Source organism: Astatotilapia calliptera, chromosome 22 (assembly GCF_964374335.1).
Source record: "Astatotilapia calliptera chromosome 22, fAstCal68.1, whole genome shotgun sequence".
Classification (NCBI taxonomy): domain Eukaryota; kingdom Metazoa; phylum Chordata; class Actinopteri; order Cichliformes; family Cichlidae; genus Astatotilapia; species Astatotilapia calliptera.
Window position 1 is genome coordinate 26,133,750 of NC_137442.1, and position 60,948 is coordinate 26,194,697.

The 60,948-nt window shown below is 42.4% G+C and overlaps 4 protein-coding genes and 2 long non-coding RNA genes across 10 annotated transcripts; 3 read left to right on the forward strand and 3 right to left on the reverse strand.

Annotated features, from left to right (window-relative positions):
• Nucleotides 1-1,115: 1,115 nt before the first annotated feature.
• gon4la (gon-4 like a) lies at nucleotides 1,116-14,474 on the reverse strand. Of its 2 annotated transcripts, XM_080296635.1 has the most exons (26): nucleotides 14,251-14,474; nucleotides 13,691-13,886; nucleotides 13,401-13,615; nucleotides 12,996-13,070; nucleotides 12,858-12,908; nucleotides 12,699-12,752; nucleotides 10,459-10,554; nucleotides 10,284-10,376; nucleotides 9,519-9,680; nucleotides 9,213-9,423; nucleotides 9,038-9,139; nucleotides 8,638-8,678; nucleotides 8,436-8,551; nucleotides 7,948-8,128; nucleotides 7,767-7,853; nucleotides 7,514-7,691; nucleotides 7,285-7,435; nucleotides 7,041-7,188; nucleotides 5,310-5,426; nucleotides 3,826-4,458; nucleotides 3,664-3,741; nucleotides 3,396-3,581; nucleotides 3,175-3,318; nucleotides 2,777-2,988; nucleotides 2,119-2,221; nucleotides 1,116-2,030 (listed from the first exon to the last, which is right to left on the reverse strand). In XM_080296635.1, the coding sequence occupies exons 2-26, from the start codon at nucleotides 13,866-13,868 to the stop codon at nucleotides 1,926-1,928; spliced, it is 3,717 nt and encodes a 1,238-aa protein (XP_080152761.1). In that variant the 5' UTR covers nucleotides 13,869-13,886; nucleotides 14,251-14,474; the 3' UTR covers nucleotides 1,116-1,925. The 2 variants fall into 2 exon arrangements, with proteins under 2 accessions (XP_080152761.1, XP_080152762.1); XM_080296636.1 differs by lacking the exons at nucleotides 10,459-10,554; nucleotides 12,699-12,752; nucleotides 12,858-12,908; ... (2 more) ...; nucleotides 13,691-13,886; nucleotides 14,251-14,474 and having other exon boundaries at nucleotides 10,261-10,368.
• Nucleotides 14,475-17,337: 2,863 nt separating this feature from the next.
• Nucleotides 17,338-30,834, reverse strand: dnai2b (dynein, axonemal, intermediate chain 2b). 3 transcript variants are annotated; one of them, XM_026155713.2, is made up of 13 exons: nucleotides 30,568-30,834; nucleotides 30,069-30,324; nucleotides 28,391-28,552; nucleotides 25,346-25,467; nucleotides 22,617-22,759; nucleotides 22,425-22,538; nucleotides 22,202-22,341; nucleotides 22,008-22,130; nucleotides 19,971-20,194; nucleotides 19,550-19,685; nucleotides 19,324-19,470; nucleotides 19,032-19,244; nucleotides 17,338-18,944 (listed from the first exon to the last, which is right to left on the reverse strand). In XM_026155713.2, exons 2-13 carry the CDS (start codon nucleotides 30,249-30,251, stop codon nucleotides 18,882-18,884), a joined length of 1,770 nt encoding a protein of 589 aa, XP_026011498.1. In that variant the 5' UTR covers nucleotides 30,252-30,324; nucleotides 30,568-30,834; the 3' UTR covers nucleotides 17,338-18,881. The 3 variants fall into 3 exon arrangements, with proteins under 3 accessions (XP_026011498.1, XP_080152764.1, XP_026011497.1); XM_080296638.1 differs by having other exon boundaries at nucleotides 19,023-19,244; nucleotides 30,642-30,833; XM_026155712.2 differs by having other exon boundaries at nucleotides 19,023-19,244; nucleotides 30,568-30,833.
• A 124-nt stretch (nucleotides 30,835-30,958) lies between these two features.
• LOC145423803 (uncharacterized) lies at nucleotides 30,959-33,874 on the forward strand. The gene is made up of 3 exons (XR_013904844.1): nucleotides 30,959-31,436; nucleotides 32,610-32,704; nucleotides 32,821-33,874. It is a non-coding gene; the product is annotated as an uncharacterized LOC145423803 (long non-coding RNA).
• On the reverse strand, nucleotides 33,615-35,891 carry LOC113014295 (uncharacterized). The gene is made up of 2 exons (XR_013904845.1): nucleotides 34,185-35,891; nucleotides 33,615-33,986 (listed from the first exon to the last, which is right to left on the reverse strand). It is a non-coding gene; the product is annotated as an uncharacterized LOC113014295 (long non-coding RNA).
• A 778-nt stretch (nucleotides 35,892-36,669) lies between these two features.
• LOC113014288 (uncharacterized) lies at nucleotides 36,670-46,820 on the forward strand. Its single transcript, XM_026155710.2, has 3 exons — nucleotides 36,670-37,146; nucleotides 39,914-39,982; nucleotides 42,110-46,820. The coding sequence occupies exons 1-3, from the start codon at nucleotides 36,861-36,863 to the stop codon at nucleotides 43,576-43,578; spliced, it is 1,824 nt and encodes a 607-aa protein (XP_026011495.2). The 5' UTR covers nucleotides 36,670-36,860; the 3' UTR covers nucleotides 43,579-46,820.
• Nucleotides 46,821-49,701: 2,881 nt separating this feature from the next.
• Nucleotides 49,702-59,894, forward strand: LOC113014287 (uncharacterized). 2 transcript variants are annotated; one of them, XM_026155708.2, is made up of 4 exons: nucleotides 49,702-50,281; nucleotides 53,289-58,230; nucleotides 58,375-58,657; nucleotides 58,785-59,894. In XM_026155708.2, exons 1-2 carry the CDS (start codon nucleotides 49,987-49,989, stop codon nucleotides 55,394-55,396), a joined length of 2,403 nt encoding a protein of 800 aa, XP_026011493.2. In that variant the 5' UTR covers nucleotides 49,702-49,986; the 3' UTR covers nucleotides 55,397-58,230; nucleotides 58,375-58,657; nucleotides 58,785-59,894. The 2 variants fall into 2 exon arrangements, with proteins under 2 accessions (XP_026011493.2, XP_026011494.2); XM_026155709.2 differs by having other exon boundaries at nucleotides 50,049-50,281; nucleotides 53,339-58,230.
• The last annotated feature ends 1,054 nt before the right edge of the window (nucleotides 59,895-60,948 follow it).

Genomic DNA, 60,948 nt, shown 5'->3' on the forward strand with positions numbered 1-60,948 from the left:
ACCCCATGTCAACCCTGCTAAACCCCTTATAATATTAAGTACCTTTTTACTTTTACCCATAATGTGCTCTGTGATTTTTCCAAGTTAATTTCTTATCAAAAACTAGACCCAAAAACCAAAACCAATCAAACCTTTCTAGCCCCTTCCCATACTAGTAAAACTGTTTATTTTCTCCTATTTTTTTTTTTTATTTGTGAAAAACATGACTTTAGTTTTCTCAACTGAAAATTTAAAAATCCCATTCTACACCTCACTTTTCCACTTTACTTATCCCCTCCTGGAATTTCTTAATGAGATGGTCTACATTTCCCGCCCTTACCTATAATGCTCTATCATGAGCAAAAAGTAATTTACAGACATATCTTTAAAAATACCATTGATCATAACTGAAAATAACGTTGGGCTTACTACACTTCCTTGAGGAGTTCCATTTTCTATTTTTCTTGGCTCTGAAACGTGATCCTATTTTAACTTGAATAGTTCTGTCACATAAAAAAATCCCTTAACCAACTAAACATATTTTCTCCTATTCCTAACTGATGTAATTTAATCAGTAAACCCTTTCTCCAAGGCATATCATATGCTTTTTCTACATCCACAAACATAGCAACTACAATTTCTTTATTATTCTGAGCTTTCTTAATATCATCTTCCAGACATAAAAGAGGATCCATTGCTACGAAAACTACTCTGATAAGGCGCTGTTATATTTCTTGATTAAAAATTGCGCCGACCACTCATTCACCATCCTTTGCATCAATTTACACATATTGAAAGTCAAAGCAATGGTTCTATATTTCCCAGGATTACTATGGCCTTTTCCAGGTTTCTTTATTGGCATAATTATTGCCTTTTTGCATCTATATGGCAAGAGCCCTACTTGTCATATCTTATTAAATAACATTAACAATTTATTTAACGCTACATTACTTAAATGTTTCAATATAATATAACATACCTCATCGTTCCCTGGAGCACTATCCTGGTGCTACCCAGAGCTCTTTTCATTTCTCCAATAGAGGGGGCAATTCATTATATCAGTACTCTCTTTCCTCCCTAAAGCTTAAAGATTTCTTTCTTTAGCCTTCACAAACAAACACTTTGTTTACAAACACTTTTAAGGAGTAAAAAAATTTTAATGAGTTATTTTCATTCAATGTGAATAAACATTTGTACAAAACCTTCACACAATGTCTCCTTCACCAACATGAGAGCATGGAATCATGGGAGTGATGAGGTGTCCTCAACGCAGAGCATAATGGGAAACCAGAAGACAGGCCCCTCACCAAGGTCACATCACCCAGTTTAAGCCAACAGGAGCTGGTTTCTACTTTCCTTCTTTGTATTATGTGACCACAGAGGCCCCTCCCTCTCTAGAGGAGATAAATTAATGATAAATATTTTTTAAATAAAGCTCTGCTCTGATTGGTCAACAAATCGGAGTTGAAGTATAAACAGCAAGTGTCTCTGAACTCTTTCACAGTAAGCTACAGTCCTGTAAATGAACTCTTTGATCAGCCTCAAATCTGCTCCAGAGAAAAAAGGTCTGAAGAATCCATCATCACCCAGATTGTAGAAGGGGGGTGTTATCCTGAGGCTGTAGAACTTTTAACTGGTTCTAGATTTTAAATCCACAGCTAAGTCTCTAAACCTAAAGTCCAGAACCAAAGGCCGGCCAAGGAGGTTCACATGTATCCTGAATCATTCATCATCTCTGATCTAGAATGGAACTCTTTGATCCTCTCGTCTCAACACATTCTAGACACGTTCTCTAAACAGTCTGGCAGAGGTGAGCAGAGCGCCTCCTGCAAGACTCCATTCTTTCATCTAAATAAACTCCTCTGGATTCTCAAAGTCGGACAGCGGTGGATTCGCATCATTTTGGACTCTGTAGTCTATTTGCAGGTCTCTAACTGGTCAAGGACTCAGTCTGGAGCATCTTGCCTGCTCATTGGCTGTGCCTCAAAGGAACAGGAAGTGGACTTTGCAGAGTGGAAAAGCTTCATCAGGTCGAGGAACCGAAGGCGTACCTGTAGAAAACATCGGATTTAATACTTAGAAGAAAAACACAGAGCTCAGAGCTCTACACTTGCATGCTGAGGCGTTGCCTCATCTCACCTGTTGGGCAGTCTTGTTTCCCAGGTGGGTAGACACCTGTCTAAACGTTTTCCAGGTGGCTCCCCTCTCCTGACAGGCAGTCAGGATAGCTCGGTCCACCTCGCTGGAACAGGAACAATCAGAGTTAGTTTTTCCTCTTTTCTTATGCTACTTTTAGAATCATCTTAAAACATCTGGCTCTGAAAGCTTCGATGCTTAAATTCATTTTATTTTCATAATGTTTCAAGATCAGCGTTTATGTTTGTAGAACATTTCAAATGAAACATTTCTACAACATTTACAGTTTTATACAATACAAATGTCTTTGCTACTAGAAGATGTATGCTACAGAAGTTTTATTTTTTGGGTTTACAGATGTTCCGTCTCATTTTTATTCCTTAAGGATTTTTTATGGAGCATTTAATGAATATTGTTTTTAGAACACGTTTCCAGAGCACGTGAACATTTGCAGGGTGTGTAATGTTTTATGCAACACAGATTTTGAATGTGTGATTGTGGCTGGTGCAACACTTATTGATGACTTTCTGATATTTTCTACAACATCTGAATAATGCCTGCCAACACTTTTTCAGGACACTGGAGTTTTTTGTCTCTAGTAGTTTCAGAACCTTGAAATGATGTTTCATCGTTATAATGTTTCTTTAGTGTTTTCTCTGACCGTGTCCACATGACGACTTTCTCCCCAGTGGCTGTCAAAGTGATGTTTTTGGCACAAACCGCTTGCCGCTGCCCCTCATCCTGTTCCTCTCTGTCGGTGCCTTGGTTCCCGTCAGGGGAACTCTGGGCAGCAGAGTTTGTGGTGTGGAACTCTTGGTAGAACTGGCGGAGTTCCTGCTGCAGGTCAGGATGATGGCAGAGCAAAGAAGAGAGCTGACAAAACAAAGAGAGGATCAGACTTCGGTCTCTCTCTGTTCCATTTTTTATCAATAACTTGATAAACCCATCATTCCGGAGGAAAATAATCAGTGTTTAATTATTTTATCAGTAGAAGACAGATTTAATTGACAGATTTCCTCAGGTCAGATCAGCTGAGGGGTCAAATGTCATCTACCTTACCTTGTTTATGTCCTCAGGTAAAGGGGCAGAGCTTCCTTGCAGTACTGACACCACCTGTTGGTAGAGTGAGGAGCTTTCTCCCAGGCTCCATCTCAGTTTCCATAGAAACACTCGACTGCGTTCAAATAGCTGCTGCTCCAGAAGCTGCGGAGATGAAGAGAGCTGATGAGTTGCACCTAAGTCACAGCACACCTCTGCGAGGTCACAGTGATGTCACCCACCAGGCCACAGCGGCGAGCTTGTCTGCGGTTCAGGAAGGCGGCAAAGTCTCTGAGCAGCTGAGGCCACGGCCGCAGAACGCTGCTTATTCTGTCATACAGGACATCAACTGCAGCAGTTGAGAACTCGTCCAACACACACATCAGTTCCTCCCACAAGCCCGGATACATCTGCACCGCCTCATAAACCTGACCAGGTAACAGGAAATACAAACAACTGCGGTTACACAATCTTGCTAAATACAATTCAATTCCAGAATTAAAGCCTCACCCTGTAGAGATAATCATGAGCGAACAGCACGTCTTCTGACTCTCTCTGATCATCTTCATCACTTTCTTCTGACAGTGGCTGAAACCAAACAGGAAGTCAGATATCTGCAGATATTAATTGGTTGATTGACTGAGAGCTGACTTTGGCCACTAAAGGTTTCACCTGCTGAGTTTTTCTGTCTCCATCTTCATCAGGATCACCACTGTCTTCTTCTGCTCCTCTAGGTGGTGTCAAGATTCCGTCCTGTTTACTCTCTGACCCCACCTCCTGCACATCGTCACTGACAGCAACACTTCCTGCAGCACTGGGTGAAGATTCAGACAGAACCAGGATGATGTCGCCCTCTTCCTCCTCCTCTTCATCAGTTCTGATGACATCATCCCCTGTCACCTGATGGGAGGTGGGGTCATCGCAGGAAGGAGGTGTAAAGGATTTGTGTTCCCTCCCCCTCCTCAGGGCTGCAAGTTTCTGACTGTATCGTCTAATTTGATCTCTGGTTGCCATGGACACAGTGGCAGTGCAAATGTCAGTGGGGGAATCGGTCCTGGTCAGGAGCAGGCGGTGAAGGAGGACTCGAGGAGGAGTGGGAGCGGAGGGGGCAGAGTCAGGGGGATGAGGGGGGTTGTGGTTTTGATTCAGCAATACAAAGCCGATCCGTCTGAAGTCCAGGTTCTGAGGGAGGCGGGGTGGGTATCGGGTCCCAGGGGGGACGCTGTAGGAGCTGGAGGGGGTTGGGATGTTTGAGGCGGAGCTATTATAGTGCCTAATGATTGGGTAGATGACGGGGAGAGAGCGCTGAAGACAGAAAAGAGATGGTTTTATATATGCACATACACACATACATACTCAGACTTCAAACTACACACATGAAAGCAGTGTTCTCTTCTGATTCACTGTAAAATCAGCCTAAGCACATTCTTAATCGCTGAGGCATCCCAACAAACACAATTGCAGTTTCAACAAAGTGTGTCAAGATTCCACATTAGAAAAGGAAAAGTTGCTGCAATAAGTCACAGAAACGCTCCAATTACAAAACAGATTTTTTGGTAGTTCCAAGAAAATATTCTATTTTTGCAGGAGGATCTAGTGTGAAATAAAGTGTGGAACTTCTCTGTTTGGTTTGCTAAAAGTTCAAAGGTCACAGTTGGTTTTGTTTCCATCACAAACGGTCTGTGTCAGCAGCATCAGCTAATCCTCATCACATCCTTTCTTCAGAATCTAAAATACCGTTCGTTTTTATGACCTCTAAGTGAACCTCATACCTATCAGAACTAGTGCTTCTCAGATTACACAGAGGGAGACACTGCAACAGCGGGAAAACCTGCAGCTGATGGGGAACTGGTTCCTGAGCTGCACGATAACACCGAGGAGACAGTGGGAGGACCACAAGGCTGATTACTGACCAGTTAACTACGTTTGCTATTTCCCTCTTCTCTTATAATCCATTCCATGGAGCAGCAGTCTAAGCAGAGACTCCCAGACCTCCCCTGGGCACCTGCTTCATCTCTCCAGTGTCACCTGGGTCTCCTCGGTCAACTGTTTGACACCATGTCATCAGTGCTTATTCTGGAACTAGTTTTCCATGAAGAGAAGACGGGCAGGAAAAATGCAGAGAGGAACAAAGGAAACACAAGCAGCCTTCCTACCAGCAGCCACAGAGGCATGACGCTCTCCTCTCTCTCCACAGGAGGTCGCCAGTCTGCTAAATTCACGGGACGACATGCCACTGGCATTGGGAGAACCCGCCGCTGGTACCTGAAGGTCTGCAGAAGACAGACAGATGGACTGTGTGTTTTTATGTACAGAGGTGTGATAAAGCAGATCATTTTTCGAAAAAATAATGGACAGCTCAAGTGGAGCGGTCGAAGAATAAACTTTTTAAATAAGTACTCATTTATGCAGCGACACAAATGTTCTAATACTGAAGAACATGAAAACATTACTTTTAGCTACATGTCGGCAAAGTTATGTGACATTAGTGATGTTAGTACTAGTGAGGTTCCACTTGCTTTTAAAGCCTTTACTCTAAAAGGCATATTGTTCAAAAATTGACTTTAATTTTACAGAAATTGTGATATTCAAACCTAGCAGGATTCAGTACTAGCAGGATTCACAGCACTGTTAATGTTAGTTTGGTTATTTTGCTGGCTCCGTTTGGTGGTGTCTGTGTTTTTTTTAAATGAGCTGCTATGTTAAATTTGTGTTTTAATCCTGTAGCTTTGCACACATTTGATTTCCATGTTTGAGAACTGCAAGTGTTCAGATCATCTGCGATCATCTCTGAGGGACAGCTGATTGAGACCGAGGCTTTCCACCCTTGATGATACAGGACAAATTCAGCAGTGTGTGAGGAAGGGCCAGCACCAGCTGAGAGATGAAGAGAACAGACAGACTGTTCTCTCTATGAGAGGGACTACTTAAAAAAAAAAAAAGCTTAAAATAACTAATTATCTGTCCTAAATCACTCTTATTAGATAAAGTCATCATTAAATCTATCAAAGTGTTTTCAGTGTGGAAGAAAATACTCAGGGCGCTCAAGTAAAAACTATGAAAGGCAGTAAAAAGTTCTATATTCAGAAACTTAAAGTACGCAAATATCAGCAGCAGAATGCACCTGAAAATAAAAGTCTGTGTTTCTTTCAGTAATATGAAACATGGAGTGTTTTGGATTAGTAGTACTGCTGTTTGTTGAATTATATTGCTGTAGATGTTTATATGCTTTATGTATTTTGGGATAAGTTGATGTATAGTGCTATAATTTATAAGGATGTTATGTTTTTTTTAATCATTTTTGCCAGGTCAGTCTGTTTAAGGCTCTGATATCTATTCAATATGACTTAAAACAGTTATGGGATGATTTTCTCAAAATCAAAATAAATTTTTCACAAAATTGACAAATCGATAAATCAATCTACTCTTCATTTTATCTAACAAACACATAGTTATCACAACTCGTAAATTGTCTTTTTACCCATATAAATAAGCTTTCAGACAAATTTGGTATTGCCAATATATTAAAAGAACAATATTTGTCTCTCTTATTTGAAACAGAGTTAAAGTTCACTGCTGTACATTTTTAATTAAATGCAATACATTTAATATTGGCCATGTTATATTTACATGACCAAACTGAAATGACACTAGTCTCATTAACAACATTAGCTAACTAGTTAATGTTAAAATTACTGTTGGGTACAGAAATTAAGCCCAACAATATTGTATTTACAGTCCTGTGGTCTTAGCCTCAGATACTTCACAAACCAAAAAAATCTAATTAAAAAACATACATAATTTTCGCTTTCAAAAGGCCAGGTGCTTGGAAGGATGCAACCCATGAATTGGGACGCACCATGTATGTGTATGTATGTCTGCGTTACCTTGACAACGTTGTCAGGAAAACCTGGCCGGCAGCACTGCAGGATCCTTCGTCGAACCTGAACCAGAGATTTCCTCAGCAGGAACTGGGACACCAGTTTGGGTGGGTCACATGACCCTTCCATATTCCTGAGGCCGAGCACCAACAGACTGAAACACACACACACACGCACACACACACACACACTAAGGGCATGGTGAAGGTTTTTCTCAGGCCTCTTTGTGTTACAGTGAGTGTGTGCTCACCAGTCCTCAGCCGGAGTGAAGGCTGCTGTCCTCCGGGGGCAGTACAGCGCGGGATCTAGGCTAGCACAAGGCAGCAGCTCCGGGTACATGAAGACGGGCCGTGTGGCAAAGAGCCAGGCAAGCTCAGCCGGCATGACGGGGAAGCAGCGCACTGTTAGCATGTAAAAACAAGTTTCAATCAAAGTTTCAAGTCAATCAATCAGGAAGCCCCGCCCCCACCTGTACTCACTCCGTCCCCGGGCATCACGGGGGCGAAGCTGTGGCCGGTAGCTGATGGGAGCCTGACGCAGCTCATCCAGCAGCTGCAGCGCCATCTGCAGGTTGGATGCTCTGAAGACACTACAGAAACCAGGAAGAGCCAACAAACCAATCAGCTCGGCCCGCTGCGCCAGCAGGTCTACTTCACACTGAAAGACAGGAAGTGAGCTTCAATGGGTGCATTAACAACAGGAAGTACATCACAACACATCCAGGTGAGTTACCAGGAACTGCCGGCAGGTCTCCGCTTCGCTGTGCAGTCTGGGCACAAGTGAGGTCAGCAGGTAAACCTGAGTAAGTAGCTGGACATGCTGAAAGAAAGACGACAGGTGAGTTCAGTTGCTGTTATCATGGTAAAAGCATGGTAAGAGCTCTCAGCCGCCATGCTGAAAGAGTAGAGTTTACCTGTTGGAGCTGCTGCTGCAGGCATTTCCTCTGCTCAGCGTTCAACTTGTACACGATCAGCTCTGTGTGCGTGTCATGTGGCACTCCAGTCAGCTGTTTCCTTCTTATCAATGCCAGCTGCTGCTTCACCGTGCGCAGCTCTGCGATTGGTCCATCCTCAGCCTCATCATCAGGACACTCTCTGATGTGAAAACACACAGACAGTGATGTATCTGTGTGTGTGAGCATGTATTCATGTCTTTGTGGGGACCAAAAAATTGGAAGTTTACTATACTTGTGGGGACCAACAGCCCTCATGCGGACCAAAATCCCAGTACCCACAAGTTTGAAGGCCTTTTAGGGAATGTCACGGTTACAACTGTGTTATGGTTTGGTTAGGTTTAGGCATTCATTTTTGATGGTCAGGGTTCGTTGCTAGTGAAAGCATGTCAATTAGATGTCCCCACAATATATGAATACCCGACTGTGTGCGTGTGTTAGTTACGCACCTGTCCTGCTGCTCCTCAGGTGTGTGGATCTGAAATGTTTGTGCTTCCTCCTGTGGCTCTTCCTCTTCCTCATGGCCTTCATCATCCACTTCCTGTCCAGCCAGGTCCTCTTTCAGCTGAGACACACAGAAAGGTGAGGAGACAGGTGAGGAGACACTGAGGAGACAGGTGAAGAGACAGGTAACCTGAAGGTGTTTTATACCGTCTCAAAGAGCTCCTCCATCAGCTCGTTCACCTCCTTTTCTGAGGACATAAACACAAATTATCATCTTCAGCAGGTATTAATCACATTTATTGCTCGCTTATGATACATTTAATATTGGCCATGTTATGGATGCACCCTTGATGCATCCATCAGAGTGTGTGTGTGTGTGTGTGAGGGTAGACCGGAGGAGAGGAGAGGAAAAAAAAATACAATAAAAAAAATTTAAAATCCATGGACCTTTGATTGTTGGCCGCCCACTGATTACTGATTTCTCAGATATTACGGCTGATCACCTGAGGCACCCTCCCGAACGTGTGCACTGAGTTTAAACAGATGACTGAGCAGCTCCTTTGTAAATGCAGGGAAAATCTGAACACATGTGTGTTTGTGTACTTACTGGTGATGCGGACAGCCTTGTCATCACGGTAATCCTCTACATCGGGCTCGTCAATGTCAGCCAGGAAGTTGTACTCTGGATCATCCTCGTCATCACACTCCTCTGTCAGAAAAAGATTCTTGATCAGTTTGAGTCCAGTCAGAACTCTAATCCCTGCTCTGTTATGAACCCTCACCTTCATTGTCCATGTCTGAGCTCATCAGCCCTCTCAGCCAATCGGTCCACTCCCTGTCCTCGTGGGTGGAGCTAGAGTCGTACATATCAGGTGTGATGTCAGGAGCTTGGAGTTCTGCCTCCAGCCGGCCCAGCGGGACATCCCTGAGAGGACGTTTGGACCGAGTCCGAGACGCCATGAGACCGGCCTCATCCTCCGACTCAGACAGAGGCTGACGACACAGATGATCCATAATGATCTGTCGCTTTGATCTATATCGTTATCGTATATTGATGCATCACATGACCAGATTGTCTCCATGGTTACCTGATAGGGCTCCATACAAACAGCCAGCTCCTCCTCCACAGCATGAAGCTTCTCCAGGAAGGTCCTGTCAGTCACAGGTTTAGGAAGTGGAGCTTTGGGGGGAGGGGGCGGCCCCATGGAAACAGACCTTGCCCTCACAAGTCTGGACCGACTCCGCGACTTCTGATAGGATGGAAGACAGGAAGCAGGCTTTAAAGTTTAGGTAGGCCAGGGCTCTCCAGCTCCAGTCCTCGAGAGCTACTGTGCTGCAGCTTTTAGATGCATCCCTACTCCAACACAGTTGAATCAAATGGTTGAGCTACTTCTTCAGCATGCCATCAAGTTTGGCAAAGCCCTTAATTTGATTCAGGTGTGTTGGACCAAGAATGCATCTAACATTTGCAGGACAGAAGCTCTCAAGGACTGGAGTTTGAGACCCCTGAGGTAGACAGTGTCCCATTCACAGGTTCAGAAAAAAGTAAACTCAGAGCTTTTAGGGAAATCAGCAAATAAAAACAATGTTTTATACTCAGGTTTCATAAACCGGTGTGTTTAAAACTGCGGAATATTCCTGTTTTCACTCAAATCTCCATGTTTTACCATTAGATCAACAGAAATAATTTGATCAGTAGTTTTGCCATTTGGTCATCAATAAAGTTTTTGAATTTGTTCATTTCTAACAATCTGACGTTTGAGGGACCAGACAACACTGATTGTTTCACACATTTTCACTTCTAAAGCTCTGACTGATCAGCAGACTGACAGCGATGATCACACTCTGAGGACCTGCCATGGGCTGGAGCTGTCCTCCTCAGCTCGGGGCAGCCGAGTCCCTCGAGGAGACGAAGCTGTGCTCTCCATGTCACTCTCCTGGAACGTCTACACAGACACACAACCAATGAAAAATCAGTAGCCAGTCATCATCAACATCACAGCACGCTGCAGACGCTTGGAGCCTCACGTCTTCAGCCGTCTCGTCCTCGTCCTCCTCCTCGGGATGGTACTCGTCATCAGAGGAGTCTTCCTCAGCCAGAGGGATGTCGACAAACTGCGGAGCCTGAAGACAGACACATGTAGCTGAAACTTCATTGACACTGTAATTCCACACAGAAAACAAAGGAGGTCACACACATCCTACAGCGTTAGTCTCAGCGTTCAGCAGAGAAATAAGAATCACATTTTATGACTACTACAAAAACACTAGAGTTGGAGAAAAAAGGACTTTAAAAATGCCTCTTTTTACTTTTAATTATTTTTAAATTGCTAACCTGCTTTAAAACTGTTCATACTCTGACTAAAAGTCAGGTCAGATATACACTACCAGTTAAAAGTTTGGACACACCTTGTCATTTAATGGTTTTGCTTATTTGAACTACTTTCTACATTATAACTGCAGACTGAAGATATCAAATATATAAAGCAGGATATATAGAAATGTAGCAAAACAAAATAAATAACTCTAAATATGCCTTATAGTTTAGATTCCAGAAAGTTAGACACAAACTTTGTTGACAGCGCTGCAAACCCTTGGCATTCTCTCAATGAGCTTCACGAGTAGTCACCTGAAATAGTTTTCACCACAGGTGAGCCTTTTCAGGGTTCATTTGTGACATTTATTGTCTTCTTACAACCGATGGTCCCCAACTGTGTTATTGTGCACAAGTCAGGTTGGTACTCAGCGGACATAACTATTTGACAACTATTAGAATTCATATAAGGGCAAGAACCGATCAGCTAAGTAAAGAGAAACGACAGTCCATCATTACTTTAAGAGTTGAAGGTCAGTCACTCTGGAAAATTGCTAACATTTTGAATGTGTCCCCAAGTGCAGTGGCAAAAACCACGAAACCCTACGATGAAACTGGCACACACAACGACCGCTGCTGAGGATAAATTCATCCAAGTCACCAGCCTTAGAAATCGCAAGTTAACAGCACCTCAGATTAGAGTCCAGGATAAATGCCACATAGAGTTCCAGTAGCAGACACATCTGTACATCAACTGGTCAGAGGAGACTACGTGAATCAGGCCTTTATGGTCAAATAGCTGCTAAGAAACTACTACTAAGAAAAAGCAACAAGCAGAAGAGATTTGTTTGGGCCAAGAAATACAAGGAATGGACATCAGACCAGTGGAAATCTGTGCTTTGGTCTGATGAGTCTAAATTTGAGATCTTTGGTTCCACCCGCCGTGTCTTTCTCATCCGACACAGAAAAGGTGAACGAATGGTCTCTACATGCATTGTTCCAATCGTAAAACATGGAGGAAGAGGAGTGATGTGTGTGAGGTGGGGGTGCTTTGCTGGTGACACTGTTGGAGATTTATTCAAAATTGAAGGCACACATGGCTACCACGGCATCCTGCAGCGACATGCCACCCGATCCAGTTTATGTTTAGTTGGACTACCATTTATTTTTCAACAGGACAATGACACCAAACACACCTCCAGGCTGTGTTGGGGCTATTTGACCAAGATGGAGAGTGATGGACTGTTGCGCCATGGCCTGACCTCCGCAGTCACCCGACTTAAGCCCAATCGAGATAGTTTGGGACAAGATAGATCACAGAGTGAAGGCAAAACGGCCAATAAGTGCTCAATATCTCTGGGAACTCCTTCAAGACTGTTGGAAAACCATTTCAGATGACTACCTCATGAGGCTCATCAAGAGAAAATGAAGAAAGGTATAAAAGCAGTTTGTATATTTTTACAAATCGTCAAGAACACAGTTAAAAATATATATTTTTAAAAATACTAACATTAAAAATTAAAACAATTACATAATCTACTTAAAAAAAAGAAAAAATTACAAACTCATTTTTTAAATTTTATGTTAGTTTCAAATGTTTTTAATATCTAGAGATGTAACTAAAATAAAATAAGAATTTTAAATCTGAATTGTTTAACATTTAAGAACTGAATTAATGTGTAATTGAATTAATTTGATGGCTATTTCTCCAAATTAAATAAATGAAAAATGCCAATGAAAATTTTAAAATGATTAAAAAACACTTTACGGTGTTAAAAATTGAATTCAAGTCAAATGCTGACAAAATGCCATTAAAAGCTTTTACGTCATTTTAAAACATTTCGAAAAAATGCAGGGATTCAAATGTTTTTCAGATGATTTTAAAAAGTTACACTTAACTGAAGACTTTATAAAGATTGCAGTCAGGATTTCAGGTTTGACCTTTGACCTTTACCTTGACGATGTCACTGGTTTTCTTGATGGGCGAGATGGTCCAGGTTGGAATCACCTGACAGAAAACAAAAAGTTCAGAGTGCTCTGTGTGTGTGTGTGTGTGTGTGTGTGTGTGTGTGTGTGTGTGTGTGTGTGTGTGTGTTGCTGTAAGTGGACTCACTACGCCTTTCTCCACCACCTCCTTCAGCTTAGATCGAGTCATTTTGGGCTCCTGCAGAAAAGAAAGAAAGTCTGTAAGCAGGGTCAGGACTCACGTGATGGCAGTGAATGATTGATTTTGATTGGATGATAGACTCACAAATGGAGGGACAGCCTCAGTCTCATTAATGGCAGCTTTCATCATGGCCACCACATGCTCATTGGTGATCACTTCCTGTGGGTCAAAGGCCAACGTTTAAACGGTAAGTTTCCCATATTCTTGTTGAAAGCCTTTGAGTTTGTTACACTTCATATCTTTAAAAGAGCTCAGAGTAACCTCAGAGAACTGAATGTACTAAAGACTGTCAAAGACTGACAGTATTCTTTAATAAGCCGTTACCATCTAACAGGCATCCTACTCCAAGTCATTAAAGGGTAAGTCACATGACACTTCATGGACAAATACTTCAAATTAAACTGCTTCAAAGACAGTAGGCTTAAAAACCTGAATTCAATCAAAAATCGTGATCACACCCTCTCCAGGCATGTGGGTGGAGGCACTCACGTGGATGATGTTTTTCACGTTCACTGTGGTCAGGTTGTGCTGTTTGGACTTTGTCTCCAGTGACTGATCCAGCTGTCTGTCAATCTCCACCTCCACTCCTGCCTCCTCCTCACTCTCTGAGGCCCCATCCCTTGGCTCCTCCTCCTCAGCCAGTTTCCTCTTCCTCCTTCTGGCGGCCTTCTTCTTGGCAGCCTTCATCTCCTCCTGGCTGTCCTCTGATGGAGAGATCGGTCCATCAGAGACACGGGTCCTCACAAAGCCACCAGCGTATGTGCATGTGTGTGCATTACCCATGGTGATGACGAGTCTGGAGTCAGTGGTGTCTTCCTCCGCCAGCTGGTAACGCTGCTCCTCCTCCTTCTCCTGTAGCAAAGCATCATGGGAGGCGAACTGCAGCAGTGTAGTAGCAGTGACGGCAGGAGCTGGGCCGGACAGGCTGAGTTTAAGACACTTTCGGCCCGAGTTCATCGTGCAGAAACATGACCTCTGAAACAGTGACATCAGACTCAAACAACTTATACAGATGAGAATAAAAAGTATTGAAGGGACACCCAAGCTGTAACTCCCGCCCCTCAGCAGGCTTCCAAGAGTTGACCAATCACAGCAAACAAGATCAGAAGATTAATAACAGTTCTTTTTGAACTGAGCCTCAGAAGGAGACCCTGGTGCAGGCAAGCAGGGTGGACCTCCTTTAGCAAATCTAAAAGGTTAGCTGCTTCTGTTCGCAGCTCCTGTCGGTGTGAACATGCTGTTAAAGACCGAGAGACATGAGACCTGAACCAGCAGAGGAATGGGCAGACAAGGAACCAGTAGCCACCGTGGTAAACTACCTGAATTCACCTGCGTTTACCTGTTTTAGCCGCTTCGGCTCTTCGTCCCGCCTCCCGCCGGCTAGCTGCTAACGTTAGCCCCAGAGGTCCGTGGGCCGCGAGGGTGATCCAGCTCAAGAGTGCACGGGGCAGCAGGCCTTCTTGTCCGTTCTCGGTACCCACACGATAACGGGCATGGTCTGGTGCAGCACAGACTAACTTACCGCCACAACGTCAGACGAGTGTGCCTCCAAAAACTACATTTCCGGCGCCCTCACTGTGACGTATGGAGCGGCGTAATTTTCCTTCTTCTTCTTCAGTTTCATGGCGGTTGGCAAACAAATTCTAGGTGCATTAGCGCCACGTACTAGATTGTAATTTTTATCAAAACCTACAGTACCACCGTTATTTTCTTATTAAAATTCCTGTCTCTTTCAAAAATGTAAAAATATCAGCAAAAAACTATGCTCCCCGAGTCTCTTTGAAATAATTCCCTTCTCCTTAAATTATTCTTGTTCTTATGAATGTAACAAGTGTCACCTGGCAGTTTGCTGCTCTCTGCCAGGTGATTAGCAGAGGAGCTTTGAAAAGGTAGTGGGTGTGAGGGGTGAGGTTAGCGCTCTTCTGTGGGAAATTCCAGAGGTGATTAACTCACTCGGGTGCGAGTGGGTATATAGTTCGGTAAGAAACTTTTACCATTTTGTTTGGATCAATTATTATTGTAGGTGCCCATTTTTAATGCGTGTTGTTGGACTTTTTTTAGTTTCGAGTTTTAATGGAGGAATTGATCAAGGTCTAGATCGACTGCGCGCAGGGAAACCGATCAATATTGTAGGTATGTTGAGTGTTTGTTTTAAGTTTTGTGATTTTTGAATGGTTTAATAAAACTCATATTTTATTGGGTAACATTTTAATCGATAATGTTGTTTGTGTTTTTCAGCTGTTGTTGTGCTGTCTCTGCTGTCCTTTTTTTTTTTTTTTTTTTATTCTCTTGATTGATTTGTAATTTTGTTTTGGTTAGTACGTCCAGCCGTAAAGGCGGTTAATGACTGAGAGTGAGTTGTGTAAGGGCGGAATAACCTTTCTTGTTTTAGTTTTTTTTGTTTGTGCCACTTCCCTTTATGTCCCAGATTGCAGGTCATGCATAGCGCTGATTCCCAGCTGTGCTGAGACCCGAATTATGTGCAGTGCGTGCCCACGGGTAGATTAACTGCAGTGTCTGTAAACGGGGTGTGACGGTAGCAGCAGGGGCGGATCTAGAGAAATTTTCTTAGGGTGGCATGAGGGTGGCAAAGAAATCAAATGGGGTGGCAAAATCAAAGCCTTTTTTTTTTTTTTTTTCAAACACATGTGCAGGTGGTTACATATGGTTAAAATAATTCAAATGCAGTAAGTATACACATTTTTCATATAAATACAGTCTATAACTTGATTATTGTCTGTAGCCCACATAATTACACACTTTAGTTACATAAAACATGTGAGTTTCTGTATAGCCTATATAATAAATAAATATGTAGCCCAATAAGTATAAAATCCAGAAAGCTACACAACATGGGGCGGTTCATTTACAAACACAAGTCTAACTTACATTTCACACAGTTTTTTGTTAGAAAACAATCACATTGTTACAGCTTAAATTACACAAAATGTCAGAAATCTGCACTGTCATGAACAAAAATTTAAACCTAATTTTTCACGATTTGTTGGATGAACCCACTGAGGTCTGAAATACAACCGGCCATTTTTGACTCCTTTTGAGTTTACGTTTGTATTTCACCCTCAAATTGTTTCATTTTATTTTTTCCCCTTGCCTTGTTTGGTATCTTTCTTTTCAGCTCAACTGAATTTAGTTGTTTTTTTCACTGACATACTGCATTAGTATTACTGATCTGAAATCACATAAAGAACTTAAAATCCTAATAGTATTTCTTTACTGTTAAAAAAACCAAAAAAAAACCCCCAAAAAAACCACAGCCACCTTGAGTAAATTTTTATAACTTGAAATGCAAATATAAAATGCACATTTTGGAAACATAAACAACAATTTATCTAAAAATGCAGCCAATAGACCTGCCGTTTTTTCTTTTTTTTAATTTTGTACAACCATTTAAAAATGTTACTAAAACTCAAATGAGAGAACAATCAGGTGTTGCAATAAGATGCCCCACAAATGTTGTGTGCCAGTAAAAACAGGAGAACAGCACAGGGATAAACCTGCAGGCCTGACAACAGGAGGTGTATCACTCCGCTGGTTTTCTACTTAGTGACAGTGTTTACGTTGCAAATGTGCCTCTGTGACATTCATTAGTGCCCTCACTGACACACAAAACAAAACAACGACTACACAACAGAACAACTACACAAGACAACACAACACACTAAGTATACACTCCACACTAAACGTCACAAATCTCCCACATCTAAAAACTCGCTCGCTCGCTCTCTCAGTCTCGCTGCCGTTACCGTCACTCCCAAAACTCTCCCCTCTTCCTAAACAACCAAATCCCACGTGTTGACTTTTTTTTTTAAATTGGTCGACATGGTACATTTTTTTGTTTCCGTATTCCACTCTCCATGTTCCAGATCCTCCATTTGGAGAGTTGTCCATTTCTGTGAGTTCATCATAGGTCTGACAGATTAAAGACCTCACAGGAAAAGGTTGTTAACTCCACTTCATGGAAATGCATAGGTGTGTCGATTTTATCTTATATAACCGTGCTTATTAGAATTTTAGTTTAAAAATAAAGAAATAAAAAATAAACAGGAAACATGCTAGCTGACTAGTCTAAAATTAAGAAACACTCAGATAAATTAAATCTGAGAACTGTTTAATCTCAAAAACGCTAAACCAAAGCATTTATTTATCACATTCTTCAATAATGAATCATGATGCTGTGCAGTACCTCACATGATCCATTGTCAACATTACAGGTTATATTCCAAATAGTCAACAACAAAGAAATATACTGAAAATAAACCAATATAATACGAAAACATGTTACTACACAAGATGTGGGCATATTATTAAATAAGCCAAATTAATAACCGAAAAACGAATAAACTGTGGCTGAAAGGTGTGGTGCTAGGGCGACCGTGGTTCAGGGAGTTGGGATGCTCATTACAGATGCCTCTCCTGGATTACGGTGACATAATTAAATGAATGCCTCTGCTCAGTCTCTTCATCTGTTGGAGTCTGTCTATCAAGGGGCATTAAGATTTATAACTGGCTCTAATCACCACTGTACTTTATATTCTCTGGCTGGTCCTCACTGGCCTTACGAATGATGGTTCATTGGTATCACTTTATCTATAAATCCATTTCTGGCTTACTGCCCTATTATTTATCAGAGCACATGTCACCTCGTTCCCAAGTTATCACAGTCACAAGACTGTCAGAAAACTTGACCTTGAGGTCGTGGTCATTGAGATTTGAACTTGTCCAAGAGGACACCAGACCATGCCATTTGATACCATACACCTACGGTATCAATTTGAAGCTCCTACGCCACTTGGTTCTGTGTCAGATTGGCGATCTACCCAGGGTTAACCCTTCCTTGCCCTGTGATAGCTGGTCCAGGAAAAGCAGAAGACAACTGATGGATGGATGGGTGGAGGGATGGAAACCACTTCAGTCTCAGGTTATCATATTCACAAACATGGTGACCTTGCCGGCCAGCCGGCTGCCCTGCAGGATGATGAAAATACCCCATCCTGTCTCACTGGTACAACATGAGCATGTAATTCAGTCACTGTCAATGTTGGCCAGGAAAAGCATTATGTTGAGATGGGTGGGGGCTGAGCCTCCCTCCATTTCTCTATGGAGGTCGCTCATCATTGAAGTTATGACTCTGATCAGGCTGGGACACTATATTGATGGGAGCTCCCGAATTTTTGTGGACAAATGGAAGAAACCACTGGAAGCACTGGGAGTAACCTGTAAACTGAATCCTAGTGGACAACAATTATGGACATAATGTTGTAATATTCTAGTGCTGTGTAGTGTTATTATTTTGGATGTGAACCAGTCTTGTATTTGTTGGGGGGGGAGTTAAATAAAAGTTGAAAAAAAAAAAAGAAACGAAGTGCAGTCAGATATAAAAAGACTGAATGTGATAATGATCTGCAGGAAGTTGCGTATAGGATCAGAACTTGTAAACATAACAAGTTGATTCTCCACCTGCCAAAGCTGAGACATATCCAAGTCTCAGGGTGTCCACAGCACTGGGTATGAGATGGTTTTCATGACTACATGTGGACTGTTCTCACTCTGATAAGCTTCAACAGCACCACTAAGTTAATTATTTAAAATCTGAGACTTCATTTCATGGAAATTTAGACAACCCATTAACACAGAAGACAGACAAAATATTATCAATACTGGTATAAAACAGTCCAACACACACAAAGTGCTCATTAAACAGATCACCATTTACTGAACTAAATGTAAAACAGTGACAGAATCTGCTTGAAAACAGCTGCTAACTTTAAAAAAGAAACGTGTTTTCCTTCATTCTTTGTCTTTTTGACCTTCTTCCACCTTCCATGGCATTTATTACACGGTTTAGCGGTGGAAATATTCGAATTCTGGTTCTCTTTCGACTTTTGACCGGGAGCTGCAAGCTTATGCTGCCATCTTCCTTACGTCCCCCTAGTGGTCTCCCGTTTTCCTTCATTCTGATGTTCCTTTTTGTTCTTCATCTTTCACATCTTTCTCTTCACATATATCTTTTTCCTGGAAAATAAATGACCAAAAAGCAGTCAGAACAGAGTTAAAGGAACCAAATGAAAAACTCTTCTTCTTACTCCTAACCTTCATCACCTCGTCCTTCTTCTCCCTCCTCTTCACCTCTGCCTCCACCAGGCTGTAGAAATCACTTTCAGCTTTGACAATCAGTTGCTTGGGGTCCTCCTCTCCCTCCTCACGGCCCGCCTCCTCTTCTCTGCTCTGCTCCGAGCGACTCCTCTCCTTTAGACGCACCTCCCTCTGCCGTGCCTCCAGGATCTTCTCGCGTTTAGACTCCCGCTCAAACATCTGCAGAAGTGTTGAGAAACACAGCTGCTCATCATGCAGTCAGAAGACCTCAGCTCAGTTTGTCATTGTGTCTCCTTACAGCAGCCAGCAGACTCTTTTCATTCTTCTGCAGGTTCGACAGCCCAGAGCAGATCTCCAGCAGCGTAGCCTCACCCAGCTGAGAGCCACAGGCCACCAAGCGCCCGTTGTCCTGAACACTGAGGCTGTACAGAGAGTTGTCACACACCTGGAGCCCAAAACACACATTAACATCAGAAACAGCAAGAAACGGCAACATCAGCCAGCTGTAGGACACGTCGGAGCACCTTCAGACTCAGCGTGGGGTCGCTCTGTTTGAACAGGATGTCCCACACATCCAGCACGCCATCCATCTTCACTGTGAAGAAGACAGAGGGTCTGACTGGACTCCAGCAGGCATCTGTCAGGTACGACATCTGATACCTGTGTATCAAAGAGACAAAGAGAAAGATATAGCTGAGTCTGAGCAGGATGACCATCTGGAAGGAAGACCTGGAGGTCATAAGAAAAGATCAAAGAGCAACAATGCATCAATGTTGCATTAATGCTTTGTTGCATATTATTTTGTGAAACTTTATGGCATCATTGTGACAGCCAAGTGACGAAACATTTCTCCCACTGAAAACTCTACGTCCAGATGAACAGAATCAACTTTTGGGGAAGTTTGTTTTGAATTATTATCAGAGGTTTGCAATCACTGATTCCTACTTGGTACACATGATGGATGACTCTTTGATGTCCTCAGACCAAATGCGAGCAGTCCAGTCCCCGACAGTGAGGAAGTTTTTGGGGAAGAAAGGGTTTCTCTGCAGGGCGTAGATGGGTCCGTGGTGGCTGTCGTATGTACAGACAATCTTCTCAGCTGGGGTCTTCGCCTTCCTGTTACAGGAGATGACCAGGCCCTGCTCCGTCCCCACCATGAACTTAGTTGGCTGCAGAGACATCAATGACAGAGACTGAAACACCTAAAGCTGGTGAAGTCATGATCCTGGGAGGCTCACTTTAGGACAAAACATTGTGAGACAACAATGAGCCTCATGCTATACACTGTCTTAAAGAAGCAGCTCTCGCAACTCCACAGACAACTCTTTATTGCTCTGGGCAACTATTTGGGCATTATTGAAATGAACTTTTATTTAAATGGTCACCAGGACATAAATCCTGCATGTTTGAAGTCACCAGGCAAATATGGTTTTAAAAATTCTGAAAAGTTTGCCTACTATTCTTCTTCCAGCTGCACCCTTTAGGGGTCTCCACGGCAGGTCACCTGCCTCCATCTCCTCCTATCCCAGCGTCCTTGTCTGTCACACCAACCCTGTGCATGTTCTCAATCACTACATCCATGAACCTCCTCTGAGGTCTTTCTATTTTCCTCCTGCCTGGCAGCTCCATCTTCTTCATCCTTTGTCCAGATTTTTCACTCTCCCTCCTCTGCACATGTTCAAACCAGCCTATCTGACGCTGAGCTGTCCATCACAGTTCCTCTTTCAGGAGCTTATCATCTACTTTCTCAAAGTAATTATTTAAAGAGGTTTTAGTATCGGGAGTTATACTTCCACCACCATGTTTCCTGCAGCAGAAATGCCACGTAGATTTCCTGGAGTGTCTCTGTGCCATAATGTATCCAACACTATACAGCAGGTTGGTTAAAATCAAATGTTGTGAATTAGCTCCATAGAAATAAAGCTGAATTGAACTGAGCTAATAAAAGTATGACAGCACAGTGCTACAAAACATTTTCCTACAGTAGCAGATTCTACTAAAGATTTCTTAACTGAGCAATTAAAAAGAATGATTTGGAATATCTCTGAGTCTGAGTTGAAGAAAAATTAAACCACGTTGGCCCACAATCTTCAAGGAAAGCGCCTTAAGGCAACAGTTGTTGTGATTCGGCTCTATATAATTGAAACTGAATTGCAAGTTTATCTATATTGGCAGTTCATGACTGAACAAAGAAAATCCTGAAAGAAACCCATCTACTGCAGACCTGTAGATTTGGTCTGTAGTAGATTAGGTACCAATCCTCACATGTATAGTTTCCAAACAAACACAGACAGCAGATGAACATAACACACCACACTGAAGCTCCACACAGCATCATGTAGGCTATCAAAGTTGTGGTTTGTTCTACAGAGTGATGCTGCTGAACCCAAGCTGTTTCTACTGCCTGTTCTTCTGTACTCTGGGATTTTGTCCAGAATAAGAAAGTGAAACTGACTATACAAAAGGAGTGAGTGTTCAGGTAAACTTGATCCACCTCACTGCTGTAAACTGTCTGCTGTACAGCCATTCTGGCTTCAGCTGTTTTTACTCATGACTTTAGTCTGCTTCGAAGTTCAACTTTGAATTGGTAACTATCTACAGAGTGAACACATCCCACTGTCCAACCCTGAATGGATGCAACTATCTATGTATCAGAACATTTTCTATAATCAGCGAACAGATCTTCCTCTTTGTTTAAATGATAATAGGATTCCTCACATCATTTTAAATGTTATCATGGTGCAGGAAGTGGAGTGATCTGGACTGGATGTAACTAGGATCACCCTACACATAGCTCCATCACTGAAACCAAACTACCAGAATGAAGATATCCAGTGTGAAAGGCAGCAGGCAGCAGTGGGGATACTCACAAGTCCACTGTTGGAGCTTACCAAACAGAACCAAATGCATTCAGTAAGAATGATGAAGTTTAGCCACATTAGTAGAGAACTGTTAAATACTTAAAACGGAAACAGCTCTCACCATGGTGGGCTCAAACTCCAGAGATGTAGCCCCTAAAGCTTGGTCCAGGTTCCCCTCCCGGCTTGGGTCCAGGACTAGACACTCTGTGGGCTCAGCTAGCTTGCGGACATCCCACCACAAAACCTGACAGACAGACAGATAAAGGGTTATTTTAAAGGGTTTCAAAGGGTTTGCCAAACCATCTATCAGTCTACCTGTCCATCGGTGGAGGCAGAGAAGGCATCGGTTCCAGTCTTGGACTGCAGCCATATGATCTTGTACACTGGGTCTCTGTGGCTGTGCTCCAAAGAAGAAAACTCCACTGGCTGATTCCCTTTCCGGGTATCCCAGAACGCTAAACAAAACACACGTGTAGGTAAATAAACCTGGTAACAGAGAGAAGCTCACCTCTCTGACTATGTGTAGACCTGAACCCACCAATCTGTCCGTTATAGCTTCCCCCCACCAGAGTGTGGGAGTCTTTGGGGTTGTAGTCCAGACAGACAAGTGGAGACGTTGGCTTCAGCATCATCTCTGGTCTGTTCGGGTTTTCTGGAACAGAAAACATTGTGCAGTGAACATATTGATCCTGATGTGGTGTTAAGTCAATCTGTGGCCTCTCTGACCCACCAATGTCCCAGATGTAGGAGTCTAGGCTTATGTCTTTGGATGATTTCTGGAACTCAAGGCATGAGTAGGCGACCGCCAGCTTCCTGCCCCCATCAGGTTGCCAGGACAGGCTGGTGACAGTACGTTTGATCTCATTAGGATCTCTGAGGACACAGAAAGTACAACAATTACCAACCGGACTGCTGATTGGCCAAGGATCAGACAAGATGTATGTGGGTTATAGGCCTAGCATGACATGCTGTGATTTTGACCCAGTGCATGTTTTTGATCTCTCTCCTGCTTTGTGTGCAGTTGTCTGTCCTCTGCATTTAGGCTGAGACAGCAGAGCTCATCATCATCATCGTTTATTTATATAGCACTTTAAAAACACCCAAGGCTGAACAATAGAAACATAATAGATACCATAAGAATAATAAATACGATAAAATAATAAACATAGCGAAAACAATAAAATATAAGTAAATACAAGTCAGTCAACCACTGAGTCAAAAGCCAGTGAATAAAAATGCATTTTCAATCTGGATTTAAAAACCAGCACTGATGTCGATTGTCTAATGTGAAGAGGAAGATTATTCCAAAGCTTAGCAGCCACGACAGAGAACGCTCGGTCTCCTCACAGTTTCAGCCGTGATTTGGGGACTGAGAGCAACAGCTGCTCAGTGGGGACATAGGGCTTCAGCAAATCAGACATATATGCAGGTGCCAGACCATTTAAAGATTTAAAAACCAATAAAAGAACTTTAAAATGAATCCTAAATTCAATTGGAAGCCAGTGCAGGGAGGCCAGAACCAGAGTAATGTGCTCAAATTTCCTTTTACCAGATAAAAACCGTGCCGCAGCATTCTGTACTAGTTGCAGATGTGTCAGAGTGCCCAGTCCAGCCCCTATTAAAAGGGAGTTGCAATAATCCAAGTGTGAGGTTATAAAAGCGTGGATAACAGTCTCCAAGTCACGCCTTGAAAGAAAAGGTTTAACCTTCGACAGACGCCTGAGTTGATAGAATGACGATTTTACCACCCCATTCACGTGACCATCAAAGGTAAGTGAAGAGTCGATTTTTAACCCAAGATTGGTAATTGAGCTTTTCAGGTGAGGGGTCAGAGCAGCAAGGTCAACATCAGGGATATCAGAGGAACGATTCGGGCCAAACAGAATTGCTTTCGTTTTACGTTCATTAAAATTTAAAAAGTTTTGAGCCATCCATAACTTAACATCACGAAGGCAATCAAGCAGGAGTCTAATTGGGGAGCTATCAGAATGACTGAAAGGAAAATAAAGCTGGCAATCATCAGCATATAGATGAAATGAAACTTTGTGTTTACGAAAGCTCCAGTGTTAGCGTCCCTTTGCAGTGTGGTGGCTGTATATGTTTTGATGATTTACTCATGCTCTGTGGAGAGGAGTGTATTTCCTTTCACATTTTTGACATTTGTTTAGCAATTATCTTCTAGGTTTTGTCTTTTTTCTCTTTTAGTTAAGATTCATTTAGTTTTCAGCTACTTCCCCAGATACCCCGGACACTGCAAGATGGCACATCAGGAGGGATATTATGTACCTTATGTCAACCCAGTGATTTATAACTGAGGACATAATAAGAGAAGTAGCAAAGTTAATGACAGTCATAATTTTTATGAAAATCATAATTATGACATCTGATCACTCAGGAATAATCAATTATGATATGCCCAAAAATCTGATCATGAAAATATGGCGATGGAAAAGGCTGATGAATAGGATGTTTGAGATAGAAATTAAAGTTACGGAATAATATTTCATAATGGTGGGCTGTTGTCATTTTAAACAAAAAGGTTTAGCTTTTGACAAAACAGGGCCACCTATTTAGACAACAGTTTATTGGGGGGCTGTGTGTGTGTGTGTGTGTGTGTGTGTGTGTGTGTGTGTGTGTGTTATATCACGATAAAAAGGGCATTTTTGGAACAATAGAGAGCTCTGAGGAAGGGGGGAGCTGGAGGCTGCATGCACCGCTGAAAGCATTGTTTTATTTGTGTTTGGAAAATCAGAATCAAAGTCAGACTTACACACGCTCCACCACAACACGAGGTGATTGTATCGGATCAAGGACCCCCCAAGAGAGTCAGGTGTGTCTTCACACATCAGCCAGTGTGGGCAAAGATTAAATTCTCTCTGACTCACGGTGCCAACCCCGAGCTGGGGCTCTTCCCTGCTCCACCAATAAAGCCATTTAAAATAGAGGTGGCCCAACCCTTTACCAATGACTTTGATTATGATTTTCCTTTTTTGAATTAAACAAACACAAATAAATCAGAATCAGTGAGACTTTATTTATCCCCAAGGGGCAATTAACATACAACAGAGCAGCATGACGTTGAAAATAAGGACACACACACACACACACACACACACACACACACACACACACACACACACACACACACACACACACACACACACACACACACACACACACACACACACACACACACACACACACACACACCTGAACAGGTGGCCCACCATTATGAATTATTATTCCATCATTTTAATTTCTATTTCAAACATCCTATACACCAGCCTATTCCACCATATTTTCACGAGTTTTGGGCATGTGATTATTGATTGTTACTGAGTTATGAAATATTATAATTTTATGATTTTCATAAAAAAATATGACTGTCATTCATTTTTATTACTTCTCTTATTGGAATCAGTCACTAGAGTGAAAATGTAACCCTTGTGTCAGCCATACCTGAAGATATTGACGGTCTTGGCTGATGGTGGCTCCTGAATTTCCTCCACCACCTCCTCATCCTCGAAACACTCCTGATAGATGTCCACAGCATTGTTCTGTCTGATGCAGTGCTCCATGACCTGGACAACATCATACCATTAGAATGAGATCATAGAATGAGCCAGAAACACTCACTGATCGGTTTATTGGTTTGTCACTATCATCATACACAGACATTCAACTAATCAAATCCCAAATGTCACAGTCTGTTATGTACTCTTCTGCTGTGCAAGGCAAAATCCAGGGGTGAGGCTGTGGGTTCAAGGGACAGTTCTGGGGAAGACTGGCCAGCATGGCTGGTAGTCATTTTCTAATCATGCCCCACCTACTTCAGTAGCAAGCTGGGGCCAGGAGACGAGAGCTGCGAACCTCCTTGTACTGCAACAATTTGTGAAGGGGCTCCCGGCAGGAACAGCGGAGTGGGTCCACTGATATCGGTACGTGGGCCTCAAACTTTCTATAACACTGGCCAAAGACCAGTGGAAATTAAACAAAGGGGCAAAATATATACACTAAAGGCTGCGAAAGGCTTCTGCGTAAGGCACACCTTGATTTTGGGAACAGATTGGTGCATGATGTCTGTGCTGCGCTCAGTGGTGACATGAGGTCATCCAACACTGACCATTGGAAGGAGGAAACAACTGGGCCTTTACTGATTTTGCCGGTTCCTGTAATTTGCTCCATAGAAGAATTTTCACCAGAGAAGTCCCATGACGATACTCTACGCTCAGATTTTGACCAAGTGATAAAAATTAATGGTGCGTCCTGACAAAGCACTAACATTTTGTGATTATCAGGGATAGATTATACCAACTGAATTGTAAGGCTTGCACAGAGCAAGCACACTCCCAGTTGATGGTGCCAAAAAGCTGGTGGGAAATTATTTTCCCACTACTGTATAGTTCTGTGTAAATAATCATTCTGTATATACAATAATTTTTAATCCTACAACTGTTTATAACCTGCATAGTTCACATTTCTGTATAGCTGTATATCTCAGATTTCTGTAGAGTTTTTTTTATTTCATATTCTGTATAGTTTTTTTCATATTTATATCCTGTTCATATCCTGTACATAGCTTGTACTCACTACAGCCTGTACATACTTATAGTTATAGAATATTCATAACATACTTCATACCATGTACATTATAACATACCATAATAGATGCTGCTTCGTTTACGGGTGTCAGGCATATTTATGTGTTTTTGCGATGCACTCGCACAGTCCTCCTCACCGCTGTCTACTGTCTCACTCACTTACTGAGAGGACAGACGCACGCTCCACTTGACTGTCGCGTCTCTCACCCTCTCTGCAAAGCACTCTCTAAGCACAGCTCTTAGAGCTGATGCTTTTGCGCATGACACATTATCGAACGTTACGTTGTGTGTCATGGATACTGTTGACTCCAAGTCTCCCGACCACTATGTCGATCTAAGACAGCAAGACCGAGACAGCGAGACCAAGACAAGACCAAGACCACGTAAAAGTGGTCTCTAGACATCCAACTCTACTCATTACAAACCAATGACTGGTTACATGGGATATGAAAAAAAAACTTCCTGCCCGGAATATCTGCTGGTAAACCAGCCAGCCATTCTGAGAGCATCTTTGCACCTTACTATTAATGAAGGTTTCATTTGAGCACATTGGCATGGACCCCGTCAAACCATTTCAGTAGAGTTCATGTGGGTATTGCTTTGTACTAGTTCTGGTGGATTATGCAATGCAATATCCCAAAGCACTGACCATTTCTGCCAGAGTGTGGCGCAAGCGCTGTTTCAGACTCATCTCCTGAGACAGCATCCCGAAAGACATACAAGGGCACTTTGTCCATGTCTCGCACAATAAAAAAAAAAAAAATCCTGTACGAATTAGTTTACGAAAAAGACTTATTTGAAAGCTTAATCACAAGGATGAAAGCAATTGGGATCCCAGGTTAGACCATCTGTTGTTCAGATTGTACAGACTGCCCCAGGGCTCCACAGGATTTTCTCCCTTTGAGTTGCTGTTTGACAGGAAGTCTCAGGAAGTGTTGGACCCAATTAAGGAAAACTGGGAAGAAGGTCCATGCCCAGGAAAAAATTAAATTCAATATGTTCTAGACCCAGGGACGGTTCTAGGGGTAGGGCCACAGAGGCACTGGCCCAAGCTGAAATGTGATTGGCCCCCTGAAGTGCCCCTTTCCTGTCACTAATCTGTCCTTTGGACAAAAACGACAATCACATTACAGGTGGATATAAATCCAAGTCCAAACACCAGTGGCGCTCATAAGCCAAATAGGAATTTCCAGCAATGTTTAGAAGGAGAAGAAAATTTGAACAATCCGGTGGGAAAAGTTTTTCAACCGACAACTGATTTGAGTGTATGTTGAGGAGTTTGTTGGTAAGCGCAGATCAGTCCGTGCATGATTTCTTTGCTCTGCCTAACAAAAAGTCTGTGCCTATGCGAATATATCGCCTATCATCAGTTACTGGACTGATGATAGTTGGAAAATTTTTACATATCGCCCAACCTGTGTAACTGAACAGGAAAAAGTTAAAGGCGGGACAACAAGTCTCATTGATTAAAAATTAAATTACATTATTAGGCACTATTACATTATTAGAATATAAAAATTGTTAAACAAAAATGAATAAACAACAATAAAGTGTTTTAAACACAACAATAACTTAATTTTATACAATTATTTAATTTGAGTTTTGCTTTAGAGTTTAAAGGTTTTTCATCGAAATGCATTTACCACTTGAGTAATAATTCCATCAAAAGGTTTCTACTTTTATCTGTTTGTTACAGTGGGCTACACAACATCCATAAACAACATGCATCCATTCAATATCGATCCAGCCAACCAACATGCATTAACCTAAACATCCATAAAGCCAGCAACTGGCCCGCTAACATTCATTTACCCAACCAACATGCATCAACCCAAACATCCATCCAACCAACGTGCATAATAGTAAGACTGCGGTAGACTGCTGTGATTCATTTGAAACTTACGCTGCCCAGCTGCAGAACACTGTTGATGAAGCTCTCGTCCTTTTCCACCTTCTTTCTTACACGGATCGTTTGTTCCATCTCAGCAGGATTGATGTCTTTGGGCCATCCCCCCTCCATGTGGTTTATTCCACAGCTTGTGGTCTCAAAGCGCTCTGTGTTCACCTGAAAACAACAAGTAACACCTGAGCTTCACACAGACAGGTAATTCACATGGTGTACTGTTGCCCAGTAGGTAAAGCAGGTCACTAATCAGAAGATTGGTTGTTCAATCCCAGGCTACTCCAGGCTGCATCTCTTGGGCAAGATACTTAACCCTGAATTGCTTTCTGATGTGTTCATTGCATGTGAACATCTTTAGATGTTAGATTAAAAAAAATAAAATAAAAGGTGCTTTTATGAATCTGTGAATGAGACATATTGCATATATAAGAACCAGTCCATTTACTGTGTATATAATTTCAACCCATCTGGCAATCCAGTTCAAGATGTGTGTATGTGATCAGTTACTGCAGACTCACACTCGTAACACTCATTTTAGTTATTCTCAAGAGTGGTTGGAGCACTCCAGCTGTTCCATAATAGCCCAATACTAACAAGATAACTCTAGACTATTCACATTTCTCTGTGTAAAGAAGGATAATCTGACAGTGTCCACAATTAATAAATAATTTCTAAAACTCATCAATAGCCTGAGATGTTTTCAGAAAAATAGAACATCTCCATTTTTACAACCTACAAAGAAACACTGCAGTAGAAAATGAGAGAAAACCATCAGCATTGTGCTCACAGTCTATGATGGGGCAGGAAATTAATTCTCCCAAGGGGCCACATAACAAACTGGGACTGGGAAGTTCTGGCAGATCACGGTAACATATTGTGGTCTTGTACCTCTATTCAAACTTTTTGGAATGAAGTAATAAGTGACTTCTTTAAAGTTTTGTTTCCTGCTGCTGCTCGTGCGCTGGTAAAAAAAAAACCCCCAAAACAACCCAAAGGCCCACCTCAGTGCATGCTTGTTGCTTATAGAAAACAACCCTACAGTTCGTCCTGGCTGTCTTACAAAGACAAACAACAAAAACAAAACAAAAAATTAAGCAACATTTTAACAAATAGCTCCAACCCCCCCTCAAATGCACTTGATAAAAGTGAAGAAAAACATATCTTCACTAATATTATAGTGATTTTTCTATGTCACTCCTCCAGTCCTACTCCTGTCAAAGTACCCTTGGGCAAGATTCTGAACCCTGAGTCGATGCATCGCTCGAGAGTGAGTGTGTAAGTGAATTGATCATGCCCTTTATTTAATGTGCATGAATAGCTATAAAGTAGTGCTTAGGCTTAGATGAACATGCTGCATGAATGCGTGACTGCGAGGCAGACACTTGTAGCAGGAAGCGCTCTGAATGTTCAAACTGAGTAGAAGGAATGCCAGTCCACTTAACATGGATAATAAAGTACTGGAGGAGTTCAAAGCTCTCACCTGCTGTACAGCACCAGTAGTCAAAAGCACAGCTCCCTCTGAAATCAACTTTTTATTATTAAACTATATGTATTAAACTTTAAGTGTTACGGCTTCGCTTGGAAATCAAACGCACACTTGAGACAGTAGGTAAAAATGAGCTAAAGCTGGTTTGCACGCGTGTGGCTGCAGGTCATGTGTCGCTGGGATGAGGCTCACCTGGTGCTCTGACGTCTCCCAACATGCCTGCACCGCCTGGTCCCGGGGGCTCTTCTGGATGAAGCTGAGGGTCAGGCTCGGGTCCGGGGGGAGATCCAGCAGCAGCTCAGCAGGCCGATCAGAAAACAGACACTGACGGCCGAACTCGCTGCGGAGCTTCGAGTAAACATGAACGATCTCCATACTGCCGCTAAAACACCGAGAACTCACCGAAGAGCCAGCTCCAATCGTCCGTTACAGTAACCTCAACTTGGGTCTGTAAACCGGAAACAAACTCGGTTCAGTTTGTTGTTTCCTAGCAACGCTGTGAAAAAGACAGCATCCTAGCAACAAGGACAGGGGTGGGAAATATACAGTATACAGAAGTGCAAATAATTCGTTACTGTACTTAAGTAGAATTTTAAAAATATCTGTAATTTAATTGAGTATTGAGGGTTTTTTTCTGAATACTTTTACTCCACATATTTTTAAGCAAATATCTGTACTTTCTGCTCCTTACGTTTTCAATAAAGCCTCTTTTGTTCTAACGCAGGGGTGTCCAACTCCAGGCCAGTGTCCTGTAGGTCAACACACCTGAATCAAATGATTAGTTCATTACAGGCCTCTGGAGAACTTCAAGACATGTTGAGGAGGCAATGTAGCCAGTAATTCAGCTGTGTTGGATCCAGGACACGTCTAAAACCTGCACGAAACCGGCCCTTGAGGCCTGGAGTTGGACGCACGATCTGATATCGTCGTGTTGGTGTTGTTCCCAGATCAAAATAGTAAATGTTGTTCCAAATGTTGATCAACATTGCAAGTGACCAATCAGAATGTTGCAACGTCATACTTTTGCGACTTCGGGAAAAACTACCGTAAAACAAAAAACGCTAAGCAGAATTGATATTGTCCTTGCAACATTGGAATTTCATAAATGCACGAATGGCTTGGCGTGCCAAAGAATAACGTCACAACAATGTGGTTGATCCTGGAACAACAGGATCAACCACATTGTTGTGACGATATCAGATCATCCGAGTTGCACACCCCTGGTCTAATGCATTTCGGAGGAGTTATTAATTCATGTCACTGTGAGCCTCCAAGCATCAAACGGATTTGAGCCTAAAAAGCAACGCATGAAAGCCAATCCTCTTTGTTTATTCATCACCGGGGGTGCTGCATAAAGAGAGGCGACTTCTGCCAAAGTCAGGGTTAGTCGTGGTTAGATGGCTTTGTAAAGTACAGGCAGACAGAGTAAAGCTAGTCAGTGATGGTATGTATGTATTTGCATATATTATAGAGGCCACTAGTGCTGACCAAGCTGCCATCTTTCTCTCTTCCCGTCTTTCAATGGCTGCTTCAATTTCAGCTTGAACCTCCAAACCGCAAGTAAGTAATCATTTTTTGTCATCTTTTCTTGCTGTCCCACTGGGCTGGACATTAGTTCAGTTTTTTTAGCTACATCTGGTGAAGTTGTGGTAAAATGCTGGTATTAGCCTATTCGTCGTAGCAAGCTAGCCTGACGCTAATATTTGCTAAATTTAGGGACACCCGTGTCTCTTCAGGAGTTGGAGGCCGGTGTTCTAGGAGCGGATCTCAGGATCTCAACAGGCAGTGTTGGGCAGTAACATAATACATGCACCGGCGTTACGTATTTAAAATACAAAATATGAGTAAATGTATCCGTTACAATTACTGTTCAATAGGTGATATTGAGAATACAGTTAGTTTGTTGAAATAAATGGATTACATGGCGGTATTTACCTGTTTCATATGTTAGGCTATGGTCTCTCTACTTTTTGGTAATTCCACGCTGGTGGAAACCCAAACAAAACACGCAATAAGAGCCTCTAAAAATTATTATACAAAAATTATTTAATATGAAGGTAATAGCAGAGTGTTACAGGCATCGCCCTAAACAATGTAGCCTCATGGGCAGTGTAGTCCGTGCTGCAGGGAGAATGGACTGCCATACCCGTTATGTGTCTGTGAGCGAGGGAGGGAGAGAAAGGAAAAGTACAGCTGTCACGGAGCAGAAACGGGAGCTGGAAGCATGTAAATATAATAATAACCACTAAAGCCAAAAAGAGTGCCTGACGAGCCCAGCTGCAAGTAAGCTGTTAAGACTCGACTGTACACTGTGTTCGTGTTTTCCTCCGAAACAATAAGCAGCCTTTCAACGCCTCTCTCTGTCTCTCGCTAGCAAACTTGACCCAGACAACAAAGTAAAGCTAGTTTTCAGCTATGAGCCCGACACGAACCGGACGTATTAGCCAGAGGTCCCTTTACTACGGTTCGGAGCCGCTGACCTGTTTTATATACGCGCTGAATAGTTTTCTACACGAGATCGCTGCAGCCTTACCTAATGTCCACCTACTGTTACTCATTTATATTAAGATTTTAACATCTAGTTGGTGTTGGTATGGCGAGTAGCCTTCAGTAATAGTAATAAATCACACAGCAATAGTACATTCATGTAGTTGTAAAGTATTCAGAATACATTACTTCTATAATCTTTGGTGGAATACATTTTAAAATTAACCTTCCCAACACTGTCAACAGGTTAGCACCTCATACCACAGTGCAGCAAAGCAGTCTCATGAGCGCTGGGAAGGAGGAGCCCAGAGCCCAAAACAGACAGTACAGGAGATGACAAGGTTAGTAATTGTATGGTGAAAATTATACTTTATCTTGATTGGCAAAAGAAAAGTAAATACAAAATCTGCTTCTCACATATAGGGCATTTCCAAAACTTCAATTTCTTTCATTACAGCTGTCCTGTGCCAGAAGTTCTGTTGACCCACAGTGAGAGGAATCATTTCAGAAACACCAGGAAGACTGAAACTCATCGCCGGGATCAAGCAGGGCTCGTGATCTTCACCAGCAGCTCCCTCACAAGAAGGATAAACCCAGCATTTCATGAACACTGATGGAGACCTTTGCTTTGTGTAATGTTAGAAGTACTCAGATAATCCTCAGAGGGTCTGGACTTTTAATAGAATAGAATTCAACTTTGTTGTCATTGCACATGCACAGGTACAGGGCAACGAAATGCAGTTTGCATCCATCCAGAAGTGCTTTAGCCATGATATAGATATATTACAATATATATTAGCAATAATATAGATATGTAAGTATATTACAGAAATGGGTCTATTATGGTATGTTATAATGTACACGGTATGAAGTATGTTGTGAATATTCTATAACTATAAGTATGTACAGGCTGTAGTGAGTACAAACTATGTACAGGATATGAACAGGATATAAATATGAAAAACTACAGAAATGTGAACTATGCAGGTTATAAACAGTTGTAGGATTAAAAATCATCATATGTACAGAATGATTATTTACACAGAACTATACAGTAGTGCAGTTAATAGCTATAGCTATAAGCTATAGTAATAGCTTTAAGTCCTGTAGAAAGTTAAATATATGTTGTGCTCACTGGTTACTCTGGTATGAATGACTCTGAATTACTTTATGATAAATAACACACTATTGTCAAAAAACAGTGAAAGAATTCCAGATCACAAGTTTTTAGTTCAAATACAAGTAACAACCTTTGACTTTTAATCAGGTTTTATTTAATTGTGTCAGAGAAAACATCACGTGCTCTTCATGTAGCTGAGTACATTCAGTGTTTAAAACAGAAGTTGTGCAGGTCTGAGATCAGCAGTTTTCTGAAACACCAAACTGAGGTCCTGTTAATGCTGATGTATAGTGACACAGTTACAGGGGTGATTAATCCTTTTGACTTTTTGTCTTTAAATTTATCAATAAAACAGCTGCAGCTTTCACTGACAGCACATGTGGTACTTTAACCTTTGTACTGTTTTCTTCAGTTAATTTTGGAGTTACTACAAAGATTGAAGATATAGGATGATCTGTCTGCTGTCACTGGGTGGTGCTGAGGTCTGAATCTGAGGACGGCTCCTGTAATCACAAACAGAACAGAATCATCACAAACTGAAATATAAAGTTTATCTCTCAAATCTGAAATAGAGCTGATCCTTCTCCGGCCTCACACACTCGGGATCTGAAGTTGTTCAGTCCTACAGTTCTGCCGACAGCTGTTTATTTTTTTATTTGTTTTAAAGGCCTTACTAACACTTTTTCTAATATCATGTTTACCTTTGAGTTGTTGATGCTTTATAAATGGACATCTGCAAAGATGAGATGATGGAGCAGGTTTCAGTCGAGGTTCAGTCTGCTGCTGCATCCTGGTCACAACATACAGAGGTGTTATCAGCTTAGTATTGAACAAGAAATATTAACGTTTCAAATTATTTGTCCTAAAGGATGCAAGCTGTACAGAGTACTGAACATGTGACTTTGTGAACATAATTCATTAAAAATAATTTGGACAGTTTTTTAACCTGAATATTTGTAACAAACTCAGTAAAAAAAAAAAAAAAAAAAGCTAAAAAAAATAATCAGGGGAAAAATGTAAAATTTTAAGTTAAGCTGACAAGCGGAAGTAGTTGGTTTCAGTACATAAGTATCGGGCTTTGCTATTTAATCCGTAGCTATTGACTAATGAGGGGAATTTAAAAGTTGGCTTTAATGTCCTTCCACATGTGGAAAGCGACAGAAAACATGCTGCTGTTTGCACATATTTAATAATCAGCTCTGCACAGGAGCAGAAGCAGAGTCCAGCCCGTTGCTCTTACAGTATAATACTCATAATAAAAGTACAGTAACCGTGGTTAGTCACTGAGCAGCCCGGTGCGTTTCTCTTGATTTCTTTAGTCAGGGTAAATCCATTCACCTGCACGGGGTAGCTAAACGAACTTTACAAAACATGTTTCCCCGACAGCCGAGTGCTCATCTTAGCTAGCTAGGTCCTTAGGTAGCTAGCTAAGGACCTAAATTACGGATTAGCTTACAAACACATTTAACTTACCAAAAATAATGCGGTGGGGCCTCAGATCCTCCTGTCCGGTAGTCCAATTTACTGAAGAACACCTCAGGCTGTCACTTTGAAATAGTCGGTAATGTAAACGCTGGACCTCTCGGCATCTGCCATTCCCGAACAGACACGTGCGAGTTTGTCCGTGACCGCAGCCGCGTCGTCAGTGTTTTCTCCAGTCATTGGTCAGCATTATAATATATGCAAATACATGCGGGTCGGAATCCCCGCCCCCCAGCGCGCCCCCGTACACCAAAACAGTGCCAGCAGAGTGAAACTGAAAAATGGTTTGAAACCGAAAAGTGGATTGAAACCGAAAAATGGATTGAAACCGAAAAAAAAAAAAAAATTGTAAGCGAAAACAAAAAAATTACAGTTTCAATTAATTGTTTTTCACTATCAATTTTTTTTTCGGTTTCAATACAAGATTTTTCAGTACATTTATTTCAGTTACAATATTTTTTTTCGGTTTCAATCCATTTTTCGGTTTCGTTTCAAGGTGGCATCGTTCTGATTCCATAGTATCTATCCACAGAGCACCAAACTCCTAAAGCTGGTGGACCCACAGAAGGGCAGCTGATGTACTGGTTTCAGACCTGAGCTGCCTTCAGTCATTATTATTCATTAACTTAAAAACCATGATCCATTAGCTAAAGTTTATAAATGAAGTTTCTCTTTGAAAAACAAACAAAAATATACTAGAAACAAAGAGTTGAGGGTGATGTGACATTCTGTGGAGGGTCTTATGTTCAGCCCAGTGTGTGTGTGTGTTTTTTGTTTGTTTTTTAACTCTAAAGCTGGTATCATGTTGCATTATTCCATTAATATTTTGCTTGAATTTTCTATTGTGTATAAGAACATTTTAATCCATTGTTCTGGTGGATTTGCTGAGAGTCTCTAACAGCGGAGAAATGTAAGTAAGTAGTTCTACTCAACTGCAGTGCGCCCCAGGGCAGCTGTGGCTACAATGTAGCTTGCTATCGCCAGTGTGTGAATGTGTGAATGACTGAATGTAGTGTAAAGCGCTTTGGGGTCCTATGGACTAGAAAAGCGCTATACAAATGCAGGCCATTCAACTGCAGTACATCAGTCCGAAGTTCAAATACTTTGAACCTGTTCTTCACAAGGCTGTAGGAAGAAGGCAGCCCCACAGAGACAGAGCTGGAGTCTGACGAGAGGAGGAAATGGCTGATTGAAAAAAAGACCAAAAGACTTGCAGGAGGACACAGAAAATAGAAAAAAAAGAGCAAAGAAAACTAAAAATAGTTTGTAGTTTATAGACTCTCTCCAAAAGGTCTACTGTCATCTTCACAGGCTTCAGCTCCAGGTTCTGACTGCATCACCTCCTGTCTGCATGTGTACTTGTCATTGTTCTGTATCAGGAGTTTCACAGATGGTTCTCCTGAGGTGCAGTCATCAGAGTAGAGGAAGAAGTGCAGTGGGGAGAGAACACACCCCTGGGGCAGGCTGGTGCTGATGGTCTGTGTGTGGCATTGTGATGCTCCTCAGCCTCAGCAGCTGCTGCCTGTCAGTCAGGAAGCTGGTGATCCACTGACAGGTGAAGGGGCACCTGTCAGTGGATCACCAGAATGACCCTGCTGAGATTTGGAGTAAACCATGCTATCACTGAATGTGAAACCTTTTTCTCAGGGCTTTCTGATCTGTTCCGGCTTCAGCTGCTGACTCACATGCCGTTAACTTCTGGCTAAAAATGTCCCGCACAACCAGAAAGTAGCAAGGAGACTCCGGAACTCTCCTCTGACTCCGACAGCCTCCGCTTCAGCAGGGGCGCTGTTCGCTCTCTCCGCACCGCGCTCCTCGACTCGGAACTCGCAGCGTGTTTACATTCCTGCTGGCTCTCTTTGTCCCGGAGGCTCCCGGCAGGGAGAAGCCGCAGAATGTGCACCGTGCAGCTGCTGCGAGTGTCGGTCCACGAGCGGATCAGCGCCGCCGCCGAAGACTTGTTGCTGCGGCTGGAGAAGGGAGAAGAAGCAGCCGAGCTCCCGACGATGAGAGCGCTGCTGACCGAGCGGCTGACGGTGGCCGCGGAGGAGATCGTCGCTCTGTTGGAGGAGACCGTGGCGGAGTACCAGGACAGAGTAGAGCGCTCGGAGCGGGAGATCTGCCGTCAGAGGAGGCTGCTCGATGCCGTGCTCAAGCCCGAAGTCCGGCTGCAAGCGGCAGGTCAGTGTCGCGCTAAACGCAAGCAGGACCCACGCAGAACACAAACAGGACCCTCGGTATGGGCTAACCAGCTGGTTATTGTCACCGATTAATGAGTTACTGGCTCCACGGAGACATAGCTGATCGTTCTCTTTTTCCAGTCAGCAGAAATCTGAAATATTTGATCTTCGAATTAATAAGCTTTTGCAGTCTCATCGGTCATAAAGGTTCAGTGTAAGCGCCACCGCAGAAATACTGTTTCAGTCTTCTTCTTCTTCTTCTTCTTCTTCTTCTTCTTCTGCATAGGGTTTACTGGCGGTTGGCACTATTTCAGTCTGTTGGGGCCGATGCTTTTACTCACACTGCTTTCCAGCACGTGTAACACCAGGGGCGGATCTAGAAGGGTGGCATGGGGTGGCAAGTGCCACCCTAAAATGATCCCTTGCCACCCCAGTTTTGCATATGACAGTGTTGTTTATTAATATAAGATAGCATTAACAGTTTGAGCGTAGTTACAGTCAACAGTGAATATAAATGCTAAAACTGAATATATTGCATAGTGTTCCCCCCTCCACCATTAACAAATGGTTCAGTCCATAGCAGGACCGGCTTTTTTTTGGTAGCAAGTGATGGTTATGATTGTGCCAGAGCACATTTTGAACAACACCTTGGGAATTTCGCTTTTTACACAGATGGTTGGATGTTACACTGTGGAAATGGAAGGAAGGTGAGTGTTATTAACCCTGCGTGGTCCACGGACACGCTGCACCTCCAAATCACATGACTGATGTAAGCTGACATAGCAACAAGCTGCAGCCACGCTGAGTCTCTATTTCAGCCCACATTGAGAGTTTGGACTTCAAAGTTTTTACATTTTAATTACAGGCCAGTAAATCCAGAGTTATGATAATATATATATATAAGCCATGCTTTTTTCTAAATACTGTCGTCACGTTTGTGTGTGTGTGTGTTTTAAGCGTTTTCTAAGGACAGCGCAAAAACGGTAAAGAAAGAAATAAAGCCACATGTTTCCTATCGGTGGAAAAATGTACCATGTCGACCAATTAAAAAAAAAAGTCAACACGTGGGATTTGGTTGTTTAGGAAGAGGGGAGAGTTTTGTGACGTTTAGTGTGGAGTGTATACTTAGTGTGTTGTGTTGTGTAGTTGTTCTGTTGTGTAGTCGTTGTTTTGTTTTGTGTGTCAGTGAGGGCACTAATTAATGTCACAGAGGCACATTTGCAACGTAAACACTGTCACTAAGTAGAAAACCAGCGGAGTGATACACCTCCTGTTGTCAGGCCTGCAGGTTTATCCCTGTGCTGTTCTCCTGTTTTTACTGGCACACAACATTTGTGGGGCATCTTATTGCAACACCTGATTGTTCTCTCATTTTAGTTTTAGTAATATTTTTAAATGGTTGTACAAAATAAAAAAACGTCAGGTCTATTGGCCGCATTTTTAGATAAATTGTTGTTTATGTTTCCAAAATGTACATTTTATATTTGCATTTCAAGTTATAAAAATTTACTCAACATGTCTGTGGTTTTTTTTACAGTAAAGAAATACTACTAGGATTTTAAGTTCTTTGTGTGATTTCAGATCAGTAATACTAATGCAGTATGTCAGTGAAAAAAAAACAGTTAAATTCAGTTGAGCTGAAAAGAAAGATACCAAACGAGGCAAGGGGAAAAAAATAAAATGAAACAATTTGAGGGTGAAATACAAACGTAAACTCAAAAGGAGTCAAAAATGGCCGGTTGTATTTCAGACCTCAGAGGGTTCATCCAACAAATCATGAAAAATTAGATTTAAATTTTTGTTCATGACAGTGCAGATTTCTGACATTTTGTGTAATTTAAGCTGTAACAATGTGATTGTTTTCTAACAAAAAACTGTGTGAAATGTAAGTTAGACTTGTGTTTGTAAATGAACCGCCCCATGTTGTGTAGCTTTCTGGGTTTTATAGTTATTGGGCTACATATTTATTTATTATACAGGCTATACAGAAACTCACATGTTTTATGTAACTAAAGTGTGTAATTATGTGGGCTACAGACAATAATCAAGTTATAGACTGTATTTATATGAAAAATGTGTATACTTACTGCATTTGAATTATTTTAACCATATGTAACCACCTGCACATGTGTTTGAAAAAAAAGGCTTTGAGGGTCATCAGCTGTTCCCTCCACTTTTCAGTCCACTTTAAACGCTTTTTTGGTTCTGAAGAGACGGCGCTGTTTCTGGAGCATGTTCATGCTTCTTCCGCTTTGTGTAACAGAGCTGATAGCACGGTGAGGTGTGTTCACAGGCTGTGGTCCTCATTTACCAACAGTGCACACGCACAAATCTATGTGGAAATCGTGAGCGTGACAATGACGATTCAGCGATATTTGCATACTTGGATTTTTTCAATGCTGCTGTGTCACTTTTAAAAAGGTCCAACAGCTTTGTTGTGAGCAGAGCAGCTTTGAGCTGCGTGGGGAGTTTGAAATTCTTTAAAAGGGGCCCACCTTAAAGAACAGGAGGTCTCCATCAGGTTAAAACATGTTTTCATGTCTTTGCTTTTCATGGAAAAACATTCTATAGATTATTTTAAGCTTTCCTATGTGGATTTTTATGGTCACTCATGAGTCAGTCATCTTATAGATGGGAATTAAAATGTGTTTGTTTTGCTGGTGGGACAGATTTTAGGATTTGCATGTACATATTGTTATATTATTATCCAGTGTATTGTTGTGTGTTGTTTCTCCTCTGGTTTAACTCCAAGGTTCTTCTACACACAGGAAATACCTCCATTGTGCAAACAGCCAGTCAGAGGACAGCTGAGATTAAGGTGACTGTGCAGTGTGCAGGTATGTGCATTAAAGTATTTCAGAATCATCACCATGACAATATTAATCTTAAAAATATACATTAAATATACATTAAACTGTTCACTGCTATGGTATGATGTATGTTTGATGCTCCAAGCAGCCCAGAAATCTTAGCAGGTTAAGTCAGAAATTAAAGATGCTTCCGCATCAGGTTAACACAAACCACACAGCCTGATTCTGTGTTCATTTTTTCCAAATAAAGGAATCTGATCACATATGCTCAGACCAAAGCTGGTGATTCTCGGTGCTCTGGGGTGAAAATGGTCCATATGTTAATGTAAATTGCATTGATCTGCACCAAGTAGATGAAGAGGGCAGGAAGAGCACAGAAAATCCCGTTTATTTTTTTCAAAATCAAAGACCCTCTGTAGACCAAACACTTGGCATTTCGGCATTATCATACCTGTTGGATTGGACTGAGTAACACCTGGAAATAAAGGTGCTTCGATCTGCATTACATCTGAAAGCATTCATCCAGCTGATGTCAGGACCTATCATAAATAAAATCAGAGTAAAGGAATTAAAATTCCAGTTTTTAAAAGGAGTTGAAAACCGTGTAAATGTAACTAAAACAGAATATGAAGAAAGAACCATTGGGGTCAGTTACTGTAGTTACTGTAATACCGGTTTCCACCACAGGGTGGAGCATTGAGTCAGTCTAACTTTCATCTAACAAGCTCACTCATTCAGTACATGTTTTGATTTTCGAAAGCGGCCTCTGAGGAAATGGATCAAAACATATCTCAAAATGCTCCATGCTGTAATGAGGGGTGGGTGATATATCAAATATACTCAATGTATCGCAAGTTTTTCCACGTATGATGGTTAAAAATGACTTCATCGCAATCATCGGGTATAAATTGCCATGGAAATATTAGAGTGAAATATTGCCGCAAAAGGTAGCAGTACCACAAATTTATTCTACCAGCTGAAATGTCATCCACTACAAAATTAAGAATGTTTTAAACTCCACATATCAGCGTCTCCCCACACACTAAAGAAAATGTTAAATAAACCAGCTGCAATTACCTATAAAGGTTCTTGGTCGCTCTCTAGACTTTTATTTCTGTAATTTGAGGTCATCACATTTTTTATTTTACAGTTTTTATATGTTATAAGCACAAAAGAGCACCTTTTTCATCTCAATTGTTTTATTGTCTCGTGAATTTATTGCTTGATGTACTTTTTGTTTCTATGATCTTTTGCTTGTTAAAGGTCTATTGTTGACCACAGAAAGAGACATAAGGTATGTCCCAATTCGTAGGCCGCATCCTTCAGAGGCCGCATTTGAAGGCCAATTACCTCACGGCCAGGCGACGAAGGCTGTCATAATTTGAAGGCTGCTCCAAATGCGGCCAACAACTGTGTTCTTCATTTCCCCAGATTTTAAGGATGGGTCGGGTCCTTTTTTCAGTGTTTTATTTGTTTCTGAGTAAATCGGTTTAGCTGAGATTAAAGTTATAGTTTTCACACAGCTGAATAAACGTCAAACAGGAAATGGTTAAACAGAAATGTGAGATGGTCGAGAATTTACTCCAATGTCATGTTATATATTAGCGAGCAAGGAGCAGACGGCTGAGTTTATTAAACTCCACCGCGACAGCTGGTGACGCAAATCTGAAAGCTAGACCGTCCCATTCAACAGCCTCGCACTTCTGGCTTACTTGGCTTTCAAAGGACCTGGCCCACATAGACCGCGAAGGCCAGGTCCTATGCGGCCTATGAATTGGGACATACCTATACTGTAATGTATAGTCACTTGTGAAAAACCTTTGACTGGTTAAAATAAAATATTTCAATTTATTCACATTTTTTTTGTGTTTAAGTAAAAAAAAAAAAAAAAAAAAAAAAAAAAAATTTAATTGTCGATTTGAATGAGTATACCAGTGCAATTTTGGGCACTATATGAAAATAGCATTTGTTTTTGGAGGTTATTTAACATATCATGATATATATTGTGTATCGTGATGTAGCCCCCCCCCGAAAAACGTGATATCAGATTTTCCTCATATTGCCCAGCCCTAGCTGCAATAACTCAGCCATCACTAGGTGCATCTCAGGTGTTCTGATCTGATTGATGCTGACAACTGTTGTTTTCCTCCTCAGATCCTCTGCAGTCAGTGACGCTGTATGACCCAAACGACCCCACAGACCAGGATCCCTCCGATCCAGAGGAGCACGATGGCAGCAACGTTTCCTGTCCATCATCACCTCCTTCGCCCTCGCCATCCTACCACCCACCCCTCTCTGAGAGCAGCGATGGAGACCCGGACAGTGACTGGATTGAACATAGGCGGACTCTCAGACCTCTGAGGAGGAAGAAGCGTAGCCGTCCGGCGCTCAGTGTCACAAGCAACCGGAGGCGCTCGAGTCTGGCTCAGAGCTTCAGCTGCCACGTGTGTGACCGGGCACTGCAAGGGAAAGGCTTCCTACTCAAACACGTCCTGCACACCTGTGCCAGCAACCCAGACTTTCGCTGCGGTTACTGTGGGGAATGCCTGGACTCTGCCGATGGCCTGAAGGCTCATCTGCAGATGCACCAGGACAAAAGCAAAACATGCTCCTTCTGCGGGAAAACCTTCCATTCCATCCTGGCCCAGGAAATGCATGTGCGGTTGCACACAGGAGAGAAACCGTACAGCTGCAACTTCTGCGGCAAGAAGTTCAGTCAGAAGGGCAACCTGACATCACACCTGCGTGTCCACGCAGAAGAGAAAGCCTTCAAATGTAAAGAGTGCAGCCGTGCCTTCTGTCACATGAGCTCTTTGGAGCGCCACATGGAGGAGCACAGGAGCTCAGCAGTGCACACCTGCAGTGTCTGCGGTGAGGAGTTCAGTAAACGGAACAGTCTGCGGCAACACATGGCAACTCATCAGAAGAACGACAGCCTCAGAATTAAGACGAACCGCACTTCAATACCGTCCTTCCGCTGCAAAGTTTGCAGTGACACCTTTGATAGGAAGACCCTGTTAGTGAAACACGTGGCGACTCACCTGCAAGACACGGACTGCCGCTGTGGACTCTGCGGACACCATTATGAGTCCTCTGACAGCCTTGCTGCCCACCTGCGCGCTCACCGCGAGGCTGGCGGCACCTGCAGCATCTGCGGGAAGTGCTTCCCGGGCCAATCGGCGCTGCAGATGCACCTGAGGATCCACACTGGGGAGAAACCCTACAGCTGCAGCTTCTGTGGGAAGGCTTTCAACCAGAGTGGCAACCTGAAGACACACCTGAAAATCCACACGGGTGAGCGGGCGTTCTCCTGCAGCCTGTGTGGGAAAGGCTTCACCCAAAAACAGACCCTGGACACACATGTCCGCTTTCACAACAAGGAGCGCCGCTTCCTGTGCCAGGTATGCGGGAAGGGCTTCATGCAGGATGTGGACCTTAAGAGACATATGCTGATCCATACCGGGGAGAAACCATACGCCTGTAGGGTCTGTGGGAAAAGTTTCCAGGCCAAACGCTCGCTTAATGGGCACCTTAAAGTGCATTTAGCTGGCCAGGAGGACTCGAGGCCAGAGCCGCAGAGGACAGCAGAGGACAGCTTCTACTCAGGATTCACGCAGTTGTAGTACCACAGCACCTCCCCATTATTCATAATAGCACAGAACACTACAGTTGACAGGAAGTTTCTGACAAAATGGAATCTCTATAAAGTTGGTCATGTTTTCATAATGGTAGTGGTACCGCCTTCACTGACTGTACTCCTGTCGTGTCCATCTGTCTCCCTCTCATTCACACACATGCATTTTGTTTTCCTCTTACTGGCTCCTCTTTTCTCCAGAGCATACCTCCACCTCTCCATGCTCTCCTCCACCTACTCACTACAGATCACGGCGTCATCTGTAAACATCGCAGTCCACAGACCTTATCTCTCAGTCGGTCCTTCACCACAGTAAACAAGAGGGGCTCAGAGCATACCTGATGTAATCCCACCTCCACCTTTAACCGCCCTGTCACTCCTACCACTCAATTCACCACTGTCTCTGTCCTCATACATGTCCTGCACCACCATCACAGACTTCTCTGCCACTCCTTACTTACCGCAGTTCCTCTCTGAACTGCTAATCATCTGATCCCTCTGACCCACAAAGACACAGTGAAGCTCCTTTTGACCTTCTTTAAACTTCCTCATCAACACTCTCAAGGCAAACATCACATTCACTAACTGTCATCCTTTCTCATTTTCTTCATTCATCATCTCCTCCATGTACTGCTTACATCACATCACACCCTCTTCACTTGTTATTACATTTCAGTCCTTGAAACAGCTTGGTCTCTATGTCTAGCCAGTCTCCTTCCTTGGTGTCCAGTCTCACATACAGGTCACAATAAGCTTTTTCTACCATTGCTGTCCACTGAGCCTGTGTACTTCTGTCTACTTTTTTCAATCAACCCACTTTTTCTTTGCTAACCTCTCCTGTAGTTCCTCATTCCTCCACTAAGTCTCCTTGTCCTCTTTCCTCTCACTACTCAGTCCTCTGTTAACTCTACCTGCCACCGAAAGCTTGTTTCACCTCCTCCGTGAACTCTGTACAACATTTATTTTTCTACAACTTCCACCATTTAATCTTTGCCTCTACCTTTGCTCAATTCCACTGCTTTTTTTTTTCAAACTTTATTTTTTTTCTTTAGAAATACACAGTGCATCTTGCTCCTTTATACATGCGCATATATACACACATACTGTACACATACACCCACACCTACATACATATACACACACCTTCAAATACCTACATACATACAAACTTTGCATATTGTTGTATGTGTCTACACAAGTGCCCATTCAGCACAAAATGGAGAAAAGTCCAGTTGAGCACTAAACAAGGTCCCGGAAATAAAGTTAAATGAAAAGAGATTGAGATGGGAAAATCATTTTGTATGACCATATCTTTGAAATTTTTCTTTACAGAGTCTTAGAGAAAAGGTAAATGTTTTCCATTTCAAAAATATCTTTTACCTTTTTAATCGTTGTTTTCTCTCTCCAATAAGATTTAATAGCAGGACAGGTCCAGAATATGTGATAGTGATCAGCCATGGTGTTGCCACATTGTCTCCAGCAGTTACTAGATTCAGGTTTGCTATTCTGAAGTGGTTTATTTTTAGGGTTAATGAAAAATCTAATGTTATTCTTCCAGGAATATTCCCTCCAAAGAGGGGACCTTGACGTGCTATTGTTTGTCTTCTTTCTCCCATTTGGTCTTAACATATTGGGTGTAGTGCTTCCTGAATGATTGTAAATATGAATAGTTTAGAGATCAGCCTTTTATGTACTTTACCTTTCTAGGTGTTCACAAATATGTCAATGAGGCACCCACTACCTTACAACTTTATTATTTTTATTAAAGTGGTGTCTCAATTGTCTATAAAAAGCAGTTTTATTTAACCTGTAAGTTTCACTGAGTGGTAAGAATCTGCCCATATCTGTTTTGGCTGAGATTTTACAGTATGCTGTAATACCCTTCCAAGTCCTTTGTGGTAGTGTAAAGTCTGTATCATATCCTGCCCATCTTAGTATTCACACTTTCCTTTCTAAATTATTAGTTTTTACCTTCTTTAATCCCTATGTTTAAAGCTACTTTAGTGTACACGTGTTTTTCCTGTAGGCTTATATCACCCAATAAAGACTGTAAAACCTGTCTAATTGGGTAAGTTCAAAATCTTTTCATTTTGCTTCGTATCTAGTATCACAAAGTCTAACCAAGTACTGAAGCTGTAATCGTAATTGTCCTCCAGGTTAGGTAAAGACAATCTACCTTGGTCTTTTGGTAACTGTAGAGTCTCAAGTTGTACCCTGGTTTTTATCTCGCCAAATAAGTTGTGAGATCATTCTTTTCCACTCATTAAGTTGTTTCGGGGGAATTTCAATTGGCAGGGACTGAAAAAGAAACAACACACGGGGTAAAATTGTGAAGAAAAAAATGGTCACAATTTCTATTCTGCCATACAGACAAACTGTCAAAGGTGCCCATCTTCCTGAGTCCACTTTTATATTTTGTGTGATAGCGTTATAATTTAAGTTATAAATTTCTGTCAAATCCTTTGTTATGGTGACTCCAAGATACGTCAGTTTGTTAGTATTCCATTTGAAATTATGCATTTTACGTATGTTTTCTTTTGGTACATAGATGCAAGTTAGAGTTTGGGTTTTTTGTATATTTAATTTGCAACCTGAGTATTGGCTAAATTGTTTAAGACGAGTCATCAATTTAGGGAGGCTAGAGTCCGGATTGGACAAGGTCAAAAGTACATCATCTGCATATAAGCATATTTTATACTCCACTCCTCGATTTCCTTGTCTTCTCTAATCTATTGAACCAGGGCTCTATAAAGAGTACAGACAAAGTAAAGTTTAGGGGACTCCCCTGAAGACATCCTCTCTCAAGCGTAATAATCCTAGACAGATTTCCATTATTTTTTATCTGGGCAGTTGGACGACTGTACAGCAATTTCAAACAACCTATGATCTGTTCTTTGAATTCAAATTGTTTTAGTACTAAGAGATTCAGGATTTTGATTTTTTGATAAGTTTGAGGAGTCCAAGGTAGGGTGTAATTGTACATTTCAGTCTCCACCACATATCAGAACACCTGATGTCTCTGTAGCAACTAAATCAAACATGGTCCTTAATAATGATTTGTGTTGTCCAGGAGGTCTGTAGATGTTAAGTAGCATCACTACTTTAGAGTCTAGAATTCCTTTTACCAAAATATATAGTCCTTCCTCAGCTGGAAGGAATTTGTTTTAAAATTAGAATTCCAACTCCCCTATTGGGTCCCTTTGTGTTTGATAAATAAAATATGTATTTCAATCTGGGGTGTTTAGGTTTTTGTGCCCTTTTTTGGTAAAGCGGGTCTCCTGCCAAAGAATTATATGATGGTTTTCCTCTTTCATTCCAGCAATAAGTTTACATCTTTTAACTGGGTTTTGTAACTCATTGACATTAAGTGTTAGTAAACTATACTGCTGAAAGGACATGCCTTGTATAAGAAACAGCATTTACATTGTAAACCTTGGGTGACAAAAAACACAACACACATCTGACAAAACTTGGAACTTTAACTGAAACAGAACAAATGAGAGAATGGTGGTTTCTACTCAAAATCAGAATTTCCCAAAAACCTTTTGGAGAGGAAAGCTCTTGCATTACGAGGGGCCTCTCCTCGGTAAGGTTATGAATAATCAAAGTATTACAAAGTAGTTAGTAGTCAAAATAAACAGGAAAACAAGCTTCCAGAACAGTGGCTTATTCTCCAAGTTCTCTAAGGCAGACATTTGTAACTTCCAGTGTAAAATTAAACTGAAATGGTTACACTAAATTATATTTAGTGTTGTTAAACTAAAGTGTCAAGCCTTACCCAGGGAAAGTCAAATCGACAGAGAAACTGAATTTCTCTGGATTCTGTGGTTTGGGTCTCTCTCTGTGACTTCTTTGCATTCACAGCTCCGTATCACTTAGGGACAACTCCAATTTAATAAACGTTTCTAAAAAAAACTCCCATAGTTTGTCTCTTACAGTGTCTTCAGGAATTCCGTATACACAAATGTTGTAGCTATATTTTTCCCAATTTGTGTTTTCACCTTCTTTTCCCCCCGCTTTTTTTCCTCCATGAAATCTGTAACAGTCAGTTTAAAGATTAGTTGATTCAAATAAAATGTCAGATATCTTCCATTTGAATCTTCTCAGCTCTGAGCACTCCTCCTCCTTTAAGTGACATGTATTTTCCCTCAAGGTGCCACAATTGGTTTTTGCTTCAGCAGCTGGTGGAGAGTCCGCTGACATGAGTGTGAAGGTTGTCTGTCTCTCTGCGTTAGCCTTGCGTCAGCCTGGTTACCTGTTCAGGTGTGCCCTTCTTCTCACCCTGTGGCAGCTGGGATAGGCTCCAGCCCCACAGCCCGGAGTGGGATCAATTCTAGTTATGATTTTTGGTTTAACCTTCAATATTTAACCATTGCCCTAAACTCGCGACAATCTGCTTTAACTTTGGAGAGAACTGAGCATTTTAAATTTTGTATGTTTTTATACAACCTTATTTCCAAAAAGTCCTGTAAATGAAATTTAGGGATATGTGAAACTGAAAGCTGAAAAGATCCATTTATGCGTATGATATTGATGGTTTCTATTTTTAAAGGTTGTGATTTAAAAAAGAGAACAGGGAGTATGTAAACAGTGCCGTTTCCTTTCAGTTACCTGTGGAGCTGAGCAGAGCACTGATGTGGTAACATTGATTTGACATTTGACATTGACTCTGTTGCATCAGTAAAATCTTTGCAGCACGTTCATGCCTCCAGCAGGTCAGGAGAGTCTGAAGGGAACCCAGTACTGTCGCTCTGAAGTCATTTGAAGAAGGAAAAACATGATGTTTGAAGAACACCACAGGTGGCCTGAGTTTGTTCAAACTGATCCACAGTCTTTGTGGCTTCAAGGTTTTTTTTTAGCTGATTTAAAAAAATTTTTTTTTTTTATGTTGGAGTGATGAGTAATCAGAAGGATTTAATAAGTTTCAAGACTTTTATTGTCAAATAAATGTGTGAAGAGTCAGTGTACAGTGCTGACCTTTCTTCTGTGGATTGGTTCTGGTTGAGGTTCGCAAAGAGGAGGCCTGGCCTCGGTCAGCAAACTGTTTACAGGCCACTGAGAGAGAGCATGTGCAGCTTCTCTCTGTGAGCAGGTGACGCTTGACTCTTCAGTCTGATAAAAAGGAGAGAGACTGAAAAACATGCAGCTCAAAGCTGAAACTAAGTGTCACACTGAGTCTGTGTGCATCTGTTTAAACACAGATGCTGTTTCACATCAAGCTCTGTGTGTATGTGTGTGTGTCTGAGACTGAGAGTGAGCTGATGTGTGGTGTGTTAATGTTTCAACCAAGGTGATGGCCTCAGAGTATTTAAAGATGAAATTATTCCAATTGTGGAGGTAAACACAGACGACACGAGAGCTCTCGATTAACACTCCTCGTTTATAACTCATCACCACACAACTAAAAACAACTCCAAAACACAGCAACAACACTTCCTGAGAACTGGGTGTGAGTGGAGCCCTCCAGTGGTCCACCACACAATGATGATAGCACGTGACATCCTGATCTCTGTTCTTTAGTGTGGTTTAAATATTGGAGTTTCCAAAATACTAGCTCAGAGTACTTCCTGTCTGTACAGTTGCTTCCTTCACTCAGACGACCTTCATCTTCTGTTCTGAGGAACATATTAATGCGAGAACATAACTGTGAGTGTCTCAGAGTAATCACATTACTGTTACTATTACTCTGACCTCATAACCTGAGTTATCCCCCCGCAGGGATAAAGTTTTCCTCTTTGGTTTGGCTTTAAATCCATCATTGTGACAGGAAAGGAAGACTTGATTATGCTTTCTGTTCACGTTTAACACACAAAACGGACCTTCACGTAAAGAAGTGGCTTTGATGATGAGCTGCAGAATTTATAACCAGAAGAGGAAACAAGTCACCACAGCTGAAAATTCATTTTTCTATACCTCTAAACTGGTGTGTGTGTGTGTGTGTGTGTGTGTGTGTGTGTGTGTGTGTGTGTGTGTGTGTGTGTGTATAAAATTTTATTTTTAAACAAATCGGAAAGAAAACAGAAAAATAAATACAACAGATATAGTAGAAAAACAAGTATAAGAAACCAAATACAGGCTGATATTTCGGATCTAACTTCTCATTTCCTGTGCGTTTGTTTCTTGCTTTGGTACTTTTACCCAAATTCTGATTGGCAGCAGAGGTCTAGACAGTTAAACACAGGGTTCACACTTAAAGCAGCTCAGCTGGTACATTTATCCGCCTTAATATAAAAACACTAGCACACTTTTTCCACAAAAAATAGTTCCTGCGCTACGGTCTCTCTCGGGAAGCGATGCGTCCTCCACTCCAGCAGGGTCGTGCTCTGGCTCGTCGATACTGAGCATAGCGGGTTTTCGGGCTGTTTACCTTCCTGTGGCCGCAGAGCTCTGAACCGGGATGTCTCTGACAGAATCCCCGCCAAGCTGCTGCAGACACCGGGCTTTGGCGGAGTCTGTGTCAGAGCTGCTGGCACGGGTTGCGGAGGAGGTTCTGGGCGCGTTGGAGACGCAGAGCGGCGGTTCTGGGTCCTCCAGAGGACCCGGCCGTCTGCTGCGGCCGCTGCTCGCCGAGCGGCTCGAAGCGGCAGCGCAGCAGATCGTCGGGCTGCTGGAGCGGGAGGTGGAGGAGTCCCGACGACAGCTGCGGCGGCTGGAGGCGCTGCTGAGCCCGGTGGTCCTGCTGAACCGGACAGGTGAGCTCCGTGTCTGCTGCCGTGGCTCTCCGGGCAAACAGGACCGGAGCTGTTCAATCAGAAATCGATATTGATCGGGAAGAGGTGACATCACAAGAGCATTACTGTAGTTCAGGAACAGCACCGGAGAGTAAAAGGAAAAGGGCGGCTTATCAGCCTCACACATGGCAGAGAGACAAACAAAGACACTGTTTGAAAGAGTCATTATCTCGTAGAAAACCTCAAAGTCTGACTGCTCAGGAACCAATCCTTGTAATGCCACTGGGCAGCTACTTTAAAACACCAACTTTATTAAAACAAAACAAAACAGAAAGTTTGAAAGCTTTTTTTCCTTGCTGGCTATTCTCCTACTGCACATACTCAGAGGAACATCATAGCTTTATACAGGCACACTGCAGAGCAGAGACAGTAGGTACCATGATGGCGGCTGCTGGTTTGGCACAACCTGCTCTCAAGCCTTCAGATCAGGTCTCTGTACTCAAGAAACCATATGTGAAATGGAGAGGCAAGTCTGACTGAAACTATTTTCTCATTGGCTAATAACCAAGTCTTAGAAATGCCATGGCGCAAATGTACAAAAACCACGTTGTTTTACATAGGCTTCTTCTGAGGTCTTATAGACAGGTAGTCAATAACCACGTCAGGTTAACCTGACACGTGGTTAGGATCAGGATAAAAACGTCTCAATCTCACAGATCTACAGACTGGTCTGAGACCGTCTAGCAACCACAGGATGTGAAAGGTTGCTGGTTACTTCCCTGTGATTTCTTTGTTTGCTAAAACATTGCTGCTTCATAGTTTGAATGGAAGTGATGGATTTGCGTGTAAACACTGTCAATTGCACAGCAACTGTTGGTTGCTATGTGTCCTATATGGTGGACAAGTCTTTAGCACATGTGCATAACATGATGTGAAAATCATTCAGGTGGCGGGCAGCATGAACACCCAAGTTTGTAAATGTGATAACCTGAGAACAAGGTCACCTAGAACTTTCAAACTGATACCATAAGTCTATCTGCTAAATAATAATAATAATAATTTTTCTTTTCTCATAAATTTAAGGCTTTCACTTCACCTCATCCACCTTTTTCGTTACTGTCTTTAACTTCTGTGGTCCTGGCACACTGTAGTACTAGTATGAATTTCGCTTTGTTCAGCAACAGCAACATGAAAATTAGCGAGAGCCAGTGAGAGCTGTGATTGGCCTGTTAACACGTGCTGCAGTTTAAACAGATGTGTTTAATATGAGACAAAAAAACTAATATCTGCTTTCTGTGATGACATTTTGTTGGCGATCGACTGTGGTAAATATGCATTGCTTGTTTAGTTGAATCTGACTGCTGCATTTGACACGATGGATCATGATTGTGCTGATCTCTGGTAAGGTTGGGCGATTGGACAAATATATAGACTACTGACAACAGGGCAGCCTATTGTCGAAAGTTTTTACAAGGGCCATTTATTTATTTATTTGTCCATGAGTAAGTTTGCTAATAGTGTCTGTTAAAGCTAACAGGCAGTCAACAGAAATAAATAATAGCGTTGTTTTAACAGCACCCTCCTTTAACTGCGAACAAATGCACCCTCCTCAGAGTGCACCCAAATGCAGCAGCGATTCATTTATTCAAACTCATAACAGAAAGAAAGAACCGCAGTAGCCTATGTTCAGGAAAGAAAAGCATTTTATTTAATTAAAAAAACACAATGGTCGGGAAGGAAACAAAGAGAAACTGGCCTCTTTTTTTCCATTATAACTGTGTTTACAGGCCGTTCCAGTGTTTATCTGTCTTACACACTCGACCAAACAACAGATAAGTTAAAAATCAAAATGTCTCTTCCAGCGAACATAAAAAAAAATCCCCAATGTAAAGTTTAGTCTTTTGTGCGATTCGGCGCATCTCAAATAAATAAATAAATGAATGAATAATCCAAAAAAGTAGCTATATTAATGCTGAAACAAAGAAGAAAAGAAGGTAAAATATTCCCTCCAAACAAAACTTATAAATTCTTTGACAGGAAAACAAGCATTTTTACTTTATCCGGTTTTAGTAGTGTGCGCAGGTGGTTAACAATATTATGATGCGTTCTGAAGGTGTGCTTGTGGCTGGTATACACAGATATTTCCGTGCCATGTGTGACATCAATAGGAAATGTTTTTCATGAATTTTCCACCAAACCAGTGGATCGTCTTCTCTGTCTACGACCTCCTCGGTGAGGTAACAGTCCATTTCTATCTGCGCCTACTCCTGCAGTGTGCAAGTTGGCAATTAGTTCGTCCATGTTTGGACTTCTTCTGTGTTGTAAACGGGCAAATCAGTCCGTGCATTGTTACATCACTCTGTCCATCGAAAAGTCTGTGCATCCATGAATATATCGTCTATCGTCGGTTATTGGACTGACGATTGTCGGTTGGAAAATTTTTACATATCGCCCAACCTTATTCTCTGGACTACAACACTGTGTGGGAATTTCCGGCTTGGCACTTTTGTGGATAAAATCATATCTTTCTAACAGGAACTTTTGTTTTAAGTTGGGTTCTGCTTCATCATCTGTGGCCCCTTTACAATAGGGGGTACCGCAGGGCAGTACTGTTTTCATTGTTTCTCCTGCCACTGGGTATGATTTTTCAGAAAACACGATATTTAATTTCATCTATATGCTGACGTTTGCCAGCTTTATCTACCTTTCAATCACTCTGATATCTCCTCAATTGGACTCCTGCTTGTTTGTCTTAGCGATTTGAAGTCATGGATGGCTCCAAAAAATGCATCTAAAAATAAAAATCTAAAAATATTTCTGCTGTGCAGCACTTTGATCGGCTATGTGTTGTTTTTAAAGTGCTATATAAATAAATTATGAATGGAGCTACAGATGTGTGCTGCATTCAGGTGCTAGTGGAAACACTGAACATCTGTATTTCATGTTGTTTCACTGTTACTTTCTGTGTCTTTCATGCCGCAATTGCTTTTATGAACTGTTGACGGTTTTTTCTTTTTTTTTCTTTCAGACACATCTGCTCTTTGTAAGGTTGCTGCTAATGAAAGTCTCTGCCCACAGGCAAACTCCATCCACATGCCTTCACCTCTGCCCAGCCCTGCCTCCTCAGACATCACCTGTGCAGCTAAAAGTGATGACCACTGGAGAGGCAGCCAAAACTCACTCTGCATTAAAGGGACAGATAGGAGAACCACAGACAGGAAGTCCAGTGGGCAGAGACAGCGGACAGCATTGTTGGCGCGCCCGACAAATCAGCCTTGTGTCCTCTGTGGAAAGATTTTCCGCCATCGAGGGAATCTGTTGAAACATGTGAAATTGCACTCAGACTCCCCCGAGCATCTCTGCGGGGTCTGCAAGCAGCGCTTTGAGTCATCAGACAGTTTGTCAGACCATCTGAGATCTCACATGGAAACCATGAGTGGTGGAGGCGGGACCTGCAGGGTCTGCGGGAAAATGTTTCAGAACATGGAGACACACATGAGGAGCCACACTGGAGTTAAACCTTTCAGCTGCGTCCTCTGCCAGAAGAGCTTTCCCCGATCCGGAGCATTGAGGCGCCACAAAAAGATTCACAGCAGAAGAAGCACTGACCCTTGCCCCATCTGTGGACTCAGCTTTGCTCAGAGTGAACTTCTCCAAGAGCACCTGAAGATCCACGAGCACGGTGGAGACCAAAATGAGAAAGACAGCGGGAGTGAGGACAGTCAGCCGGACTCACTGAAGCCAAAGCGCGAGGGACCAATGCCAGATCTGAAGTCGGCAGTGCTCTACTGCAGAGTCTGTGGCGATTCGTTCCACAGTCAAGGCTTCCTTAGGAAACATGCCCAAATGCACTGCAGGGAGTCAAAGAGCATGTGTGGCATCTGCGGACAGCAGCTCGACTCGCCAGATGTTCTTCTAACACATTTGCAGTCACACAGAGAGACTGGTGGGACCTGTGGTGTCTGCGGAAAGACTTTCCAGAACATGGAGACGCACATGAGGAGCCACACAGGCCTCAAACCGTACCACTGCTTGGTCTGTGGCAAACACTTCCCCCGGCCAGGTGCGCTTAGGCGCCACAATAAGATCCACAGTGGTGAGCGCCCGCATGTTTGCAACTGCTGTGGCAAGACCTTCATAGAGAGCAGCGCTTTGAAAACTCACAGAAAGAGTCACTCATTAGAGGGTCAAGATGGCGAGTCACCGGCGCACTCTCACACCAGGACATCTGACATAGAGAATGCCAGAATGCCGCCACGCTGTAAAGTTTGCGGTGAGTCTTTTCACAGTAAAGTAAGTTTGAGAAAACATGCCAAAAATCACTCGGCAGAGTCTGTCTGTGGGGTCTGCGGTGAAAGTATGCCGCCATCAAAAACGCTCACAGAGCATCTGCAGAGTCACAGAGACACCGGCAAAATCTGTCACGTATGCGGGAAAACCTACCAGAACATTGAGACTCACATGAGGAGTCACACCGGCATCAAACCGTACCACTGCAGTGTCTGCGGGAAGTCCTTTCCGCGGTCTGGTGCTCTGCGGCGCCACAAGAGAATCCACAGTGGGGAGCGACCATATATCTGCGAGTTCTGTGGCAAGACGTTCATCGATAACGGCGCTCTCACCTTGCACATCAGGAACCACACCAGAGACAAACCATCCAACCGCATCTCTTGCGAGACATGTGGGAAGAGCCTCGCCTCCATCCACGTCCTCGAGGTTCACAGGAGGATCCACACAGGCGAGAAACCCTTCCAGTGCTGCATCTGCGGGAAAGCCTTCAGGCAGGTGGGAGGGCTGAATGCCCACAAGCTGACACACACAGGTGAGAAGCCATTCAGCTGCAGCCTGTGCACTAAGAGCTTCAGCACCAAAGGTTACCTGGAGACACACCTCCGCTTCCACAGGAAGGAATGCGCGTTTAGCTGCCACCTGTGCTGGAAGGCCTTCGTCACCAAGAATGACCTGAAAAAGCACCTGCTGACGCACAGTGGGGAGAAGCCATACAGCTGCCGGCTCTGCGGCAAGAGCTACCAGGAAAAGCGCTCCCGGGACGTGCACATGAAGGTCCACGCAGACGCCAGTGACGACCCAATCACGGAGCAGGACACTTTGCAGCCACAGCTGCTGCAGCTGTAGAGACCAGTCCAGACCAGTTTGTACTGGTTTTACTAACTGATCGGAGACAGAAAATATTTTCACAAGACCAAATAAAATCTTCCTGAATATGTATGTTTTTTGGTGTTTGCAATAAAAAAAAAAAGCTCCTGCAGGGCTTCAAAAACAGAGGGCCCTGAAAGGATCCAGTTCTTTAACCCAGGATTGTTTATTCTGAGTTCCACTGAATCCTGGGTTCCTGGTAATGTGCTAAAAATAATCCTGGGGTGAATGAGTCAACTACTTTCATTAAGAGTTTTTAGCTAATGAGCTCAAAACATGTTTGAGACCACAGGACACATTTCTGTTTTTTCCAGCATTTTACTCTTCCCAAAACATTTAAACATTCAGAAATAATTTGGTTTGATAAAATGTTCTCATAAGAAAATTAAAAACTACAGAAATTTAAAGGTGCACAATTTAAATGAAAAATAAAAATTTAGTTCATAAAACAAAATTATATTTTTTAATTTCATTTTCCAGTTTTCCTCCTAATGAAGCTACTGAGTACAAAGTTCTTCAGTTATTACATTAACAGTAGCCAGTGCTGTTCATTATTGTAGCAGTGGGGTGAATTTAAAACTTTTATATCAAACTGCTGCCATGTTTTGTTGTTTTCATGGCTCAGTCTGACTACTTTGATTGATGTAATGTAGTGACCTCAGAGAAGAGCAGCAGAATGAGTGTGTACATGACAAATGGTTTTACTGTCCGTTAAAAACTGCAAACACGAGTAAACCAGAAACGCTTTCTCGTGTCTGGTTTTTTTTTAAATTGGAAATTTGAAGACCAACAAAAGGAAGTAAAACAACATCATTAAAACTTGTCCAGTGCTTTTCTGTTAATACTCACTCAGTTACTGCTGTAAAAGTACCCCTGACCTCGACTTTTACTGCACTGGAGTTACTGTTTTTTGGGGATGACTGCCACCATCACCAAATATCAGGTTCATCCTGGGTCTCCAGAGCTCCTCAGGGACTTGGTGATTTGAGTTTAGCTCAGAGAAACACAGGTACGGACCAATGACTGTAGAAACACGGACCCATATCAGATACCCTGCCTTCGGTATCTGTAGAACATCAGCAATGAGAAACCTGGTGGTGACCTTCAGAATGAGGATCTTCATTTCAGTCTGAGAGGAGATCTGCAGCTTTGCAGCTCTAACCTGAGCTGATGAGGTGTCTCGTCCCTGCCAGCAGCCAGTGAAAGGAGTCTGCTCTTGTCTCAGTGCTTACTTACATTTCTTTGCTTCTGCTCACCTTTAGAGCTTTCTGCTCTTATATAGCTGTGGACTCCAGTCTGGCTGCTACTGTTCATTGTGTGAAAGTGCGTTTGAGTAGTCCATGTTTCTGATGAAGTTTCCTCACTGAGAGACATGACCCTGTCTGTGTATCTGTGTGGGAGCCATAATCAGAGCAGTTCCAGTTTCCAAACACTAAGGAAAGGAGTTCCTTTATTGTTTCCTTTAGCAAAGGCCACACTGGAGCATCCTTTGTGAAGAGGGAGGAGCTGAGATGGGTGATGCAATTTTACTGCAGTCATAGAAATTCCAAGCAGAGCAGAACACAGCAGGTGAATATAAGAAAATAAGATGGATTAAATTTTATAGGCTAACAGACAGAATAACTAAGTGAGACAAATTACTGTGATGTGTTCAGTCACAGCATGATGTACTTATAATGTGCTGTAATTTATTTACAAAGACAGAGCCAATTCACTTCAGTAATAATAACTGCAATCTACCAAGAGCAGAACACTAGTCTCTATATTAGTTGTTACAGTTTTTCTCGATTGCTTAAACACTATAACCAGGCCTCTAAACTAAAATTTCAAAACCGTAACGCTATTGTTCAAAAAGCTCACCCATTTCCCCGAACTATAAACACTCTTCTGCTTTGACACATGACTCAAATTTGGTGAACTGTTACTGCAAAACTCTACACACAAATCCCTACATTTTACAGTGCTTACACCATGTAGTCATTTAGAAAGCACTAGCATGCAATAATGTTAACTTAAGTCAGCATAGCTTGAGCTCAATTAGCACACAATTAACCAGGTGGAAACACTAGGAGTCAAAATTTAGCACACACCAATCAGAACCTGCGATGGATAGATAAAAGGGCCAAAGCCAGCTCATTCAGGTTTGAAACAATGGATCCAAAGAGATGCAAAGGAAGAGGACGTGGTGGAGAAAGAGGACGTGGTGAAGGAGGAGGACGTGGTGGAGGAAGAGGACATGGTGAAAGAGGAGGACGTGGTGGAAGAGGAGGAGGAGGTGGTCTAGGACAACAGGAAGGTGGTGGAGGAGGAGGGAGAGGTGGAGGAGGAGGAGGACGTGGTGAAGGAGGAGGACGTGGTGGAGGAAGAGGACATGGTGAAAGAGGAGGACGTGGTGGAAGAGGAGGAGGAGGTGGTCTAGGACAACAGGAAGGTGGTGGAGGAGGAGGGAGAGGAGGAGGAGGACGTGGTGAAGGAGGAGGACGTGGTGGAGGAAGAGGACGTGGTGAAGGAGGAGGACGTGGTGGAAGAGGAGGAGGAGGTGGTCTAGGACAACAGGAAGGTGGTGGAGGAGGAGGGAGAGGTGGAGGAGGAGGAGGACGTGGTGAAGGAGGTGGAGGTGGAGAACGACGGCGACAAGGAAGGGGAAGAGCAAGGGCAAGAAGACAGTCAGTCTCGGATGAAATTCGAGCCACTTTAGTTGACCATGTCCTTGTCCATGGGATGACTATGAGGGAGGCTGGGCAACGAGTACAACCAAATTTGAGTCTCTTCACTGTTGCCTCCATCATCAGAACCTTCAGGGAGGAAAACAGGTAGGTGTACTTGCAGTAAGACTGCTTTGTACAGTAACGTTTAAGTTACTGAACTTATGTGTCTTGAGTTTCAGTATGTTTCCATTATTTGCCTGTAAAATGAATGTGTGACAGTTACAGTAATGAGTGCTTCTATTTTTGTAGGACACAGAGACGACCACCTGGTGGAGGCAGGTTAAGGCTTTTGTCGGAGGAGCAAGAGAGGGAACTTGTAAACATGGTAATTGCAAATAATGTAATCCGCCTGCAAGAGATTCAAAGGAGAGTGATTGAGGATGATCATCTTTTTCGAGGCATAAATGCCATCAGCCTCTCCACAATTAACCGCATCCTCCGAAAGAATCAATTCCGGATGAAACAGGCATACCGAGTCCCTTTCGAACGAAACTCTGACAGAGTGAAAAACCAACGTGTGGAATATGTTCAGGTATGAGTTTTCATACTGTATAAAGTATTGTGTACCATCACAGCATGGCAGTTTATGCTGCCATTTCAGCACTCTTGAACTGTGGTTCAGGGTACCGATTGACTCTACTGTGTTATGTGTTTTGCAGAGAATCTTTGAGATTGAAGGACGGCCTGTTCCCCATGAAATAATCTTTGTGGATGAGGCAGGTTTTAACCTGACCAAAAGAAGGAAAAGGGGGAGGAACATAATTGGCCATCGGGCTATTGTAAATGTCCCTGGTCAGCGTGGGGGGAATGTCACTATGTGCGCAGCCATCAGCCAACGAGGGGTACTCCACCGCCATGCCGTACTAGGACCCTATAACACTATGCTTCTCCTTGCTTTTCTTGATGGTTTAAGACAACATATGTTCCAGCTGGACTACAGGGAACCCAGCACAGCCAGAGCAGCCTCACTACGTTGTTGTGTGGGATAATGTCAGCTTCCATCGCGCTGCTCTGGTTCGTGACTGGTTTACCAATAACCCAAGGTTTTCTAATATCTTTCTGCCTGCATACTCTCCCTTTCTAAACCCGATAGAGGAGTTATTTTCGGCAAGTTTATGACCGAGAACCTTATGTCCGTGTTCACCTCCTTCAGGCCGTGGAAGAGGCCTGCCTAGACATATCAGTAGATGCATGCCAGGGGTGGATCAGGCATGCAACAGGATTTTACCCCCGCTGCCTGGCTGGGGCCAATATAGCCTGTGATGTGGATGAGATTCTCTGGCCTGACCCAGACCAAAGACAAGATGCTGAGGTGGGATAATGTTTCTGGTGTGTGTTGTACTGTATAGTACATGAATGACAATGTGCTACTGTACATACATTGGTTGCGTCTTTTGTGTTTATCATGTGACAAGGGTTTTGAAGGGGAGAACCATAAGCAACCTATTTGTTTTGGAGCTATTGTTTTGAATTAATTGTACCAGTGTGCAAAACTCTGTTGTAGTGTGTGTGTGTTTTTGAGGGCTTGTGTTTGATGTCTGAGGGCAAAGTTTGGTTTTTCAGCAGGAGTGAATAGTTTTGGGTGTAGAGCTTCATTTTGACCTGGAAATAGGATGTTTGGGAAATTGAGTGAGATGTTATGGATTTGTGTTTACTGTTGTGAGGATATGAGGCGTAGTTTCAAGAAATGTGTTTTAGCAATCGAGAAAAACTGTAAAAAAAATTAAATGTTGTAAACTGTTTCACCATAAACCGGAAATCTGTGTGAACAGCTGGCCTCCACAATGTATAAAAAAACATTATTTACTGTCAGCTCACGAGCTGTCACAGTTAATGTTACTTTGCCACACCACGTTTTTAGTTTTTTTTTTTTTTATAGCACACTGCAACATTCAGACAATAATCTAACACATTGACACAATTCATTAAAAGATGGATTTTCTGCATTTATCTGTTACAGATTCAGTAGAGAAAAGTGCCCCTCAGAGTTCAGTTCATTTCTGCCTGTTTCAGTAAAATACAGTATTACTGGGGAGCAGAAATAAGTGTATTTGCCTCTAACACAGCATGAAAACTGAGTGAAGACGTTTGTGACAGAGTTTTGGTAACGAGCTCACAGCTTTGAGCCAATTATGCACTTGTTCTCAAGACATGTCCCCCTCATAAACCTTTCTAGTAGCAGCTATCACAACCACAACAGGCAGAAGAAGATTTTTTTCTGCGTTAGATTTCATGCAGTTTGCAGTAAATTGTGTACCACAGACTTTAGATCACGCAATTGTGAATTACAAATATTTTCCAAATCCATATGACATAAGGCTGCAAAAATCCTCTTGTCCACACCGTTCAGTCACAAACTGACTCTTCTTCAATAATTCCAGAAGCTTTGTGCCGTTATATAACTCAACTGTGTCCTTCTTCGGCTCCAAGCCACTGTCAGCATCTGACTTCATTTTTTCTGGACTCCACGAACAAAAGATTCCACAAAACCTTTCAGCTGAAAAACTTCATTAACAAACAACATTGGGCTGGTAGCAGCTCTGTGTGAAAAAGATGTGGACTCCTCTGGCTGTCACAGAAGCTCTTCAGATGCCACTCATATTTTTCTTTGTAGTGTCTCACCTTTTAAAGCAGTTTTTGCTTTAGTGCCTTTTGCATTTTCTGCTATCGTTTGAGTGCTTGATGTGCTTAGGATTGGTTTTGCACAGAAGCAGTGAAATGACTGCACACAGTATGCGAACGTCCAGACGTCACACTGTTCCCGCATTGTGGGCTTTGTTGTTGTGGAGGTGTAATCAGTTTCCTGTGACAAGTGTTCCCTGT

Coding starts and splice junctions, on each gene's coding strand:
- gon4la (XM_080296635.1), bottom strand. CDS start 13,868: ATGAACTCGGGCCGAAAGTGTCTTAAACTCAGCCTGTCCGGCCCAGCT. Junction 9,681..10,283: donor ACAGCTCCAGCCCATGGCAG/GTCCTCAGAGTG, acceptor CCATCCTATCAG/AAGTCGCGGAGTCGGTCCAG. Junction 3,742..3,825: donor GAGACAGAAAAACTCAGCAG/GTGAAACCTTTA, acceptor GTTTGGTTTCAG/CCACTGTCAGAAGAAAGTGA.
- LOC113014288 (XM_026155710.2), top strand. CDS start 36,861: ATGTGCACCGTGCAGCTGCTGCGAGTGTCGGTCCACGAGCGGATCAGC. Junction 37,147..39,913: donor AGTCCGGCTGCAAGCGGCAG/GTCAGTGTCGCG, acceptor TTCTACACACAG/GAAATACCTCCATTGTGCAA. Junction 39,983..42,109: donor GGTGACTGTGCAGTGTGCAG/GTATGTGCATTA, acceptor TTTCCTCCTCAG/ATCCTCTGCAGTCAGTGACG.
- dnai2b (XM_080296638.1), bottom strand. CDS start 30,251: ATGGAGATCGTTCATGTTTACTCGAAGCTCCGCAGCGAGTTCGGCCGT. Junction 28,553..30,068: donor GGGAGACGTCAGAGCACCAG/GTGAGCCTCATC, acceptor TGTTGTTTTCAG/GTGAACACAGAGCGCTTTGA. Junction 19,686..19,970: donor TCATCCATCATGTGTACCAA/GTAGGAATCAGT, acceptor TTTGATACACAG/GTATCAGATGTCGTACCTGA.
- LOC113014287 (XM_026155708.2), top strand. CDS start 49,987: ATGTCTCTGACAGAATCCCCGCCAAGCTGCTGCAGACACCGGGCTTTG. Junction 50,282..53,288: donor GGTCCTGCTGAACCGGACAG/GTGAGCTCCGTG, acceptor TTTTTCTTTCAG/ACACATCTGCTCTTTGTAAG.